The sequence below is a fragment of the Salmo salar genome, chromosome 15, assembly GCF_965601325.2.
Source record: "Salmo salar chromosome 15, fSalSal1, whole genome shotgun sequence".
Taxonomy (NCBI): domain Eukaryota; kingdom Metazoa; phylum Chordata; class Actinopteri; order Salmoniformes; family Salmonidae; genus Salmo; species Salmo salar.
In genome coordinates this window covers 8,518,615-8,579,562 of record NC_138305.1, presented here as the reverse complement: position 1 = coordinate 8,579,562, position 60,948 = coordinate 8,518,615, and the positions used below count along the sequence as shown (strand labels likewise).

The window sequence follows — 60,948 nt, the reverse complement described above, 5'->3', positions numbered from 1 at the left end:
GTGTGTGTGTGTGTGGCAGGCTTACAATGATGGCAAAAAACAACATTTGAGAGTGCGCTGACCCTGGTGCTAGAGGGGGTACAGCTGGAGGTTGAATGTTTGAAAGGGGTACGGGACTATAAAATGTTTGGGAACCACTATGTCAGGCGTATCATATGCTTGTTCAGTAACACCTTCACTACACCACTTCCATTAAATGACTGAGGACTTCCTTTTAAATAAATGACTACTTCCTCCCTTTCAAAAAAGCAAGAAGAGAGTGAGAATGATTAAATATCTTGTTCTTGAGTCCCAAACGGCATGCTATTCCCTACATAGTGTACTACCTTTGACCTGAGCTTTATCGGCCTTGGTGGTAGTGCACTAGATAGGGAATAGGGTGCCATTTGTGATGCAAGTCTCTGTTTTCTTCCTGATTCCACTTCCTGATTATAATATGAGTTTTGGAAAGCATTTATCAACTGTTGGTAATGTTGGCAGGAAAAGGCTGTCACAATATCGCAATGGCGTTTGTCCATAAAATGTCTGAGGGCATTCTCAGCAAGTAGAACCTTTCCTATGTCTGAGGGCATTCTCAGCGAGTAGAACCTTTCCTATGTCTGAGGGCATTCTCAGCGAGTAGAACCTTTCCTATGTCTGAGGGCATTCTCAGCGAGTAGAACCTTTCCTATGTGTTCTACACTGCTGCAAGTGATGAGGGTTCGATGCAAAGAGAAACCCGAGACAAAAAGAAAATAGGCTTGTGCAATTCTCTCTCTCTCTCACACACACACACACACACACACACACACACACACACACACACACACACACACACACACACACACACACACACACACACACACACACACACACACCACACCGACTACACATCAATCCAAGAGGTTATGTTTGTACACTCTTTACTCCACGAAAAACAGGTGTTTAGTCTACAATTCAGTAAAAGCCATGGCCTGTTCACCTCACCAAAGTCGTGCTGCTGTTCTCAGCTTATTTCCCCATTTCCTCCTCTGGCTCACAGCAGTACCGTTGAATTGCAGGGTGGGGTGGGAAGGATACTGATTCAGTCGTTATGAGAGTTTTGCTGCAGTTGAATGCACCCTTCATGCCAGCTCATTAGGACACAGTTCCTCTGTGTGTTCCGTGCTCTCTAGCCAGGTCCCAGAGCTGTTTGTGTTGTCTAGTGGGACCAGGCTATTGACTAGACAAGACCAACAGATCTGGGACCAGGCTAGTGATGAGACAACACAAACAGATCTGGGACCAGGCTAGTGATGAGACAACACAAACAGATCTGGGACCAGGCTATTGATGAGACAACATAAACAGATCTGGGACCAGGCTATTGATGAGACAACACAAACAGATCTGGGACCAGGCTATTGATGAGACAACACAAACAGATCTGGGACCAGGCTATTGATGAGACAACACAAACAGATCTGGGACCAGGCAATTGATGAGACAACACAAACAGATCTGGGACCAGGCTATTGATGAGACAACACAAACAGATCTGGGACCAGGCTACGATCTCTCTGCTCCAGCTTTTAACACAGTGGAATGAGGTCAATTTACTGACTGTAGCACTGAGGCAATCAGGAACACCAAAAATAACTTTTCTTTTTTTTAATAATGTATATATATATATATACAGTATATTTGTTATTATTATATATTTATTTCACAACAAATTCAAAAAAACACATGTGAACAAGATCTTACAGGTGCATACAAACAACGATGACATCTCCTCTGTCCAGACCAGCAACCCCATCCCTAGTGCTCTAACCCTAACCCCAAACAACGACTACAGTCGTACATCTCACCCACCCAGACCCCCCATGCCCACACCCCACATCCCTAGTGCCTTTATTATTGTTTGACACATGGCAAAAAATAACACTTCTAATGCAAACAATAAGACAAGTACATAACTAAGGTTTCATACACCTACAGCAGGCTAAACTACACCCATGATTATCATGGCTCTGCAAACTGACATAGCCCTAGTCTAGTTGTTGTGTGGAGCTAACAGAAAGAGCAGCTGGGGAGGAATTCAGGCCAAGGGCTTTCACAGAAGTTCTTATCTTAGGTCATCTTCACTCTGACCACAGAGGAGCAGAATGTCTCTGGCCCGGGGGAACATTCAGTATACACCAGAATCCGGGGACAGTTCTGAGGTCAAAAAGGAAACATCCAAAAACGGAACAACACTCATAGGAAATGCCATGACAACTAAGAAAAACCTGTTTTTAAACAATTCCATCAGTCTTGCTTGAATCTTACATGAGACCTGGATTTATGGTTGAAGTACTCTAAACTGCTTTCTACTGGCATTCAGTAGAGAATCACCCCCTCCCTCCTTCTGTGGCTCTAACTCTTATATAGTTGCATTGTGTCACATTTGTTTTCCTGCTCTTGCAAGGCATCTGAAGGCATTTCCTGTAATACACTGGGGGACGACGACATTTTGACACACTTTATCTCCGGTCCTATGGAATGTGGTCAGTTGTGTCTTAACAATATCCTGTCACAAGTCCAAGTCTATTGTGTTATTCTCTCCTCAATCTCTATCGTGATAAAGACGATGTCATAGAGGCTATAGCTGTTACAGAACAATAGGTAAGAAAAATGTAGCTTTTGTATAAGATAGGGATTCTGTGAAACTCACTCATCAGCCTGAAAATGTCACCAGCTGTGTTGCCGACTGGTTAGAACGTTTCAGGTGTGAGAGGGCAGGTGTGTTTACGAGGCAGAACTCTCAGGTTCTAGGTGTGAGCGGGCACGTGTGTTTACGAGGCAGAACTCTCGGGTTGTAGGTGTGAGAGGGCACGTGTGTTTATGAGGCAGAACTCTCGGGTTCTAGGTGTGAGAGGGCACGTGTGTTTACGAGGCAGAGCTCTCGGGTTCTAGGTGTGAGAGGGCATGTGTGTTTACGAGGCAGCGCTCTCAGGTTCTAGGTGTGAGAGGGCAGGTGTGTTTACGAGGCAGAGCTCTCAGGTTCTGGGTGTGAGAGGGCACGTGTGTTTACGAGGCAGAGCTCTTGGGTTCTAGATGTGAGCGGGCAGGTGTGTTTACGAGGCAGAGCTCTCGGGTTCTAGATGTGAGCGGGCAGGTGTGTTTACGAGGCAGAGCTCTCGGGTTCTAGGTGTGAGGGCACGTGTGTTTACGAGGCAGAGCTCTCGGGTTCTAGATGTGAGAGGGCACGTGTGTTTACGAGGCAGAGCTCTCGGGTTCTAGGTGTGAGAGGGCAGGTGTGTTTACGAGGCAGAGCTCTCGGGTTCTAGGTGTGAGAGGGCACGTGTGTTTACGAGGCAGAGCTCTCGGGTTCTAGGTGTGAGAGGGCAGGTGTGTTTACGAGGCAGAGCTCTCGGGTTCTAGGTGTGAGAGGGCACGTGTGTTTACGAGGCAGAGCTCTCGGGTTCTAGGTGTGAGAGGGCAGGTGTGTTTACGAGGCAGAGCTCTCGGGTTCTAGATGTGAGAGGGCACGTGTGTTTACGAGGCAGACCTCTCGGGTTCTAGGTGTGAGAGGGCATGTGTGTTTACGAGGCAGAGCTCTCGGGTTCTAGATGTGAGCGGGCAGGTGTGTTTACGAGGCAGAGCTCTCGGGTTCTAGGTGTGAGGGCACATGTGTTTACGAGGCAGAGCTCTCGGGTTCTAGATGTGAGAGGGCACGTGTGTTTACGAGGCAGAGCTCTCGGGTTCTAGGTGTGAGAGGGCAGGTGTGTTTACGAGGCAGAGCTCTCGGGTTCTAGGTGTGAGAATGCACGTGTGTTTACGAGGCAGAGCTCTCGGGTTCTAGGTGTGAGAGGGCAGGTGTGTTTACGAGGCAGAGCTCTCGGGTTCTAGGTGTGAGAGGGCACGTGTGTTTACGAGGCAGAGCTCTCGGGTTCTAGGTGTGAGCGGGCAGGTGTGTTTACGAGGCAGAGTTCTCGGGTTCTAGGTGTGAGAGGGCACGTGTGTTTACGAGGCAGAGTTCTCGGGTTCTATGTGTGAGAGGGCACGTGTGTTTACGAGGCAGAGTTCTCGGGTTCTAGGTGTGAGAGGGCACGTGTGTTTACGAGGCAGAGCTCTCGGGTTCTGGGTGTGTGTCATGACTTCCACCGAAGGTGGCTCCTCTCCCTGTTCGGGCGGTGCTCGGCAGTCGTCGTCGCCGGCCTACTAGCTGCCACCGATCCATTTTTTTCCTTTTCGTTTGTATCTGTCTGTTTTTTCACACCTGTGTTCATTTAGTTGATTTCAGTGGGTTTATTTACACCCCGCTGCCTGCTAGTCTTTGTGCGGGATTGTTTGTATGTGTTCTACGTTAGTGGTGCGTGTCTGCACCACAGGGTTTTCGTTTTATTCGGTAGTGTTACCGTTTCGAGAATTTAGTTTAGGAGTCGAGATTGCTCCTCCGTGTGAAGTTAGTTTCCCTGTGTGTGGCGACTTCGTTTTGTGCGTGTTTTTCCCTCATGTTGTTATTGAGTCGGGACTACTATAATAAACGTTTGTGCCACTGGAACTTCCTTGCTCTCCTGCTCCTGATTCCTGCACCTCCCTCCTACTAGGAGGCTATTGTAACAGTGTGTGCGGGCACGAGTGTTAACGAGGCAGAGCTCTCAAGTTCTAGGTGTGCGCTAGTGCTGGAGGAAGTGGTACAGCTAAGCAAGCAGCATGATGTCAATTATACACTGAAGAAAAATATAAATGCAACATGCAACAATTACAATGATTTTACTGAGTTACAGTTCATATAAGGAAATCAGTCAACTGAAATAATATTTATTAGGCCCTAGTCTATGGATTTCACATGACTGGGAGTACAGATATGTATCTGTCGGTCACAGATACCTTTAAAAAAGTAGGGGCGTGGATCAGATAACCAGTCAGTATCTGGTGTGACCATCTGCCTCATGCAGTGTGACACATCTCCTTCACATAGAGTTGATCAGGCTGTTGATTGTGGCCTGTGGAATGTTGTCAGACTCCTCTTCAATGGCTGTGTGAAGTTGCTGGATATTGGCGGAACTGGAACAGGTTCTCATACACGTCGATCCAGAGCATCCCAAACATGCTCAATGGGTGACCTGTCTGGTGAGTATGCAGGCCATGAAAGAACTGGGACATTTTCAGCTTCCAGGAATTGTGTACAGATCCTTGCAACACGGGGCCGTGCATTGTCATGCTGAAACATGATGGTGATGGCGGCGGATGAATGGCACGACAATGGGCCTCAGGATCCCGTCACGGTATCTCTGTGCATTCAAATTGCCATCGATAAAATGCAATTGTGTACGTTGTCCGTAGCTTATGCCTGCTCGTAACCATAACCCCATCGCCACCATGGGGCCCTCTGTTCACAACGTTGATAATCAGCAAACCGCTCGCCCACATGACGCCATGTGGGGGGGTTTAGGGGGTCTTCCCGGTACAGCTGAAACCGGGATTCATCAGTGAAGAGCACACTTCTCCAGGGTGCCATTGGCCATCGAAGGTGAGCATTTTCCCACTGAAGTCAGGAAGGCGGTCACGTGTGTTTGCGAGACAGGGGTATCAGGTTCTACTTTCTAGGTATCAAGATGGCGCCGGAGAACAAGGCTGACATTTTACGTATTCCTAACCAATTGTGTTTTTCTGTTTGTTTCTTTGCGTTGTTTGTAACTTATTTTTGTAACTTATTTTGTACATAATGTTGCCGCTACCTTCTCTTATGACCGAAAATAACTTCTAGACATCAGGACTGTGATTACCTACCACGGACTGGCAGAATCCTTTATTTCCTTTAACAAGTCTGACGTGAAGGATACACCGCTACCTCGGGGACAGGCCCCGATACCCGTGATTGCTTGCTTGAAGAGAAGGCGTAGAAAAAGGGGCCAGAGTGCGGGCTGCCTTCCGATCCCTGTGATTTGCTTGAAGATCGAATAAACCCCCACTTCGCGGAAAATTAAACTACCAACGGGACAGTCAAAACTGTAATATCTTATGCTTCACGGAGTCGTGGCTGAACGACAACATTATCAACGTACAGGTGGCTGATTATACGCTGTTTCGGCAGGATAGAACAGCGGCGTCTGATAAGACAAGATTTGGTATGGGTCCTCAGATCCTCAAAAGGTTCTACAGCTGCACCATCGAGAGCATCTTGACTGGTTGCATCACTGCCTGGCACGGCAACTGCTTGGCCTCCGACCACAAGGCACTACAGAGGTTAGTGTGTACGACTCAGTACATCACTGGGGCCAAGCTTCCTGCCATCCAGGACCTCTATACCAGGCGGTGTCAGAGGAAGGCCATAAAAATTGTCAGACTTCAGCCACCCTAGTCATAGACTGTTCTCTCTGCTACCACACGGCAAGCGGTACCGGAGCGCCAAGTCTTGGTCCAAGAGGCTTCTAAACAGCTTCTACCACCAAGCCATAAGACTCCTGAACATCTAATCAAATGGCTACCCAGACTATTTGCATTGCCCCCCTCCCCCCCTCTTTTATACCACTGCAACTCTCTGTTGTCATCTATGCATAGTCACTTTAATAACTCTACCTACATGTACATATTACCTCAACTAACCGGTGCCTCCGCACATTGACTCTGTACCAGTACCCCCCTGTATATAGGCTCGCTATTGTTATTTTACTGCTGCTCTTTAAATACTTGTTACTTTTATTTCTTATTCTTATCTGTCTTTTTTTAACTGCATTGTTGGTTAAGGGCTCGTAAGTAAGCATTTCACTGTAAGGTTGTATTCGGCGCATGTGACTAATACAATTTGATTTGAAGTCGGTTCCGCTGCCGAACTGCAGTCAAGACCCAGATGAGGATGAAAAGCAGATGAGTTTTCCTGAGACGGTTTCTGACAGTTATGCAAACCCCCAGTTTCATCAGCTGTCCGGGTGGCTGGTCTCAGACTATTCCGCAGGTGAAGAAGCCGGATGTGGAGATCCTGGGCTGGCGTGGTTACACGTGGTGAGGCCGGTTGCACTGCCAAATTCTCTAAAACGACGTTGAAAGCGGCTTATGGTAGAGAAATTAACATACATTTCTCTGGCAACTGCTCTGGTGGACATTCCTGCAGTCAGCATGCCAATTGCACGGTCCCTCAAAACTAGAGACATCTGTGGCATTGTGTTGTGTGACAAAACTATACATTTTAGAGTGGCCTTTTATTGTCCCCAGCACAAGGTGCACCTGTGTAATGATCATGCTGTTTCATCAGCTTCTTAATATGCCACACCAGGTGGATGGATTATCTTGGCAAAGGAGAAATGCACACAAACAGGGATGTAAACTAATTTGTGCACATAATATGAGAAAAATAAATGTTTTGTGCGTATGGAACATTTCTGGGATCTTTTATTTCAGCTCATGAAAAATCAAATCAAATCTATTTATATAGCCCTTCTTACATCAGGTGATATCTCAAAGTGCTGTACAGAAACCCCCTGCCACGCCCTGACTACTGTCTTACTACTACTGTCTTACTACTACTGTCTACTGTCTAACTACTACTGTCTACTGTTTTAAGAGCGTCTGCTACAGTAGACAGTAGTAGTACTGTCTTACTACTACTGTCTACTGTCTAACTACTACTGTCTACTGTCTTACTACTACTGTCTACTGTCTTACTACTACTGTCTACCTACTACTGTCCACTGTCTAACTACTACTGTCTACTGTCTTACTACTACTGTCTACTGTCTTACTACTACTGTTTACTGTCTTACTACTACTGTCTTACTACTACTGTCTACTGTCTTACTACTACTGTCTACTGTCTTACTACTACTGTCTTCTGTCTTACTACTACTGTCTTCTGTTTTACTACTACTGTCTAATGTCTTACTACTACTGTCTTACTACAACTGTCTACTGTCTTACTACTACTGTCTTACTACTACTGTCTTCTGTTTTACTACTACTGTCTTCTGTCTTACTACTACTGTCTACTGTCTTAGTACTACTGTCTTACTACTACTGTCTACTGTCTTACTACTACTGTCTACTGTCTTACTACTACTGTCTTACTACTACTGTCTTCTGTTTTACTACTACTGTCTACTGTCTAACTACTACTGTCTACTGTCTTACTACAACTGTCTACTGTCTTACTACTACTGTCTTACTACTACTGTCTACTGTCTAACTACTACTGTCTACTGTCTTACTACTACTGTCTTACTACTACTGTCTACTGTCTACTACTACTGTCTACTGTCTTCTACTACTGTTACTGTCTTACACTACTGTCTTACTACTACTGTCTACTGTCTTACTACTACTGTCTACTGTCTTACTACTACTGTCTAACTACTGCTGTCTAACTACTACTGTCTACTGTCTGCTGTCTACTGTCTTACTACTACTGTCTAACTACTGCTGTCTAACTACTACTGTCTACTGTCTGCTGTCTACTGTCTTACTACTACTGTCTAACTACTGCTGTCTAACTACTACTGTCTACTGTCTGCTGTCTACTGTCTTACTACTACTGTCTTACTTACTGTTTGTGCAATGTTGTTGTATCTCGCCCAGTTATGCTAATTAGCCATATTGTAATTTAACTGAATAGAGAGAGGAAGAAAACTCAGTCTGGCATCTGCTCCTACCTCAGGCACTTCACTCATATTTAACTAAACATGAATAATTTAAAACAGAACTGTTAATTTTATATTTATAGATCTATTGATGTACGTGCTTGCTAATTGGCAGGCTACCTGGTCTGTATCAAGTCTTTTCTGTATTATACTACATGACCAAATCTATGTGGAGACCTGCTCGTGGGAACATCTCACTCCGAAATCATGGGCATTAACATGGAGTTGGTCCCCCCCCCTTTTGCTGCTATAAAAGCCTTCACTCTTCTGGGATGGCTTTCCACTAGATGTTGGAACATTGCTGCAGGGACTTGCTTCCATTCAGACACAAGAGCATTAGTGAGGTCATGCACTGATGTTGGGCGATTAGGCCTGGCTCGCAGTCAGCGTTCCACATCATCCCAAAGCTGTTCGATGCGGTTGAGGTCAGGGCTCTGTGCAGGCCAGTCAAGTTCTTCCACACCGATCTCGACAAACTATTTCTGCATGGTCCTCGCTTTGTGCACGGGGGCATTGTCATGCTGAAACAGGAAAGGGCCTTCCCCAAACTGTTGCCACAAAGTTGGAAGCACAGAATCATCTACAATGTCATTGTATGCTGTAGCGTTAAGATTTACCTTCACTGGAACTAAGGGGCCCAAACCTTGAAAAACAGCCCCAGACCATTATTCCTCCTCTACCAAACTTTACAGTTGGCACTATGCAATGGGGCAGGTGGCGTTCTCCTGGCATCCTCCAAACCCAGATTTGTTCGTCGGACTGCCAGATGGTAAAGCGTGATTCATCACTCTAGAGAATGTTTCCACTGCTCCAGAGTCCAATGGCGGTGAGCTTTACACCACTCCAGCTGACGATTTGCATTGTGCATAGTTAGGGTTGTTTGTGGCTGCTCGGCCATGGAAACACATTTCATGAGACTCCCGACAAACAGTTATTGTGCTGACGTTGCTTCCAGAGGCAGTTTGGAACTCGGTAGTGAGTGTTGCATCCGAGGACAGACGAGTTTTATGTGCTACACGCTTCAGCAATCGGCGGTCCTGTTCTGTGAACTTGTGTGGCCTACCACTTCGTGGCTGAGCCGTTGTTGCTCCTAGATGTTTCCACTTTACAATAATGGCACTTACAGTTGACTGACTTGTTGGAAAGGTGGCATCCTATGATGGTGCCACGTTGAAAGTCAGTGAGTTCTTCAGTAAGGACATTCTACTGCCAAATGTTTGTCTATGGAGATTACATGGCTGTGTGCAACTAATCCACTAATTTGAAGAGGTGTCCACACACTTTTGGTGTTATATAGAGCTTGTGTTTGTTCATAACTCTGCATATATCAGATTAAACCTCATCATTTTGTGTTATTAGCCCTGAATGTATTCTGAACTTACATCAGTCTGCTGACATCTTGCCTTAAACATTAGCTTCTTTGTGATTCATCCTGAACTGAAATCATCATGATTATTGAGCAGCTGTGCTGCTATTTTTATTGACTTGGCCAAAGCTTTTGATACGGTAGACAATTCCATTCTAAGGATTATTGGTGTCTCCGAGGGGTCTTCGGCCTGGTTTGCTAATAACCTCTCTCAAAGAGTGCAGTGTATAAAGTCAGAAAATCTGTTGTCTCAGCCACTGCCTGTCACCAAGGGAGTACCCCAAGGCTCGATCCTAGACCCCATGTTCTGCTCAATTTACATCAACAACACAGCTCAGGCAGTAGGAAGCTCTCTCATCCATGTACAGTAGATGCCGATGATACAGTCTTATACTCGGCTGGCCACTCCCAGGATTTTTTGTTCAACGCTCTACAACAAAGCTTTCTTAGTGTTCAACAAGCTTTCTCTGCCCTTAACCTTGTTCTGAACACCTCCAAAACAAAGGTCATGTGGTTTGGTAAGAAGAATGCCCCTCTCCTCACAGGTGTGATTACTACCTCTGAGGGTTTAGAGCTTGAGGTAGTCACCTCATACAAGTACTTGGGAGTATGGCTAGATGGTACACTGTCCTTCTCTCAGCACATATCCAAGCTGCAGGCTAAGGTTAAATCTAGACTTGGTTTCCTCTATCGTAATCGCTGCTCTTTCACCCCAGTTGCCAAACGAACCCTGATTAAGATGACCATCCTACCCACGCTAGATTACAGAGACGTAATTTATAGATCGGCAGGCAAGGGTGCTCTCAAGCAGCTATATGTTCTTCACCATTCGGCCATCAGATTTGAAACCGATGCTCCTTATAGGACACATCACAGCACTCTATACTCCTCTGGAAACTGGTCATCCCTGTATACCCGTCGCAAGACCCACTGGTTGTTGCTTATTTATAAAACCCTCCTAGGCCTCACTCCCCCCTATCTGAGATATCTACTGCAGCCCTCATCCAACAGCCATTCTGCCAGTCACATTCTGTTAAAGGTCCCCAAAGCACACACATCCTTGGGTCGCTCCTCCTTTCATTTCGCTGCAGCTATCGACTGGAACGAGCTGCAAAAAACACTCAAACTGCACACTTTTATCTCCATCTACAATCAAAGACTCAATCAATCAATGTTTCTACCATGTTTTGTGCTGCTATAATGTTGTGCTGCTAACATGTTGTGTTGCTAGCATGTTGCTGTCATGTTGTGTTGCTACCATGCTGTGTTGTCATGTGTTGCTGCCGTGCTAGGTTGTTGTCTTAGGTCTCTCTTTATGTAGTGTTGTGTTGTGTCTCTTGTCGTGATGTGTTTTGTCCTATATTTTTAATCCCAGGCCCTGTTCCCGCAGGAGGCCTTTTGGTAGGCCGTCATTGTAAATAAGAATTTGTTCTTAACTGACTTAAAGGTTAAATAAATAAATATTGTGTGATACTGGAATTTCTATTAAATTATGTAATAGGATATCTCTATTGAATTATGTAATAGGATCCCGACACAGTTACCGCTCTAAAAAAGCCTCTGGAAGGGAGGACATGCACCAGAACAATCACTATACCTCTTACTATGTATCTGCCAACACTGTAGACCTAATCTGACTACACATTTTTTACCTTTTGTTTAACTAGGCAAGTCAGTTAAGAACAAATTCTTATTAACAATGACGGCCTAGGAACAGTGGGTTAACTGCCTTGTTCAGGGGCAGAACAACAGATTTTGACCTTGTCAGCTCGTGTCATGGGCGTCGTAAGGATTGGACCAAAACGCAGCGGGTAAAGTGCTCATCTTCTTTCTTTATTAAAGAAAACACTTAAACAAATTAAACTGTCGACGAAAACAGTCCAGTAAGGTGCACAGACTATACTGGAAACAACCACCCACAAAACACAAGTGAAAACAAACCCAACTAAATATGGCCTCCAATTAGAGACAACGACAACCAGCTGCCTCTAATTGGAGGTCATTGCCAAAAACCCACATAAAAATAGAAAACTAGATATACACATAGAAATAGAAAATAGAAAATATAGAACATAAACCAAAAACGCCGAAACACACAAAACGAAACCCCCTGCCACGCCCTGACCAAACTACAATGTCAAAGAACCCCTTTTACTGGTCAGGACGTGACAGCTCAGGGATTCGATCTGCAATCTTTTGGTTACTAGTCCAACGCTTTAACCACTAGGCTACCTGCCGCCCCATTCTCACATGATGAGAATATACGATATAATACTTTATAATATAATAATATATAATTAATGGGTCTCACATTATATGACTTATTATAATGTCTATAACAGATCTCTCAGGTTCACCTTTGTTTATAGAGGAACACAGAACACTTTCCTAAAGTACTAGCGCTTAGCATTATTATAATATTTGTGTGTATTAACAGTTCTTGACCCTGCAGGAAGTGAGACTTGACCCTGCAGGAAGTGAGACCGGGTCCAGCCCATTAGTAAAACGAGCAGGCGTTTCATCACAAATGGCAACCTATCTAGTGCACTACTGGTAGAATGAACATCGTCTCTGTACCTGGTAGAATGAACAACGTCTGCACTACTTGTAGTGTACTAGATAGGGAATAGGGTGCCATTCAGGATGCATACTGAGGGCTGAACAACGTCTGTACCTGGTAGAATGAAGGATGTCTGTACCTGGTAGAATGAACAACGTCTGCACTACTTGTAGTGTACTAGATAGGGAATAGGGTGCCATTCAGGATGCATACAGAGGGCTGAACAACATCTGTACCTGGTAGAATGAAGGACGTCTGTACCTGGTAGAATGAAGGTTCTGAAACATGGGAGCAGAGCAGTAAGCATTCTTCAGCCTGACTACTGGTTTTTATAGTCCCGGCACAGGAAGCCCACTCAGCTGTCATGAGGCCTCATTCATGTTGCCGGCTGAAAAACGCTGACTGCTTCCCTTCCCCAAACCCCTCCCTCCCACTGGCTGGCTACTCTCCAAGACACACACACACACACAGGCACAAACACACTTGTCTGATATTGTCTTTGTATTCTATAGTGCACTATATAGGGAATAGAGTGCCATTTTGGACACAGCCTAAGTATTGTTTAATGCACTTCTGTCAAAGTGGGAGAGACCCAGCTGTTACCTCTCTGTGTTGTCTGCAGACCTGGGTTCAAATATTATTAGAAATCATTTCAAATACTTGAGTTTTCTCTAGCCTGCCTGGAGTGCCAACTGGGTGGGGTTTACAGTTTTGGGACTATTATTTTGGTCCATTAAGCCAGATAAGCTCAATCAAGCACAGAGATAGTTTTTGAAAAATTAGAAATGCCACAGAGGGGGATGTCTGCCGTTTTACGGGATCTTAACCAGTTGTGCTATTCTGTATGTTTTTTCGCGTTGTGTAACTTTTTTTTATGACCGAAATAAGCTTCTGTACATCAGAACAGCGATTACTCACCTCGGACTGGACGAAGATTTTTCTTTAATGAATCGGAGGCTAAATATATTATTTTCTACATTGTAGAATAATAGTGAAGACATCAGAACTATGAAATAACACATATGGAATCATGTAGTAACCAAAAAAGTGTTAAACAAATCAAAATATATTTAATATTTGTTAATTGCAATGCATTCCAGGTGACTACCTCATGAAGCTGGTTGAGAGAATGCCAAGAGTGTGCAAAGCTGTCATCAAGGCAAATTTAAAATATTACATATATTTTGATTGTCATGTCAATAACATGGCTGATTCCTCTCAACTCTCTGGCAATTACAATCTCATTTACTGTCTGCAACGCTCTGACGTGGCTGAGAGAGTTGGGTTGCCACTGCCAGCCCCGAACAGAAGAAAAGAGGGCCCCAGAACAGAACAGAAGAGAGATTAGCTTTTTTGAAGATGATAAATGCACTGGGCCATTATGGTGGCAGATTAGGAAGTGGCACTCTCCCCAAATTGGGGACAGTGAGAGAGTCAGTGTTTAAAATGTTTTGGTGAGGAGGCAGTGATAATTGGGGACAGTGAGAGAGTCAGTGTTTAAAATGTTTTGGTGAGGAGGCAGGGTAAATTGGAGACAGTGAGAGAGTCAGTGTTTAAAATGTGTTGGTGAGGAGGCAGGGTAAATTGAGGAGGCAGTGTTTAAAATGTTTTGGTGAGGAGGCAGGGATAATTGAGGACAGTGAGAGAGTCAGTGTTTAAAATGTTTTGGTGAGGAGGCAGGGTAAATTTGGGACAGTGAGAGAGTCAGTGTTTAAATGTGTTGGTGAGGAGGCAGGGATAATTGAGGACAGTGAGAGAGTCAGTGTTTAAATGTTTTGGTGAGGAGGCAGGGATAATTGAGGAGTCAGTGTTTAAAATGTGTTGGTGAGGAGGCAGGGATAATTGAGGACAGTGAGAGAGTCAGTGTTTAAAATGTTTTGGTGAGGAGGCAGGGTAAATTGAGGACAGTGAGAGAGTCAGTGTTTAAAATGTTTTGGTGAGGAGGCAGGGTAAATTGTATTGGATGGTGCATTATCTTTTAGATTTTTAGCCTCTTTGTGAAAGGGTGAGGCTGTAACTATGTTTACAGTTGAAGGTGAAAAACAGAGACCTTGTTTATATTAAAGTACCTTCCTCTGAAACCAGAGAGCATTCTACACTGGATTATAAACACAGTTACGTTACATTCTGTATCCCAATGAGATATTTCACAGCTCAAAACCAACACCCAACCTGAGGAAATAACATGTACATGGTTTACTGACTGATTGTTTTTGATAACACATAATGTTATCATGTTCCGTCCATAAAGCACAGTGAACAGATTGTGATAACAAGTCATTGCTGCGAATGTGAATAACATGAACATTTAATTAGCCATCTGGGTATGTCTGTGTAGAACCTCTCTAGCTAAACCAATCAGCCAGCGACTCTTTGTCTCCCTTTAACTTGTCTCACAGAGTATAATCTAATACCACAGGGCACAGGCTCTCTCCTTTTCTCCCCATCTTTCAACTCGCTCTCTTGCTCTCTCTACTCTCGCTCTACCCTTTCTCTCTCTCTCTTTCTCTCTAACTCTCTCTATACCCTCTCTGTCTCTCTACTGTACCTCTCTCTCTCTCTTCACACAGGCACACAGTCTCTCACACTATAAAAAAGTTGGACAGGATAATATCATGTTAGTCAATATGTAATCTTTGAAAGTAAAAATAATAATTGAGTAAGAAAGACTGTTGGTTGAACTATACTGCAGTGTTGAGCAGTAGGGAGGGGATATATAGCCGAGGAGGAAGGTGGGTGGGAGGAGCTATAGGAGGCTGGTGGGAGGAGTTATAGGAGGCTGGTGGGAGGAGCTATAGGAGGCTGGTGGGAGGGGCTATAGGAGGACGGGCTCATTGGAGCTATAGGATGCTGGTGGGAGGAGCTATAGGAGGACGGGCTCATTGGAGCTATAGGAGGCTGGTGGGAGGAGCTATAGGAGGCTGGTGGGAGGAGTTATAGGAGGCTGGTGGGAGGAGCTATAGGAGGCTGGTGGGAGGAGCTATAGGAGGATGGGCTCATTGGAGCTATAGGATGCTGGTGGGACGAGCTATAGGAGGCTGGTGGGAGGAGCTATAGGAGGCTGGTGGGAGGAGTTATAGGAGGCTGGTGGGAGGAGCTATAGGAGGACGGGCTCATTGGAGCTATAGGATGCTGGTGGGAGGAGCTATAAGAGGACGGGCTCATTGGAGCTATAGGATGCTGGTGGGAGGAGCTATAGGAGGACGGGCTCATTGGAGCTATAGGATGCTGGTGGGAGGAGCTATAGGAGGACGGGCTCATTGGAGCTATAGGATGTTGGTGGGAGGAGCTATAGGAGGACGGGCTCATTGGAGCTATAGGAGGCTGGTGGGAGGAGCTATAGGAGGACGGGCTCATTGGAGCTATAGGATGCTGGTGGGAGGAGCTATAGGAGGTTGGTGGGAGGAGCTATAGGAGGCTGGTGGGAGGAGCTATAGGAGGACGGGCTCATTGGAGCTATAGGATGCTGGTGGGAGGAGCTATAGGAGGACGGGCTCATTGGAGCTATAGGAGGCTGGTGGGAGGAGCTATAGGAGGCTGCTGGGAGGAGCTATAGGAGGACGGGCTCATTGGAGCTATAGGATGCTGGTGGGAGGGGCTATAGGAGGACGGGCTCATTGGAGTGATAGGAGGCTGGTGGGAGGAGCTATAGGAGGACGGGCTCATTGGAGCTATAGGAGGCTGGTGGGAGGAGCTATAGGAGGCTGCTGGGAGGAGCTATAGGAGGACGGGCTCATTGGAGCTATAGGATGCTGGTGGGAGGGGCTATAGGAGGACGGGCTCATTGGAGTGATAGGAGGCTGGTGGGAGGAGCTATAGGAGGACGGGCTCATTGGAATGGTATAAATGGAATACAGTCAAACGTGGTTTCCCTAACCTAACGTGGTTTCCCTAACCTAACGTGGTTTCCCTAACCTAACGTGGTTTCCATAACCTAACGTGGTTTCCATAACCTAACGTCCCTAACCTAACGTGGTTTCCCTAACCTAACGTGGTTTCCCTAACCTAACGTGGTTTCCATAACGTAACGTGGTTTCCATAACCTAACGTCCCTAATCTAACGTGGTTTCCATAACCTAACGTGGTTTCCATAACCTAACGTGGTTTCCATAACCTAACGTCCCTAATCTAACGTGGTTTCCCTAACCTAACGTGGTTTCCATAACCTAACGTGGTTTCCCTAAGCTAACGTGGTTTCCCTAACCTAACGTGGTTTCCCTAACCTAATGTGGTTTCCCTAACCTAACGTGGTTTCCATAACCTAACGTGGTTTCCATAACCTAACGTGGTTTCCATAACCTAACGTCCCTAACCTAACGTGGTTTCCATAACCTAACGTGGTTTCCATAACCTAACGTGGTTTCCCTAACCTAACATGGTTTCCCTAACCTAACGTGGTTTCCATAACCTAACGTGGTTTCCCTAACCTAACGTGGTTTCCCTAACCTAACGTGGTTTCCCTAACCTAACGTGGTTTCCCTAACCTAACGTGGTTTCCATAACCTAACGTGGTTTCCCTAACCTAACGTGGTTTCCATAACCTAACGTGGTTTCCCTAACTTAACGTGGTTTCCATAACCTAACGTGGTTTCATAACCTAATGTGGTTTCCATAACCTAACGTCCCTAACCTAACATGGTTTCCCTAACCTAACGTGGTTTCCATAACCTAACATGGTTTCCCTAACCTAACGTGGTTTCCATAACCTAACGTGGTTTCCATAACCTAACGTGGTTTCCATAACCTAACGTGGTTTCCCTAACCTAACATGGTTTCCATAACCTAACGTGGTTTCCCTAACCTAACGTGGTTTCCATAACCTAACGTGGTTTCCCTAACCTAACATGGTTTCCATAAACTAACGTGGTTTCCCTAACCTAACGTGGTTTCCATAACCTAACGTGGTTTCCATAACCTAACGTGGTTTCCATAACCTAACGTCCATAACCTAACGTGGTTTCCATAACCTAACGTCGTTTCCCTAATCTAACGTGGTTTCCATAACCTAACGTGGTTTCCATAACCTAACGTGGTTTCCCTAACCTAACGTGGTTTCCCTAACCTAACGTGGTTTCCATAACCTAACGTCCATAACCTAACGTGGTTTCCATAACCTAACGTGGTTTCCCTAATCTAACGTGGTTTCCATAACCTAACGTGGTTTCCATAACCTAACGTGGTTTCCCTAACCTAACATGGTTTCCCTAACCTAACGTGGTTTCCATAACCTAACATCCATAACCTAACGTGGTTTCCATAACCTAACATGGTTTCCATATGTTTGATGTGTTTGACACTGTTCCATTTATTCCATTCCGATGAGCCCGTCCTCCTATAGCTCCTCCTTCCACCAGCCTCCTCTGATATACAGTATAAAACATCTAAATTGAACTGCAAGCGTGGCTGGCTGGGGCCTCAGGTTGGTATTACACGTATGCTACGTTCCAGACAGATAACGTTATGATGTTAACAGCAGCTTCACTGCTCGCCATGTTTGTGTGTGTGTGTGTGTGTGTGTGTGTGTGTGTGTGTGTGTGTGTGTGTGTGTGTGTGTGTGCGTGCGTGCGTGCGTGCGTGCGTGCGTGTGTGTGTGCGCGCGCGTGCGTGTGTGTGCGATGCTTCAACCAGACAGACGCATGTGGAACTGAGAACTCTTTCGAACCAGAAGTCAGCACTTTCTTTGAGTCATACGTGGAGTGTCTGAAAGTGGACATTGCCAAATAAATGAGGGGGGGTCCACATAAGTGGGTGTATGGAAATCTAACAGCTAATTGGGCAGATTGGTTGCCACTCAAGATCGTTTTGTGTGGCTACTTGCTGCTTCCTTAGCACTTTAGCTAAGCCTAACCCTTTTCCTGACCTTAACCTCATTCTCCTAACCTGCTAGGCTAGTTCTCCTAACCTGCCATGTTAATTTGTATGCAGTTACCAATACTTGCTTTTTTCTGGCCTTCAGTTTCCTCTTTCTGTCACCCCTATTAGTTCATATTTGAATATTTCTCAAGGGAATCATCAAATGAAACAGTTACTGAAACTGCTGATGTGAACTTTGACCTGATGGTTTAGAAGACTGACTAATCTGTTGCTGAAACTGCTGATGTGAACTTTGACCTGGTGGTTTAGAAGACTGACTAATCTGTTGCTGAAACTGCTGATGTGAACTTTGACCTGGTGGTTTAGAAGACTGGCTCATCTGTTTCCTCTCTTTGATCACAACACCATGACTCTACTTATCCAGTCACAAGTTCCTGTTGTTGTTGTCTCCTCTTTGTTTTAGAGCAGGCTCCTCCCCTTTTCTCCTAGCGTGTTGTTCAATCTGACATGACACGAAGAAAACAAATCACGAGCTTCTACAGGAATCACTTTGTTAGCCGAATAAATTTGGAAGATGGGCGATTCACTCCACTCTTTGCACATGCTCTTCCCTGTGGCTCAGTTGGTAGAGCATGGTGTTTACAGGGCTGTGGGTTCGATTCCCACGGGGGACCAGTACAAAAAAATAAATTAAAAATTAAAAATTTAAATGCATGAAATGAAATGTATGCATTCACTACTGTAAGTAGCTCTGGATAAGAGTGTCTGCTAAATGACTCAAATGTAATGTAGGTTTTATTTGAGAAGACAGGCCTTTCAGTTCTGTAAAGTTTTAATAAAACAGTGATAGGAGCAAGAGCAGTATTTAGGTTTATCTTCTCTTTGAAGTTCTGTCAAGCCTAACTGAATGTGCACTGTGTACAGGTACAGTGATCGGTAAACTGTCAGAGCAGCTTACCGATCACCGTACCTGTACACAGCCCATCTGTAAATAGCACACCCAACTACCTCATCCCCATATTATTACTTACCCTCTTGCTCTTTTGCATCCCAGTATCTCTACTTGCACATCATCATCTGCACATCTATCACTCCAGTATTAATGCTAAATTGTAATTATTTTTGCCTCTATGGCCAATTTATTGCCTACCTCCCTACTCTTCTACATTTGCACACACTGTACATAGATGTTTCTATTTTTCTTTTATTTTGTGTTATTGACTGTACGTTTGTTTATGTGTAACTCTGTGTTGTTGTTTTTGTCGCACTGCTTTGCTTTATCTTGGCCAGGTCGCAGTTGTAAATGAGAACTTGTTCTCAACTGGCCTACCTTGTTAAATTAACGTGAAATAAAAATGTTCTTTAAAAAAAAATTACATTTCAAATAGAGCTCTTACAAGTTACAAACTCCTTTCAAATAGAGCTCCTACAAGTTACAAACTCCTTTCAAATAGAACTCCTACAAGTTACAAACTCTTTTCAAATAGAGCTCCTACAAGTTACAAACTCCTTTCAAATAGAGCTCCTACAAGCTACAAACTCCTTTTAAATAGAGCTCCTACAAGTTACAAACTCCTTTCAAATAGAACTCCAACAAGTTACAAACTCTTTTCAAATAGAGCTCCCACAAGTTACAAACTCCTTTCAAATAGAGCTCCTACAAGTTACAAACTCCTTTCAAATAGAGCTCCTACAAGTTACAAACTCTTTTCAAATAGAGCTCCTACAAGTTACAAACTCTTTTCAAATAGAGCTCCCACAAGTTACAAACTCTTTTCAAATAGAGCTCCTACAAGTTACAAACTCTTTTCAAATAGAGCTCCCACAAGTTACAAACTCCTTTCAAATAGAGCTCCTACAAGTTACAAACTCCTTTCAAATAGAGCTCCTACAAGTTACAAACTCTTTTCAAATAGAGCTCCTACAAGTTACAAACTCCTTTCAAATAGAGCTCCTACAAGTTACAAACTCCTTTCAAATAGAGCATTGTGAAGATGTGTTCTACAGAACAGGCACTGGGAGAAAGAATGTGTAATTATACCTCTCCTATCGTACCAGTAGATTGGGGGTAATTATGATCTAATTATATACATCATGTTGATGAACTGATGGCTCTAGCTAGCTGTTAAATCAAAGGCAAGATCAATGTTTTTTTTTTTAAGAAAATAGGAAGAGGAAAAAAAAGCTAATGCTAATCTAAGACAAATGGAATGGTCTCCAATGCAAACGGGTCTCTCCGACAAGCTTAAAGAAATTAACGTAATCTTTACAACGTCATGTGCTCACTGCTATCATCACGGGATATGTCATCATCACGTTTCTCCACAAGACTAGTGCTGACATAAGTTCAGTTGAGCAGTGCAGTAAAACCTGTACCAGTGCAGACCAAGGGCTGTGTGGTCTGACACAGATTAGAGGGCAGTGTGGAGTGCAATAGAGATTGCGTCATCTGTGGATCTGATGGGGTCGGTATGCGAATTGGAGTGGGTCTAGGGTGTCTGGGGTGAGTGTGTCGATGTGAGCCGTGACCAGCATTTCAAAGCATTTCATGGCTATAGATGTGAGTGCTACGACGCAATAGTAATTTAGACAGGTTACCTTGGCATTCTTGGGCACAGGGAATAGGGTGGTCTGCTTGAAACATGTAGGTATTTCAGACTGGGTCAGGAAGAAGTTGAAAATCACAGTGAAGCCACTTGCCAACGCATGCTCTGAGAACACATCCTGGTAATCCTTCTGGCCCCGTGGCCTTTCTATTTAACCTTAATTTAACTAGGCAAGTCAGTTAAGAACAAATTCTTTTTTACTATGACGGCCTGTCCCGGCCAAACCCGGACGACGCTAGGCCAATTGTACGCCGCCCTATGGGACTTCCAATCACAGCCGGATGTGATACAGCCTGGATTCAAACCAGGGACTGTAGTGACACCTCTTGCACTGAAATGCAGTGCCTTATCTCGCTGCGCCACTCGGGAGGACTTGTGAATGGTTTAGTGTTGCTTGCCTCGAAGCGAGCAAAGAAGGCATTTAGCTCGTCTGGTAGGCTCGCATCACTGAGCAGTTTAAGACTGGGTTTCCCTTTGTAAAAGTTTGCAAGCCCTGCCACATCCAGCAAGCATCAGAGCCGGCGTAATAGTCTAAGTCCTTGACCCTTTGCCTGTCTGATGGCTCGTCGGAGGTCGTGGTGGGATTTTTTTATAAGCTTCCCGCTTTTATTCGTGTCCCGCTCCGAGAAAGCGGCAGCTCGAGGCTTTAGCTCAGTGCGGATGTTGCCTGTAATCCATGGCTTCTGCTACTGTTGATATGGACATACGCCAAGGGTTGGTCGGAAATGGCACCCTACTCCCTAGCTACAGATTGGCACCCTATTCCCTCACTACAGATTGGCACCCTATTCCCTAGCTACAGATTGGCACCCTATTTCCTAGCTACAGATTGGCACCCTATCCCCTAGCTACAGATTGGCACCCTTTTCCCTCGCTACAGATTGGCACCCTTTTCCCTAGCTACAGATTGCACCCTATTCCCTAGCTACAGATTGGCACCCTATTCCCTAGCTACAGATTGGCACCCTATTCCCTAGCTACAGATTTGCACCCTATTCCCTAGCTACAGATTTGCACCCTATTCCCTAGCTACAGATTGGCACCCTATTTCCTAGCTACAGATTAGCACCCTATTCCCTAGCTACAGATTGGCACCCTTTTCCCTAGCTACAGATTGGCACCCTATTCCCTAGCTACAGATTAGCACCCTATTCCCTAGCTACAGATTGGCACCCTATTCCCTCGCTACAGATTGGCACCCTATTCCCTAGCTACAGATTGGCACCCTATTCCCTAGCTACAGATTGGCACCCTATTCTCTAGCTACAGATTGGCAACCTATTCCCTAGCTACAGATTGGCACCCTATTCCCTATCTACAGATTGGCACCCTATTCTCTAGCTACAGATTGCACCCTATTCCCTAGCTACAGATTGGCACCCTATTCTCTAGCTACAGATTGCCACCCTAGTAGCTTTATAGTGTATTACTTTTGATCGACACTCAAGTGTTATTTATCACTCTGTCTATCAAGCTCTGGCCAAAGAAAGTGGATAAATAAATAAATCCGTCCATCATCGGAATCTATGAACTATGAACCGAGGATATTGTTGAGGATACCGTATTGAGAGGCATCAATATTGTGCTGACTTCCATTTTACAATGGAAAAAGAGTATTCTTACCCCAAAATGTCTACCTTCCAAAACACTTCCCCAAACAGTGGGCTGTTAGGAAATATATTTGTAAATATATATTGATATATATGTTTCACCTTTTGCTTCTCTCATAGGCTACCTTTTTTTTGTCATGTGGACTGACTCATTGTGACGCCCTCTCAGCAGTAGAAGAGATCTCTGTGCGTATTACAATTAGATTACTTGTTTATCTCCTGACTCCTGACATTCACCACGATAAAGCTTTTACTGACAGCTGACTGACCTCATCTTGTTATTCTTTGATTGCATTAGGTTGTTTTGGGAACCTAACAACTAGACTGGTCCCAGATCTGTTTGTGCAGTCCTCATTATCACATCGCAATGGAGTTGGCGAGACAGTACAAACAGATCTGGGACCAGTCTACTGCACAACACCATCTGAAAACATGTTAACCAACCAACCAACCAACACACTACTACTACTACAGATAGCTTATTCCCTAGGATCTGGGACCAGACTACTGCACAACACCATCTGAAAACATGTTAACCAACCAACCAAGCAACCAACCAACATATGCAGATGACTTATTCCCTAGGTGCTGTTTCATATCCATTCAACCTCTCCAACCAAAGTAATTAAGAGACGCCAGAGAGCAGTAGTGATAATGGTAATTAATATGTTGCCTGATGGACCCTTTTAATTGAGCTACACTACAGTGTCTCTTGTTTCAGTGAACCCAGTCACAGTTACCAGATGGTCTGTATTTTATATATATAACATAATACACTGTAGTTTTCCCACTGCATGTATATCGTTAAAAGCAGTTACTGTATTTTTTAATAATTTTGCGCAACACCAACGCCATCATCAGTCACTTCCTGAGGCGGCTGTAAAAATTCAGCATGCCACCCCAGGTCCTCTACAAATACTACCGTTGCATCCTGACTGGTTGCGTTACGGCCTGGAACGGGAATTGCTCCTTCCACGGCCGCAAGGCCCTCCAGCGGGTGGTGAAGACGGACCGTGTTCCCACCCATCCAGGACATCTACCTGAAATGGTGCCTGAGGAAGTCCTGCAGCATCATCAAAGGGCAACAGGTAGACTACTGGTTAGAGCGTTGGGCCAGTAACCACAAAAGGTTGCTTGATCGAATCCCCGAGCTGACAAGGTAAAAATCTGTCGTTCTGCCCCTGAACAAGGCAGTTAACCCACTGTTCCTAGGCTGTCATTGTAAATAATAATTTGTTCTTAACTGATTTGCTTTGTTAAATAATAAAAAAAGACCCTACAAGCTGTTCTCTCCCTTACCATTGGGAAGACAGTAATGGAGCTTGAGGTCTGATACCAACAGGCTCAGAGACAGTTTCTATCTACAAGCTATAAGACTCTTGAACAGGACTGACCACCTGCTCTGATTCTAAACCTAACAGCACTGACCACCTGCACTGATTCTAACCCTAACAGGACTGACCTCCTGCTCTGATTCTAACAGGACTGACCACCTGCTCTTATTCTAACTGGACTGACCACCTGCTTTGATTCTAACTGGACTGACCACCTGCTCTGATTCTAACCCTAACAAGACTGACCACCTGCTCTGATTCTAACCCTAACAGGACTGACCACCTGTTCTGATTCTAACAGGACTGACCACCTGCTCTGATTCTAACCCTAACAGGACTGACCACCTGCTCTGATTCTAACAGGACTGACCTCCTGCTCTGATTCTAACAGGACTGACCTCCTGCTCTGATTCTAACAGGACTGACCACCTGCTCTGATTCTAACAGGCCTGACCACCTGCTTTGATTCTGTCGGCGCGATGCATGGAGAAGCCCGGTGGCTGAATGATTCCAACAACATATCCCGAGAGAGCCATGTTTCCTTGAAACAGAGGATGTTGCAATCTCTGATGTCTCTCTGGAAGGCAACCCTTACTCATATTTCGTCTACCTTGTTGTCAAGAGACATTGGCGAGTAGTATACTCGGGAGCGGTGGGCGATGTGCACGTCTACGGAGCCTGACCAGGAGGCCGCTTCGTCTCTTATATCCAATAGTTCTTCCAATAGTAATAAGACTTAAGATTTCCTGGGGTAACAATGTAAGAAATAATACATAAAAAAACTAAAAAATACTGCAGGTCTCGAAGCGAGGCGACCATCTCTGTTGGCGCCATTTATACACACATCCACACACACACACACAAATATACACACAACAACACACACCCACACAGATATACACACATCCACACAGATATACCCACATCCACACACACACTCACTCATGCATGCACACAAACACACACGCAAACACACACTGAAAACACAAAACACGTGTAAATATTGGACTATAAATTGTGGCTTCTTGTATTACACTGACGCTAAAATGTGTATTCTATTCTAATGAGACATTTACTTTATGTTCCTATTCTTATCTTGTATTAGTTCTTATTGTTGTTGTATTGTCTAGAAGGAACCTGCAAGTAAGCATTTGGTTGGACGGTGTATACCATGTGTCTCCTAATAAAACTGACTAGTTATAACTTATGTCAGTGTGACACACTTTTAAAAATAAAACAGGCTAAATTCGTCAGGACTCTACAAGGTGTCAAAAGTGTTCCACAGGGATGCTGGCCCATGTTGACTTCAATGCTTCCCACAGTTGTCATGTTGGCTGGATGTCCTTTGGATGGTGGACACACAGGAAACTGTTGAGCAGGAAAAACCCAGCAACGTTGCAGTTCTTCACACAAAACGGTCCGCCTGGCACCTACTACCATACTCCATTCAAAGGCACTTAAAATGTTATCTTGCCCATTCGCCCTCTGAATGGCACACATACACAATCCATGTCTCCGTTGTCGCAAGGCTTAAAAATCCTTCTTTAACCTCTCTCCTCTCTGGTTGGAACTTATTACTTAACTACAACTCAGATTCATGTCAGCGTGACAAACACTAAATAAATATACGGCCTGTTCACCCTATCAAGAAGGAGGTCAATACAGGTGCATCAAAGCTGTGACCGAGAGACTGAGAAAACAGCTTCCATCTCCAGGTCATCAGACTGTTTAATAGTCACCACTAGCCGGCCTCCACCCAGTACCCTGCCCTGAACCTTAGTGACTGTTACTAGCCTGCCTCCACCCAGTACCCTGCCCTGAACCTTAGTGACTGTTACTAGCCTGCCTCCACCCAGTACCCTGCCCTGAACCTTAGTGACTGTTACTAGCCTGCCTCCACCCAGTACCCTGCCCTGAACCTTAGTGACTGTTACTAGCCTGCCTCCACCCAGTACCCTGCCCTGAACCTTAGTGACTGTTACTAGCCTGCCTCCACCCAGTACCCTGCCCTGAACCTTAGTGACTGTTACTAGCCTGCCTCCACCCAGTACCCTGCCCTGAACCATAGTGACTGTTACTAGCCAGCCTCCACCCAGTACCCTGCCCTGAACCTTAGTGACTGTTACTAGCCTGCCTCCACCCAGTACCCTGCCCTGAACCTTAGTCACTGTTACTAGCCAGCCTCCACCCAGTACCCTGCCCTGAACCTTAGTGACTGTTACTAGCCAGCCTCCACCCAGTACCCTGCCCTGAACCTTAGTGACTGTTACTAGCCAGCCTCCACCCAGTACCCTGCCCTGAACCTTAGTGACTGTTACTAGCCTGCCTCCACCCAGTACCCTGCCCTGAACCTTAGTGACTGTTACTAGCCAGCCTCCACCCAGTACCCTACCCGGACCCTTGTGACTGTTACTAGCCTCCACCCAGTACCCTGCCCTGAACCTTAGTGACTGTTACTAGCCTCCACCCAGTACCCTGCCCTGAACCTTAGTGACTGTTACTAGTGTAACAGTGTAGGTTCCGTCCCTATCTTCGCCCCAACCTGGGCTCGAACCAGGGACCCTTGCACACATCAACAACTGACACCCCACGAAGCATCGTTACCCATCGCACCACAAAAGCCGCGGCCCTTGCAACGCAAGGGGAAACCCTACTTCAAGTCTCAGAGCGAGTGACGTCACTGATTGAAATGCTATTAGCGCGCACCACCGCTAACTAACTAGCCATTTCACATCAGTTACACTAGCCAGCCTCCACCCACTACCCTGCCCTGAACCTTAGTGACTGTTACTAGCCTGCCTCCACCCAGTACCCTGCCCTGAACCTTAGTCACTGTTACTAGCCAGCCTCCACCCAGTACCCTGCCCTGAACCTTAGTGACTGTTACTAGCCTCCACCCAGTACCCTGCCCTGAACCTTAGTGACTGTTACTAGCCGGCCTCCACCCAGTACCCTGCCCTGAACCTTAGTGACAGTTACTAGCCAGCCTCCACCCAGTACCCTGCCCTGAACCTTAGTGACTGTTACTAGCCTGCCTCCACCCAGTACCCTGCCCTGAACCTTAGTGACTGTTACTAGGCAGCCTCCACCCAGTACCCTGCCCTGAACCTTAGTGACTGTTACTAGCCAGCCTCCACCCAGTACCCTGCCCTGAACCTTAGTCACTGTTACTAGCCAGCCTCCACCCAGTACCCTGCCCTGAACCTTAGTGACTGTTACTAGCCTGCCCTGAACCTTAGTGACTGTTACTAGCCTCCACCCAGTACCCTGCCCTGAACCTTAGTGACTGTTACTAGCCGGCCTCCACCCAGTACCCTGCCCTGAACCTTAGTGACTGTTACTAGCCAGCCTCCACCCAGTACCCTGCCCTGAACCTTAGTAACTGTTACTAGCCTGCCTCCACCCAGTATCCTGCCCTGAACCTTAGTGACTGTTACTAGCCGGCTACCAACCAGTACCCTGCCCTGAACCTTAGTGACTGTTACTAGCCAGCTACCACCCAGTACCCTGCCCTGAACCTTAGTCACTGTTACTAGCCAGCCTCCAACCAGTACCCTGCCCTGAACCTTAGTGACTGTTACTAGCCTGCCTCCACCCAGTACCCTGCCCTGAACCTTAGTGACTGTTACTAGCCGGCTACCAACCAGTACCCTGCCCTGAACCTTAGTGACTGTTACTAGCCAGCCTCCACCCGGTACCCTGCCCTGAACCTTAGTGACTGTTACTAGCCGGCTACCACCCGGTACTCTACCCTGCTGCCCTATGTACATAGTCATTAACACTGGTCACTTGAATAATGTTTACATACCATTTTACCCACTTCATATGTATATACTGTATTCTAGTCAAGGCTCATCCTGTATACAGTAACTACAGCTGTACAAACCTTTTCTATTCATATACTGTCCATACACACCATTTATATATACTGAAAAAATATATAAACGCAACATATAAAGTGTTGGTCCCATGTGTCATGAGCTGAAATAAAAGATCCCAGAAATGTTCCATACGCACACAAAAAAGCTTATTTCTATCAAATTTTCTGCATAAATTTGTTTACATCCCTGTTAGTGAGCATTTGTCCTTTGCCAAGATAATCCATCCACCTGACAGGTGTGGCATATCAAGAAGCTGATTAAACAGCATGATCATTACACAGGTGCACCTTGTGCTGGAGACAATAAAAGGCCATGTCACACAACACAACATCACAGAATTGGCATGCTTTTTTTATTTATATTTTTATTTAACTAGGTAAGTCAGTCAAGAACATATTCTTATTTACAATGACGGCCTACCAAAAGGCCTCCTGCGGGGATGGGGGCTGGGATTAAAAATAAAAATAAATTAAATAAAAATATAGGACAAAACACACATCACTACAAGAGAAACAACACTACATAAAGAGAGACCTAAGATAACAACATAGCAAGGTAGCAACACATGACAACACAGCATGGTAGCAACACAACATGACAACAACACAGCATGGTACAGACATTATTGGGCACAAACAACAACACAAAGGGTAAAAAGGTAGAGACAACAACACATCACGCGAAGCAGCCACAACTGTCAGTAAGAGTGTCCATGATTAAGTCTTTGAATGTAGAGATGGAGATAAAACTGTCCAGTTTGAGTGTTTTTTGCAGCTCGTGCAACAAACTGAAAAGAGGAGCGACCCAGGGATGTGTGTGCTTTGGGGACCTTGAACAGAATGTCACTGGCAGAACGGGTGTTGTATGTGGAGAATGAGTGCTGCAGTAGATATCTCAGATAGAGGGGAGTGAGGCCTAAGAGGGTTTTATAAATAAGCATCAACCAGTGGGTCTTGTGTTGGGTTTACAGAGATGACCAGTTTACAGAAGAGTATAGAGTGCAGTGGTGTCCTATAAGGAGCATTGGAGGCAAATCTGAATGCCGAATGGTAAAGAACATCTAGCCGCTCGAGAGCACCCTTACCTGCTGATCTATAAATTATGTCTCCATAATCTACCATGGGTAGGATGGTCATTCTGAATTAGGGTTCGTTTGGCAGCAGGGGTGAAAGAGGAGCGATTACGATAGAGGAAACCAAGACTAGATTTAACCTTAACCTGCAGCTTGAATATGTGCTGTGAGAAGGACAGTGTAGCCATACCCACAACTATTTGTATGAGGTTAGTACCTCAAGCTCTAAACCCTCAGAGGTAGTAATCACACCGGTGGGGAGAGGGGCATTCTTCTTACCAAACCACATGACCTTTGTTTTGCTGTGGTCCCGTGTGGCTCAGTTGGTAGAGCATGGTGTTTCCAATGCCAGGGTTGTGGGTTTGATTCCCACGGGGGGCCAGTATGAAAAAAAATGTATGAAATGTAAGCATTCACTACTGTAAGTTGCTCTGGATAAGAGTGTCTGCTTAAAATGTAAAAAAAAAAAAATAATAATAATAAAAAAAATGTTTGGAGGTGTTCAGAACAAGGTTAAGGGCAGAGAAAGCTTGTTGGACACTAAGAAAGCTTTGTTGTAGAGCGTTTAACAAAAAATCCAGGGAGAGGCCAGCTGAGTATAAGAATGTATCATCTGTAAATAAATGGATGAGAGAGCTTCCTACTGCCTGAGCTATGTTGTTGATTTTTACATTTTACATCCTGTTTGGCCCTGTCCGGGGGTATCATCGGATGGGGCCACAGTGTCTTCTAATCCCTCCTGTCTCAGCCTCCAGTATTTATGCTGCAGTAGTTTATGTGTCAGGGGGCTAGGGTCAGTCTGTTACATCTGGAGTATTTCTCTTGTCTTATCCGGTGTCCTGTGTGAATTTAAATATGCTCTCTCTAATTCTCTCTTTCTCTCTTTCTGTCTTTCTCTCGGAGGACCTGAGCCCTAGGACCATGCCTCAGGACTACCTGGTATGATGACTCCTTGCTGTCCCCAGTCCACCTGGCCGTGCTGCTGCTCCAGTTTCAACTGTTCTGCCTGCGGCTATGGAACCCTGACCTGTTCACCGGACGTGCTTGTTGCACCCTCGACAACTACTATGATTATTATTATTTGACCATGCTGGTCATTTATGAACATTTTAACATTTTAACATCTTGACCATGTTCTGTTATAATATCCACCCTGCACAGCCAGAAGAGGACTGGCCACCCCTCATAGCCTGGTTCCTCTCTAGGTTTCGTCCTAGGTTTTTGGCCTTTCTAGGGAGTTTTTCCTAGGGAGTTTTTCCTAGACACCGTGCTTCTTTCACATGCTTTGCTTGCTGTTTGGGGTTTTAGGCTGGGTTTCTGTACAGCACTTTGAGATATCAGCTGATGTACGAAGGGCTATATAAAAATAAATTTGATTGATTGAATTTGATTTACATTTACGTCATTTAGCAGACGCTCTTATCCAGAGCGACGTAAATTGAGAAGAGCGTGGGGCCTAGGATCGAGCCTTGGGGTACTCCCTTGGTGACAGGCAGTGGCTGAGACAACAGATGTTCTGACTTTATACACTGCGCTCTTTGAGAGAGGTAGTTAGCAAACCAGGCCAAAGACCCTTCAGAGACACCAATACTCCTTAGCCGACCCACGGGAATAGAATGGTCTACCGTATCAAAAGCTTTGGCCAAGTCAATAAAAATAGCAGCACAACATTGCTTAGAATCAAGGGAAATGGTGACATCATTGAGGACCTTTAAGGTTGCTGTGACATCCATAACCTGAGCGGAAACCAGATTGCATACCAGAGAGAATACTATAGACATCAAGAAAGCCAGTCAGTTGATTATTGACTTTAGTTGATTATTAAGTTTTTCCAACACTTTTGATAAACAGGGCAAGATAGAAATTGGCCTACATTTCTATAATATATTTCTATACAATATATTCACTCATATGTCATCACATACTTGCAGACAAATACCACAGCTAGGGGCTGTATCCAGGCACTCCGTGTTGCGACGTGCATAAGAACATCCCTTAGCCGTGGGATATTGGCAAATATAGCACACCCCCTCGAGCCTTATTGCTTAAATAGGAGAGGTCAGCTTCCGTCAGTCCCTTGAAATTAACAACCACATTGGTCATTATTACAAGGACTTCCTCGGCTGTAAACCCATTGACTGCTGCAAGTATGTGATGTCATATTACACAATACCAATAAATGAAAGTCAATGCAATACTCACATCTACCTAAATATTTTACAAGAATTTATCTCTTATGAATACCTGAATAATACATATATATTTTTAAATAGCTGCTAAGGATAATACACAACACATATGAAATATATAAAATATGCACAATCATATAAATTGATGATCCATAATTTTTTTTAAATAGAAAATACATCTATTTCATTGTCAGTCAGTGTATTTAGTAATCTACTTATTTTTATACAACTATGGTTATACCCACTACTATGTTAATCATAATTACCCAATAAGAAGGACTGAATAGAACATACATCAACCAAGTAACCATGCTAGTAGCTACATCATGTAACCATGCTAGCGACATCATGTAACCATGCTAGCGACATCATGTAACCATGCTAGTAACGTCATGTAACCATGCTAGCGACGTCATGTAACCATGCTAGCGACGTCATGTAACCATGCTAGCGACATCATGTAACCATGCTAGCGACGTCATGTAACCATGCTAGCAACATGTAACCATGCTAGCGACATCATGTAACCATACTAGCGACATCATGTAACCATGCTAGCTACATCATGTAACCATGCTAGCGACATCATGTAACCATGCTAGCAATGTCATGTAACCATGCTAGCGACATCATGTAACCATGCTAGCGACATCATGTAACCATGCTAGCGACATCATGTAACCATGCTAGCGACGTCATGTAACCATGCTAGCGACGTCATGTAACCATGCTAGCAACATCATGCAACCATGATTTTTCTTTATGGATTAAAATATATATATATTTATATATTATATGTATTAATTATATGATGAATAGAAACGGAGGAGTTATGTCACATATGCAGCTATCGAAAATATATGGGAATGTCTGCTCAATCCAAACTAACAACCAACTGATTAACCATGCTAGCGACATCATGTTAGCATGGAGGAGGCAAGTGGAATAGGGAGAAGGTAGGGAACTTGTTTGTCTGCCATATATTAAAGATACAAATTGGCTGAAAGGAACTGGCATAAATAGAAAAATATACCAGTTTCATTTGAGGACAAAAGTATTGACAGGTGTGCCATACAGGTTGCAAAATAAATGGGAAGAGATTTTCGATGAACTGATTCCATGGCACATGGTTTATGAACTGATAAAAAAACACTTGATTCAACACTTAGAGATTTTAAAAGTACATTTTTATACAAAATTCTTGCCACCAACAGAACGCTATATATATAGGGCATAAAACAATCTCAGCTCTGTAGATTTTACAGGAAGAGACAGAATCACTTGATCATTTATTCTGGTATTGCCCCAATGTAGCTTGTTTCTGATCACAGGTTCAGGAATGGTAAAACATTTTTTTTTAAATCACAACATTCATTTAAAATTAACCTTACAAATAGCAGTGTTGGGCAATCTGGAAAGCCATAGCCAATCAATAAATAATATATTAATACTCGTAGGAAAGGGTTTTCATCTTCAGCTCACAATCTGTAACAAACAGCTTCAGTTAATTTCAGAGTGGGTGGCAATGTCACGTCCTGACCATAGAAAGCTTTTATTTTCTATGGTAGAGTAGGTCAGGGCGTGACAGGGGGTTTTGTCTAGTTCATTTATGTCTATGTTGGTTCTAGTTTATTTTTTCTATGTTGAGGGTTTTGTCTAGTTTCTGTATTTCTATGTTGTTGTTTTTTTGGGATGATCTCCAATTAGAGGCAGCTGGTGATCGTTGTCTCTAATTGGGGATCATATTTAAGTTGTTGTTTTTCCCACTAGGTTTTGTGGGAGATTATTTTGAGGTTGTGTATGTTTCACCTCTTCGTCACGGTTTGTTGTTTTGTTTATTAGTTTATTGTATGTCTTGCATAGTTTCACAGTTAAATAAAAATGTGGAACGTTACACACGCTGCGCCTTGGTCCCATTCTTTAGACAATCGTGACAGAATCTCCCACCACCAAAGGACCAAGCAGCGTGGTAAACAGGAATGGACATGGGAGGAAATATTGGACAGGAAAGGACCGTGGAGGCAGGAAGGGGAGTATCGCCGTCCAAAGGAGGAGTTTGAAGCAGCGAGAGCAGAACGGCGATATTACGAGGCATTATATCATCAAGGCAAGCACGAGAGGCAGCCGCCCCCCAAAAAAATGTTTTGGGGGGGTACATGGGGAATTTTGTGGAGTCAGGTTTGGGACCTGCGCCAACTCCTCGTGCTAACCGTGGAGAGCTGAGGGGTGAACCAGAGCCAGTCAGGGAGACGAGTGAGGATCTCAACCCAAGATTCCGGAGAGCGGTGTTGGCATTGAGAGCGCTGCAGAGCTGGCGTGCTGAGGAGCGTGACACCAATCCGGTGTCATATGCACCAGTTTCACGCATCTGGCCTTCAGTGCGCCTCCCCAGTCTAGTACGTCCTGTGTCTCCTCCACGCACTCGCTTGAGGGAGCGTGTGACCTGTCAGGCACAATGTTTTGCGGTGATACGCACGGTGTCTCCAGTGCGCATTCACAGCCTAGTGCGTCGTGTGCCAGTGCCCCGCACTTGCCGGGCTAAAGTGAGCATCCAGCCAGGACAGATTGTGACAGCCCTACGCTCCAGACCTCCAGTGCGCCTCCACAGCCCAGTATGCCCTGTGCCTGCTCCTCGCACTCGCCCTGAAGTGCGTGTCACGAGTCTGGGGCCACCAGTCTGGGGCCACCTTCAGTGAGTCTCTTCAGTCCGGTGTGTCCTGTTCCTGCTCACCGCACTCGCCCTGAGGTGCGTGTTACCAGTCTGGCGCCACCTGTGCCAGCCCCACGCATCAGGCCTCCAGTGCGCCTGCCCAGTCCGGGGTGTCCTGTTCCTGCTCCCCGCACTCGCCCTGAGGTGCGTGTTACCAGTCTGGTGCATTCCCAGTCCAGAGATTCCGGCGACAGTTCCCAGTCCAGAGCGTTTGTCTAGTTTCTGTATTTCTATGTTGTTGTTTTTTGGGATGATCTCCAATTAGGAGGCAGCTGGTCATCGTTGTCTCTAATTGGGGATCATATTTAAGTTGTTTTTCCCACTAGGTTTTGTGGGAGATTATTTTGAGGTTGTGTATGTTTCACCTCTTCGTCACGTTTTGTTTATTAGTTTAATGTATGTCTTGCATAGTTTCACAGTTAAATAAAAATGTGGAACGATACCCACGCTGCGCCTTGGTCCCATTCTTCAGACAATCGTGACAGGCAATAAGATAGTCCTAAATATTTAAAAAGCATTGTATTTGGGACAAATCATTCACTAAATCTTGTCATAAATAATTTGGAAATTGAGCAAGTTGAGGTGACTAAACTGCTTGGAGTAACCCTGGATCGTAAACTGTCATGGTCAAAATATATTGATACAACAGTAGCTAAGATGGGGAGAAGTCTGTCCATAATAAAGCGCTACTCTGCCTTTTTAACAACACAATCAACAAGGCAGGTCCTACGGGCCCTAGTTATGTCGCACCTGGACTACTGTTTAGTCGTGTGGACAGGTGCCACAAAGAGGGACTTAGGAAAATGACAATTGCCTCAGAACAGGGCAGCACGGCTGGCCCTTGGATGTACACAGAGAGCTAATATTAATAATATGCATGTCAATCTCTCCTGGCTGAAAGTGGAGGAGAGATTGACTTCATCGCTACTTGTATTTGTGAGAGGAATTGACATGTTGAATGCTGTCTGTTTGAACTACTGGCACACAGCTTGGACTCACATGGATACCCCACAAGACATGCCACAAGAGGTCTCTTCACAGTCCCCAAGTGCAGAACAGACTATGGGAGGCGCACAGTACTACATAGAGCCATGACTACATAGAACTCTATTTCACATCAGGTAACTGATGCAGCAGTAAAATTAGATTTAAAAAAGCAGATACAAATATCCCTTATGGAACAGCGGGGACTGTGAAGCAACACAAAGGCACAGACACATGCATACACACACACTATACACACACAAACACATGGATTTTGTGTTGTACATATGTGGTAGTGGTGGAGTAGGGGCCTGAGGGCACACAGTCTGTTGTGAAATCTGTTGTGAATGTATTATAATGTTTAAAAAAAATGGATAACTGCCTTAATTTTGCTGGACCCCAGGAAGAGTAGCTGCTGCCTTGACAGGAACTAATGGAGATATATGTATATGTAAAATGCATGTACATGTAGCAGACAAGCTGTAAAAACAACACAAAATATATACAGTATGTGTCCTCTGAAGGGGGGGGGGGGGGTAACATCATGTAATCATGCTAGCAAACATCAAATATGAACATGTTAGTTATACAGTATTGTATAAGGCCGTGATCCGCATTGCACCCACATCACATCACACTGCACTTCACTTTCTTAAAGGTAATTTATACCCGAGCTGTGCAGTGCGACGTCAGCACATTGTGGTTTGTTTGAATACTGGCCATTCCCCACACTGGGTCACGGTTTGAGGGATAACTTCTGCAATAGTAGTACAGAACGTGAATGATGTTTCCAGCCAGCCAGAACTGTTTCAGAGGTTGTTGAGGTGAGGTGGACTAGTGGTCACTACCTGCTCAGTCATAGGCTTACAAGTAACTGATTGTGTTTTAAAGTGGCTGTCAGTTCTAATTTCCTGTAGTGATTGTGCTCTACCAGCCTAAGTAGAAAAGGTTTTGATTACGTAAGATACAACTAATAGCCTAGTGTCATGGTTTACAGTTTAACGATGAGTGGGGTTGGTGAGGGTGTTAGGAATGGATATTAGTAGGGTAGACAGTCCACTTCCCCATCCCTCCCCTAGGTGGCAGCAGCTACAGGGTCATACCCAGTACTGGTTCTGCTGTAGAGTGGGGAGTGTGGTCCTAATGAGCTGGTCTGAACTCTCTGGATTTACAGCTTTCAATGAGCAGTTCGGCGGTGATGCAGAGTTGCTAACTGAGCCCTGATTGGCGAAAGGAAGCGGCCTGTCCAAGGCAGGACTTCCAGGGCCGCTTGGGCTCAGCGGAGTCACTGTTACCATGGGAACGGCCGCGCTCCTCTGTGGCTGGTCGTGACAGGCCAGTGGGGTTGAGGGCGAGGGCAGCGGTTTCAGGTTCAGAGGTTTCTGCTTCCTCTTCCTGTTGCGTCTCAGCAGTAGAAACAGCACCACCAGAATGATGAGCAATAGGAGCAGGACCAGGAGAGGTAGGATCACCAATAGGGGGTTGGAAGTCCTCTGTGGGTATGACTCTACTCGGACCGGTGTCATCATAAAGGGGATCCCAGAAAGGTCTTCTCCTCTACCCATGGTGGGTTTGCCCAAAGTTGTACCTGTCGAGTCATTGCGGTTGGTGTTTCCCCAGTGATTACGACCTTTGAACTTCTGGTCGGTCTTGCTGGGTCTCTGTGTGGAGAAGAAGGAGGTGGACAGGGAGGGTAGTGCTGTCCCAACACCAAACACTGTCGTTTGGTTCGTTTGGTTCAGAGACTGAGAGAAAAGACTGCTGGTGGTCAGGATGGGACTCTCTGTTCTTTTGACTAGCGATGGATCGTATGGAACGACAGTGAAGCGGAACTCTCCCTTGGCAGGTGGGACGTTTTCCGCTTTCACGACAAAAACCAACGAGTCGTTCAGCTCCTGCACTTCAGTCATGTTAGCATTGAGCTCGATGGATAACCTCTCCTGCTTCACATCCTGAAAGGAGAAAGACTCCACCGGTTCCGTTTTCATACCAGCTTTGGCTTTTCCTCGGGCCAGCTTGCCGTACTTTGGCTGGGACACGACCTCGAAGATGGGGTCGCTGCCTGTTAGAGAAGCCAGCTCAGTTGCATTGAGAAAACCAGTGTTGAGTTTGACCACAATGCCATTGGGTATTCTCACCCCCTTGCCAAACCTCACCAGGGGCTTAACTGTGATGTTGACAACCTGATTCGTCAGGTTAGCTTCCGACGTAAATACAGTGAACTCAAAGCTGTCCTGACCAGATGTGACGCTCGTCATGTGATAAAACAAGTGACCAGTCCTTAAGTCCTCCTGCTCAAACTGCCTCAAATCCTGGTTGTCCAGCCAAAGGATCTTGCCGTACCGCGGCAGCTTGGTGATTCGGTAGTGAACCGTTGTGGTTTTCCCGTTAGTCTCTGCAGCCAGACTCCCCTGGGTTAACGCTACACAGGTCTGACCCTGCTTCAGAGCCAGCCCTGTGTTATTAACCAGGGAGATGGTGATCTCTGTCAACTCCAGGTTGAATAGCTTGTACACCGGCTCGTGGTGGCCGTCCGAGATACTGAAATAGAAGACCACCGACGCCCGGCTTCCATCATGGACAAAGTACACCTTCCCACTGTTGATCTGAGCCTGAGTGAAAGACACCACAGACTCATTCAGGCTTCCTCCCAGGGCCAAATAGCCGTTGTTTGGCTTGCTGACGACAGTGTACTGGATGTCCTCTGAAGGGTTGTCCAGATCTTCCACATTGAGGTTCTGCAGGCCCAGGGCCACTATGTCCCCCGGTACCACACTCAGGTTGGGGGTTTTGGTCTTCAGGACGGGTGGCTGCTCGTTGATCGGGACCACTGTGATGTTGAACCACTCTTCCAGCAGCTGGATAGAGAAGAAAAAGATGACTTCATTGTCTAATGTACACAGAAACTGCTTTAGCGTTTAGAGCAGAACTTTAATGTCTTCAATGAGGCAATGAAATTAGCAGCATACACAATTACAGTGCATTCGGAAAGTATTCAGACCCCTTGACTTTTTCAACATTTTGTTACGTTACAGCCTTATTTTGAAATGGATGAAATACATGTTTTCCCCTCATCAATCTACACACAATACTGTATAATGACAAAGCAAAAACAGGTTTTTAGACATTTTTGCAAATGTATTAAAATAAAAAAAACAGAAATACCTTATTTACATAAGTATTCAGACCCTTTACTTAGTACTTTGTTGAAGCACCTTTGGCAGTGATTACAGCCTTGAGTATGAGGCTACAAGCTTGACACACCTGTATTTGGGGAGTTTCTCCCATTCTTCTCTGCAGATCCTCTCAAGCTCTGTCAGGTTGGATGGGGAGCATCTCTTCACAGCTATTTTCTGGTCTCTCCAGAGATGTTAGATTGGGCTCAAGTCCGGGCTCTGGCTGGACCACTCAAAGACATTCAGAGACTTGTCCCGAATCCACTCCTGCGCTCTTGGCTGTGTGCTTAGGGTTGTTGTCCTGTTGGAAGTTGAACCTTCGCCCCAGTCTGAGGTCCTGAGCACTCTGGAGCAGGTTTTCATCAAGTATCTCTCTACTTTGCTCTGTTCATCTTTCCTTTGATCCTGACTAGTCTCCCAGTCCCTGCCGCTGAAAAACATCCCTACAGCATGATGCTCCCACCACCATGCTTTACCGTAGGGATGGTGCCAGGTTTCCTCCAGACGTGACGCTTGGCATGGTAGAGTCTGGCCACTCTACCATATAGGCCTGATTGTAGGAGTGCTGCAGAGATGGTTGTCCTCTGGAAGGTTCTCCCATCTCCACAAAGAAACTCAGGAGCTCTGTCAGAGTGACCATCGGGTTCTTGGTCACCTCTCTGACCAAGACCCTTCTCCACCGATTGCTCAGTTTGGCCGGGCGGCCAGCTCTAGGGAGAGTCTTGGTGGTTCCAAACTTCTTCCATTTAAGAATTATGGAGGCCACTGTGTTCTTGGAGACTTTCCATGCTGCAGAAATGTTTTTGTACCGTTCCCCAGATCTGTGCCTCGACACAATCCTGTCTCGGAGCTCTACAGAAATTCCTTCAATCCCATGGCTTGGTTTTTGCTCTGACATGCACTGTCAACTGTGGGACTTTATATAGACGAGTGTGCGCCTTTCCAAATCATGTCAAATAATTTAAATTTAGCACAGGTGGACTCCAATCAGGTTTTAGATACATCTCAAGGATAATCAATGGAAACAGGATGCACCTGAGCTCAATTTCGAGTCTCGTAACAAATGGTCTGAATACTAATGTAAATAAGGTATTTCTGTTTATTTTATACATTTGCTAAAATGTCTAAAAACCTGTTTTTGCTTTGTCATTATGGGGTATTGTGATGTCATTATGGAGTATTGTGATGTCATTATGGGGTATTGTGATGTCATTATGGAGTATTGTGATGTCATTATGGGGTATTGTGATGTCATTATGGGGTATTGTGTGTAGATTGATGAGGAAAAACATGTATTTAATCCATTTTAGAATAAGGCTGTAATGTAACAAAATGTGGGAAACAAATCAAGGGGTCTGAATACTTTCCGAATGCACTGTATGTACATACAGACAAAAACATGATTGAATATGAACAGACATGTACCAGCCCAGCCATAGACAGTAGGCTACATGTGTGGAAAATGCAAGCTAGGTTACATATCATACACACCTGGCTGACGTCTAGAGGGCGCTGGGCCGGCTTTCCCTTGGGGTTCAGCCAGGTGTCGAAGACAAAGCTGTCATGGCGCGTCTCAGAGTCGTCGTGGTGGTATGTGATGCCATACCTGTTGAGGATGTACTGGGAGAAGTTCGGTTTCTCCACACTGAGGTTCCTCTCTCCCACCACGATAACGCCATGCTGGGGTAGAGACTTGACCTGGAACCAAACCTCATGAGAGCTGCGCTGGGGCGTGGGCAGCTTGAACATTAGGTTAGACGCATCCAGCTTGGACTTGTCGATGACAACACTGTCACCCTCTGTCACCACTGCACCTAGAATGCAATGAGAGACGAGCATTCCTCTTTAACTTCACTAACATTTCACCAAACTTGATTTTATTAGCATTAACAGAACACATGAAATGTATTAGAAATGTGTTGCTAACAGTTTGGGGTGGCAGCGGCAGCGTAGCCTAGTGGTTAGAGCGTTGGACTAGTAACCGAAAGGTTGCAAGTTTGAATCCCTAAGCTGACAAGGTACAAATCTGTCGTTCTGCCCCTGAACAAGGCAGTTAACCCACTGTTCCTAGGCCGTCGTTGAAAATAAGAATTTGTTCTTAACTGATATGCCTAGTTAAATAAAGGTAAAAAAAATTATACTACTAGAATAAATACCTGAGGCGATCAGAAGGAAGCCTGTTTGATTGCCCCTTAACTGCATAATATTCTTTTAAAAACAACAACAACATTATTTATAACATTGCATATTGGGTTGCACATAATCTTCACCCATTTTACCAATGATTTCCCCCGATGACACACCTGTGTTAGCGAGGAGCAATGATTTGCGGTCGGTTCCAGCATTCTCATAGGAGACGTCCATCTTGAAGGTCTGGGTCTCCAGGGCAGCTGGTGGTGAAAACACTGAGAAAATCATTGAGTCCATGGAAGACCATCCAACCGACTCCACAAAACTTTGGATGTACAAAACCTCCCCCTGGTCCACCTGAGATACACAGAAGAAGAAGAAGAAGAAGAAGAAGAAGAACAAGAACAAGAACAAGGAGGAGAACAAGAAGAAGGAGGAGAAGGAGGAGAAGAAGGAGAAGAAGGAGGAGGAGAAGAAGAAGGAGAAGAAGAAGAAGAAGAAGGAGGAGAAGAAGGAGAAGAAGGAGGAGGAGAAGAAGAAGGAGAAGAAGAAGAAGAAGAAGGAGGAGAAGAAGAAGAAGGAGAAGAAGAAGAAGAAGAAGGAGGAGAAGAAGGAGAAGAAGGAGGAGAAGAAGAAGAAGAAGGAGGAGAAGAAGGAGAAGAAGGAGGAGGAGAAGAAGGAGGAGAAGGAGGAGGAGAAGGAGAAGAAGAAGGAGGAGAAGAAGAAGAAGAAGGAGGAGAAGAAGGAGGAGAAGAAGGAGAAGAAGGAGAAGAAGAAGAAGAAGGAGGAGAAGAAGAAGAAGAAGGAGTTAGATACTCAATTTAGCAAACCTTCATCCCATGGTCCACCTGAGACCACTAATCAGTGAAGGCTGGTGTTACTATAAATCGGACAGGCAAGGCCGCAATATGCTCACTTTTGTACCCCTGTTTCAACGTAGCCGAAACACTAAAGAAAGCATTGAATAAAAACACTGAACATCAACAACTTTGGTATAAAAAAAAAACATCTCTTAAAAAACCCCCACTAATAATTCAAGACATGAACACTTCTCATGAGTCACTTCCTCCACTGGAGAAGATCTTGAAGTTGATATTCAGAATAGAAACAGATTTATAATGCATGTCTTTGTAGAGATTGGACAGTTTGACCAAAGGCTTTATTCTTGTTTTGTAAACTTTTAGTGGTTTTATTCAATGGATAGGACAGTGGAGATTAGACAGGTAAACGTGAGCCAGAAGGGTCGGTTTTCAAACCCACGCTGACTCTGCTACTGTATGTGTACCGGGATGAGTGAGGAGCGGGTTTACTCATAACCTGCGGTTATATCTGCGGGGCGGGTGGGTGTCACGTCCTGACCAGCAGAGGGAGTAATTGTATTAGTTTTGGTCAGGACGTGGCAGAGGGTTTGTGTTTTGTATGTATTTCTACGTTCTGTCTAGGTTAGTTTTTCTATGATTAGGTTTGGGTGCTGGACTCTCAATTGGAGGCAGGTGTTTTTAGTTGCCTCTGATTGGGAGTCCTATAAGTAGGTGTGTGTTTGGTTTGTCATTTGTGGGTAGTTGCATTTCGCACTGCTGTTGTAAGTATAGCCTGTGAAACGGTCGTGCTTTGTTTTCTTGTTTTTTCTGCGGGGCGGGTGGGTTCAGGGTCATTAAATATTGTTGGATGAAGGTTGGGTGGGTGGCCGGCAGGTTGAATAAAGGGAAAACAATGCAGTAAAAAAAAATCATAAATGTATAATTCTTGGGCAATTCATATCTATAAGCTATATTGATGTTTTTGTTTCATATTTTTGTTGATCTGGCATTAGTGTGTAAGCCAAATGCACGCCGAATGAAACTTGGCACAGTTCTGTTCTGTTTCTCAACAGTGCTGCCAAAGAAATGAAGACTTATTCAATCAAAAACAATGACCGACCTAGCTTCCTGTTAATGTAACACAACATTCTTCCTGCATGTGTTGGAATTTATATCCTGTTGAGTTTCTTTGTGTTCATTTCTCGCTGTAAATATTATGTTTTCCCAAACAGTACGGGCCCGATTCAGACTTAAGAAATACACGCCTTTCCTACTCACGCCTTTCTTACACACTTCTCAGCAGCGGTTGGAACCAAAATTATTTTCTAAATCGTTTTGTTCTGAACAGAATCATTATTTTTTTCATTCCTTTCCACTGTTCCGACCTTCAAAATAAAGTTCTGAACCGGTTTGAACCCCCAAAAAGTACAGTTTTTAAAAAATCTTTCCTTTCTGTTCCTTTTTAAACCTCTGAAATTGACATTTTTTTTTTACATTTAGCTCTACATTAAATTACATCATCATTCAATTGTTTACATGCGCAATGAACAGACAAGTGGATGGGGAGAGAGCGAGAGAGGGTTGAGGAGGAGGCTTGGCTTGAAGCGCCTGGGTATCTTGTTATGACATGCTTTATCTGAATTATATCTACAGAGGAGGAGCTTCTATGGAGGAACTTTGAATGCCTTTGAACTTCCGAGAGTTGACTTAAAATTGGACCGGAGCTAGCTAACAACTTGTGTGTGCAGATGTAACCGATGTGAAATGGCTAGCTAATTAGCGGTGGTGCGCGCTAATAGCTTTTCAATCGGTGACGTCACTCGCTCTGCGACCTTGAAGTAGTTGTTTCCCTTGCACTGCAAGGGCCGTGGCTTTTGTGGCGCGATGGGTAACGATGCTTCGTGGGTGACTGTTGTTGATGTGTGCAGAGGGTCCCTGGTTCGAGCCCAGGTTGGGGCGAGGAGAGGGGCGGAAGTTATACTGTTACACAGAGCGGCACCAGAATTCAAAATATGTCTTATCTTTTTGTAATTAATAAATCCAATTTCAAACGTGGTAACTATAGTATCCTTAACTAGCATTGAAAAAGTGAATCCATTCTTTTATAATTAAAAATCTCTTCCTAATTTCTGAATCACTCTTGTAACGTCAGTAGGCTACAGCTAAGCTTCGGAGGGGGAGGGGCACGAGGAGGTGGAGGGGCAGGTAGCCTACACACTGGCAAAGATATTCAGATGGCAAGCAGACACTGGAAAAAATTTCTTAATGACAAAGTGAGGGCATTGCATATGCGCTTTGTTGTTGGTTTTGTTTTTTGTGGGCCAAAAAAACATTCCCGGAATGTAAAAGAAAATATATTAGTAACTTAGAAATACAGTGGTTTGATTGATCCAGAAAGTTGACATATTCAGTTGTTCAAATCCATGAAATATTGTAAGGTAATAAAAGTGTACAATAAGAGTTGAACAGTAGTCCTATAAAATCTACCAATCCTCACTAATCATGGAACTGTGATGACAACGGTCCAGTCGTCGTGAACCGTGCTTCAGGATCCAGGTTTAAACCGCTACATATGGTCTTCATTCCGTAATGATTCCAATAGGCTACATGTCCCAAATTATTGCACGACTTGTAATACGTTAGCCTAATATGAAGGAACAACTACACGGACGTGACAGACGAAAGAAACGTCAACTAACGATGTAACTGAATGATGCATAATGTAAGGAAACTAACACTAAAGTGACGGTTAAAATGTATGTTGGTATTTTAATTTTGTATTAGGGATTAGGGGTCCCCATTAGTTCCTGCCAAGGCAGCAGCTACTCTTCCTGGGGTTTATTATGGATCCCCATTAGTTCCTGCCGAGGCAGCAGCTACTCTTCCTGGGGTTTATTATGGATCCCCATTAGTTCCTGCCAAGGCAGCAGCTACTCTTCCTGGGGTTTATTATGGATCCCCATTAGTTCCTGCCGAGGCAGCAGCTACTCTTCCTGGGTTTTATTATGGATCCCCATTAGTCCCTGCCGAGGCAGCAGCTACTCTTCCTGGGGTTTATTATGGATCCCCATTAGTTCCTGCCGAGGCAGCAGCTACTCTTCCTGGGGTTTATTATGGATCCCCATTAGTTCCTGCCAAGGCAGCAGCTACTCTTCCTGGGGTTTATTATGGATCCCCATTAGTTCCTGCCAAGGCAGCAGCTACTCTTCGTGGGGTCCAGCAAAATGAAGGCAGTTATATATTTTAAAAAACAATACAACAAATTCACAACAGATTTCAAAACATATTATGGTATTACTGACGGTGGCTACCGAAAGTGGCTAATACAGTATTTAAAATGATACAAATTGTAAAAAATACAGTGAAGAGTCTGGGCGTATATTTAAAAACATTCTAGAAATAATAAATCATTGGCGCTGTACTGTCATTTGCGTATGGCTACAGAAGCCTATAGCATGGGTCTCCACATTTCAAATCTGCAAGTTAAGGCCAGCATTTATTTGTTATTATTATGTGTTTATTTGGATCCCCACTAGCGATTGCAGAAGCAGCAGCTAATTTTCCTGGGTACCAAAAAAAATATATATATGTGTATATATATATATATGACAAGTAACAAAACACTCATATACTGATAAACAAGGACAGTCATATAAACTTCACAGTGGAAGAGGTGATATGTTGATATGCTTCAGTTTGCTGCCATGTGACAGGTTTCACATTTTGTCTACAGCGGTCATACTGTAAAATATATATATAAAACAATTGTCATTTATATTTACTATCCTCTTATCTAAACGGCTTATTCATTTACCTAGCTTTTCATCAATAGCTCTTCATTAACACGGCTTACCTGTAGAAACACCTCCGCTACACCTTCATTAATACGGCCTACCTGTAGAAACACCTCCGCCACACCTATCATTAATACGGCCTACCTGTAGAAACACCTCCGCCACACCTTCATTAATACGGCCTACCTGTAGAAACACCTCCACCACACCTTCATTAATACGGCCTACCTGTAGAAACACCTCCGCCACACCTATCATTAATACGGCCTACCTGTAGAAACACCTCCGCCACACCTTCATTAATACGGCCTACCTGTAGAAACACCTCCGCCACACCTTCATTAATACGGCCTACCTGTAGAAATACCTCCGCCACACCTATCATTAATACGGCCTACCTGTAGAAACACCTCCGCCACACCTTCATTAATACGGAATACCTGTAGAAACACCTCCGCACACCTTCATTAATACGGCCTACCTGTAGAAACACCTCCGCCACACCTATCATTAATACGGCCTACCTGTAGAAACACCTCCGCCACACCTTCATTAATACGGCCTACCTGTAGAACACCTCCGCCACACCTTCATTAATACGGCCTACCTGTAGAAACACCTCCGCCACACCTATCATTAATACGGCCTACCTGTAGAAACACCTCCGCCACACCTTCATTAATACGGCCTACCTGTAGAAACACCTCCGCCACACCTATCATTAATACGGCCTACCTGTAGAAACACCTCCGCCACACCTATCATTAATACGGCCTACCTGTAGAAACACCTCCGCCACACCTATCATTAATACGGCCTACCTGTAGAAACACCTCCGCCACACCTATCATTAATACGGCCTATCTGTAGAAACACCTCCGCCACACCTATCATTAATACGGCCTACCTGTAGAAACACCTCCGCCACACCTTCATTAATACGGCCTACCTGTAGAAACACCTCCGCCACACCTATCATTAATACGGCCTACCTGTAGAAACACCTCCGCCACACCTATCATTAATACGGCCTACCTGTAGAACACCTCCGCCACACCATTCATTAATACGGCCTACCTGTAGAACACCTCCGCCACACCTTCATTAATACGGCCTACCTGTAGAACACCTCCGCCACACCTTCATTAATACGGCCTACCTGTAGTAACACCTCCGCTACACCTTCATTAATACGGCCTACCTGTAGAAACACCTCCGCCACACCTATCATTAATACGGCCTATCTGTAGAAACACCTCCGCCACACCTATCATTAATACGGCCTACCTGTAGAAACACCTCCGCCACACCTTCATTAATACGGCCTACCTGTAGAAACACCTCCGCCACACCTATCATTAATACGGCCTACCTGTAGAAACACCTCCGCCGGACGAGCCTGATCATTAATACGGCCTACCTGTAGAAACACCTCCGCCACACCTATCATTAATACGGCCTACCTGTAGAAACACCTCCGCCACACCTATCATTAATACGGCCTACCTGTAGAAACACCTCCGCCACACCTATCATTAATACGGCCTACCTGTAGAAACACCTCCACCACACCTTCATTAATACGGCCTACCTGTAGAAACACCTCCGCCACACCTATCATTAATACGGCCTACCTGTAGGAACACCTCCGCCACACCTATCATTAATACGGCCTACCTGTAGAAACACCTCCGCCACACCTATTATTAATACGGCCTACCTGTAGAAACACCTCCGCCACACCTATCATTAATACGGCCTACCTGTAGAAACACCTCCGCTACACCTTCATTAATACGGCCTACCTGTAGAAACACCTCCGCCACACCTATCATTAATACGGCCTACCTGTAGAAACACCTCCGCCACACCTATCATTAATACGGCCTACCTGTAGAAACACCTCCGCCACACCTATCATTAATACGGCCTACCTGTAGAAACACCTCCGCCACACCTATCATTAATACGGCCTACCTGTAGAAACACCTCCGCCACACCTATCATTAATACGGCCTACCTGTAGAAACACCTCCGCCACACCTTCATTAATACGGCCTACCTGTAGAAACACCTCCGCCACACCTATCATTAATACGGCCTACCTGTAGAACACCTCCGCCACACCTATCATTAATACGGCCTACCTGTAGAAACACCTCCGCCACACCTATCATTAATACGGCCTACCTGTAGAAACACCTCCGCCACACCTTCATTAATATGGCCTACCTGTAGAAACACCTCCGCCACACCTATCATTAATACGGCCTACCTGTAGAAACACCTCCGCTACACCTTCATTAATACGGCCTACCTGTAGAAACACCTCCGCCACACCTATCATTAATACGGCCTACCTGTAGAACACCTCCGCCACACCTATCATTAATACGGCCTACCTGTAGAAACACCTCCGCCACACCTATCATTAATACGGCCTACCTGTAGAAACACCTCCGCCACACCTATCATTAATACGGCCTACCTGTAGAAACACCTCCGCCACACCTATCATTAATACGGCCTACCTGTAGAACACCTCCGCCACACCATTCATTAATACGGCCTACCTGTAGAAACACCTCCGCCACACCTATCATTAATACGGCCTACCTGTAGAAACACCTCCGCCACACCTATCATTAATACGGCCTACCTGTAGAAACACCTCCGCCACACCTATCATTAATACGGCCTACCTGTAGAAACACCTCCGCCACACCTATCATTAATACGGCCTACCTGTAGAAACACCTCCGCCACACCTATCATTAATACGGCCTACCTGTAGAACACCTCCGCCACACCTATCATTAATACGGCCTACCTGTAGAAACACCTCCGCCACACCTTCATTAATACGGCCTACCTGTAGAAACACCTCCGCCACACCTATCATTAATACGGCCTACCTGTAGAACACCTCCGCCACACCTATCATTAATACGGCCTACCTGTAGAAACACCTCCGCCACACCTATCATTAATACGGCCTACCTGTAGAAACACCTCCGCCACACCTTCATTAATAGGCCTACCTGTAGAAACACCTCCCCACACCTTCATTAATACGGCCTACCTGTAGAAACACCTCCGCTACACCTTCATTAATACGGCCTACCTGTAGAAACACCTCCGCCACACCTATCATTAATACGGCCTACCTGTAGAAACACCTCCGCCACACCTATCATTAATACGGCCTACCTGTAGAAACACCTCCGCCACACCTATCATTAATACGGCCTACCTGTAGAAACACCTCCGCCACACCTATCATTAATACGGCCTACCTGTAGAAACACCTCCGCCACACCTATCATTAATACGGCCTACCTGTAGAAACACCTCCGCCTACACCTATCATTAATACGGCCTACCTGTAGAAACACCTCCGCCACACCTATCATTAATACGGCCTACCTGTAGAAACACCTCCGCCACACCTATCATTAATACGGCCTACCTGTAGAAACACCTCCGCCACACCTATCATTAATACGGCCTACCTGTAGAAACACCTCCGCCACACCTTCATTAATACGGCCTACCTGTAGAAACACCTCCGCCACACCTATCATTAATACGGCCTACCTGTAGAACACCTCCGCCACACCTATCATTAATACGGCCTACCTGTAGAAACACCTCCGCCACACCTATCATTAATACGGCCTACCTGTAGAAACACCTCCGCCACACCTATCATTAATACGGCCTACCTGTAGAAACACCTCCGCCACACCTATCATTAATACGGCCTACCTGTAGAACACCTCCGCCACACCATTCATTAATACGGCCTACCTGTAGAAACACCTCCGCCACACCTATCATTAATACGGCCTACCTGTAGAAACACCTCCGCCACACCTATCATTAATACGGCCTACCTGTAGAAACACCTCCGCACACCTTATTAATACGGCCTACCTGTAGAAACACCTCCGCACACCTTCATTAATACGGCCTACCTGTAGAACACCTCCGCCACACCTATCATTAATACGGCCTACCTGTAGAAACACCTCCGCCACACCTATCATTAATACGGCCTACCTGTAGAAACACCTCCGCCACACCTATCATTAATACGGCCTACCTGTAGAAACACCTCCGCCACACCTATCATTAATACGGCCTACCTGTAGAACACCTCCGCCACACCTTCATTAATACGGCCTACCTGTAGAACACCTCCGCACACCTTCATTAATACGGCCTACCTGTAGAAACACCTCCGCCACACCTATCATTAATACGGCCTACCTGTAGAAACACCTCCGCCACACCTATCATTAATACGGCCTACCTGTAGAAACACCTCCGCCACACCTTCATTAATACGGCCTACCTGTAGAAACACCTCCGCCACACCTATCATTAATACGGCCTACCTGTAGAACACCTCCGCCACACCTATCATTAATACGGCCTACCTGTAGAAACACCTCCGCCACACCTATCATTAATACGGCCTACCTGTAGAAACACCTCCGCCACACCTTCATTAATACGGCCTACCTGTAGAAACACCTCCGCCACACCTATCATTAATACGGCCTACCTGTAGAAACACCTCCGCTACACCTTCATTAATACGGCCTACCTGTAGAAACACCTCCGCCACACCTATCATTAATACGGCCTACCTGTAGAAACACCTCCGCCACACCTATCATTAATACGGCCTACCTGTAGAAACACCTCCGCCACACCTATCATTAATACGGCCTACCTGTAGAAACACCTCCGCCACACCTATCATTAATACGGCCTACCTGTAGAAACACCTCCGCCACACCTATCATTAATACGGCCTACCTGTAGAACACCTCCGCCACACCATTCATTAATACGGCCTACCTGTAGAAACACCTCCGCCACACCTATCATTAATACGGCCTACCTGTAGAAACACCTCCGCCACACCTATCATTAATACGGCCTACCTGTAGAAACACCTCCGCCACACCTATCATTAATACGGCCTACCTGTAGAAACACCTCCGCCACACCTTCATTAATACGGCCTACCTGTAGAAACACCTCCGCCACACCTATCATTAATACGGCCTACCTGTAGAAACACCTCCGCCACACCTATCATTAATACGGCCTACCTGTAGAAACACCTCCGCCACACCTTCATTAATACGGCCTACCTGTAGAAACACCTCCGCCACACCTATCATTAATACGGCCTACCTGTAGAAACACCTCCGCCACACCTTCATTAACACGGCCTACCTGTAGAAACACCGCCGCCACACCTTCATTAATACGGCCTACCTGTAGAAACACCTCCGCCACACCTTCATCTTTTTGATCTCCACCCAAAAAAAACGAATAGCGGATGAATAGAATTCTATTCTCATGCTCAAGTTCAAGGTCAGAAGTCGTAGAGAGAAAGGTGCATGAAAAAAAGGGAATGACGTTTTATTTACGTACTCTTAAGTCAGGTCGGGAATACCTAGAAACTCCTGGGTTCATTCTCACAGAGCGTCTCTCAGAGTAGGAGTGGTGGTCTAGGATCAAGTCCCCCCCCCCTTTTTTTAATCCATGTACTCATATTCTTTATGATCTTTAAAAAGGCCAAAGTAAACCTAAAATCAGCAGCTCTGCTCTTACCATTGTCTGTGTGAAGGAGGAGACAGCAACAGTAGAGTTATTAGCAAGCACTGTCACCAGTCTTCCGAGTTCGGGTCGACGAATCACGTTGAAGGTAACGGTACGGTTGGATCTCTTGTCATTGGTCACTGCCTGCAAATTGTCCCTGGTGATTGGTGTTGAAGAGCCTGTTGGGGAAAAACTTTTGGGTAAACAAACGCTCCAACATACTGTGTACACAGTCCCAATCATGTAACATAACCTAGGACTTACAGTATAGGCATACATAAAGATAGATAAAGCCTTTTAATGAGCGACTGCCCTTTTAAAAAAAAAAAACGTATTGTTTTGAAAACTGCCTACGTGGCATCGATACGAGTCAGAAACATTTGTTCTAGTGTCAAAATGTACGACAAAGTTGTAAATAGGATAATTTTGGTCATAAAGGAGACAGTAACAGTTTTACATAGGTTGGGTTTATTTCCATCCTGCCCACAACATCAATATTTTGATTTGTTTAACACTTTTTTTGGTTACTATTCTGATTCTACATGTGTTATCTCATAGATTATGTCTTCACTATTATTCTACAATGTAGAAAATAGTACAAATAAAGAAAAAGCCTGGAATGAGTAGGTGTGTCCAAACTTGTACTGTATATCAAGTGGACACTATTGTCTGCTTTACCTCAGAAATAGAGGCAAGACGACAGGCTATTTCTGACCGTGGTTTTATACTGGAACTAAATACAGATCACCTACAATCACCTACAAGGATGGACCTTTGAAAAGCACAATAAAGTGCTTTATTAACAAGGACAAAAAAGCACACTGCACCTACATACTTTTCAATATCGAAACTCCCCAATATAAATGAAATACAATTGCAATCATAGTTATTTATAAGAATATATTACGAGGGGGGAATCAACAGTAGAGTAATCAACTTGTGTGTAAATAGTAAAATATCATAAAGCTAGAAAGACAAGAAGTTCGAAGTGGTATAGGACAAGTTAAGAGAAAGATCTCTTCTTCAGCTGTCGTCTGAAGCGCATTAGAGCAGGCACAGACAGAGGCACAGTTCCTTAACTATCTCCTCTCATCCATCCACTGCCTGGAAAGCCCAGCCCACTGTGCCAGCTGGCGATTAGCTACCACCATCAATCAAACCTGGGTTCAACCACTATTTGAAATATAAAAAATATAAAAAGACTCTTAGCTTTAGCTCTAACCTGCCTGAAGTGCCAGATGGACATGTCTGCAGCTATTATGTTGGTCCCATTGCGCAAAAGAATTTGAGATGATTTCGAATAGTATTTGAACCCAGGTCTGTCATCCATCCTCACCTAACTCACAAACCAGACTCCTCAGCCTCAGCCAGGACAGTCAGAGTTTGGCTAAGGTTGTGTAAGGTCTGTGTACGTGTGTGTGTGTGTGTGTGTGTGTGTGTGTGTGTGTGTGTGTGTGTGTGTGTGTGTGTGTGTGTGTGTGTGTGTGTGTGTGTGTGTGTGTGTGTTTGGCTAAGCTAGCTAGCAAACAAAGCACAGGGCGGGGTCAGTCTATTTATATTTAGCCATGGGTATTAAAAGTAGAGTACAACTCCCCTGTTCCTGAATAAAGTAGAGTACAACTCCCCTGTTCCTGAATAAAGTAGAGTACAACTCCAGTGTTCCTGAATAAAGTAGAGTACAACTCCATTGTTCCTGTATAAAGTAGAGTACAACTCCATTGTTCCTGAATAAAGTAGAGTACAACTCCATTGTTCCTGAATAAAGTAGAGTACAACTCCACTGTTCCTGAATAAAGTAGAGTACAACTCCATTGTTCCTGAATAAAGTAGAGTACAACTCCATTGTTCCTGAATAAAGTAGAGTACAACTCCACTGTTCCTGAATAAAGTAGAGTACAACTCCATTGTTCCTGAATAAAGTAGAGTACAACTCCACTGTTCCTGAATAAAGTAGAGTACAACTCCATTGTTCCTGAATAAAGTAGAGTACAACTCCACTGTTCCTGAATAAAGTAGAGTACAACTCCATTGTTCCTGAATAAAGTAGAGTACAACTCCATTGTTCCTGAATAAAGTAGAGTACAACTCCATTGTTCCTGAATAAAGTAGAGTACAACTCCACTGTTCCTGAATAAAGTAGAGTACAACTCCACTGTTCCTGAATAAAGTAGAGTACAACTCCATTGTTCCTGAATAAAGTAGAGTACAACTCCCCTGTTCCGGAATAAAGTAGAGTACAACTCCATTGTTCCTGAATAAAGTAGAGTACAACTCCATTGTTCCTGAATAAAGTAGAGTACAACTCCACTGTTCCTGAATAAAGTAGAGTACAACTCCATTGATCCTGAATAAAGTAGAGTACAACTCCATTGTTCCTGAATAAAGTAGAGTACAACTCCACTGTTCCTGAATAAAGTAGAGTACAACTCCATTGATCCGGAATAAAGTAGAGTACAACTCCATTGTTCCTGAATAAAGTAGAGTACAACTCCATTGATCCTGAATAAAGTAGAGTACATCTCCACTGTTCCTGAATAAAGTAGAGATGAAGTGATGACTCCATCCCAGTTAAAATCATGATGCGTCTGGTCATGGAGTTTTGGTGAATGAACCAAGACGAGCCGAGCCTGCCAGGGGCAGTTCCCTGAATTATTCAATCAAATGGATTTTGACTCTAAGATTAGTTGGTTTGAATAGGTAACTATGGTAGTCCATTGAACACACAGTAGAAGGCCAGTTCCCATGTTAGCTTTGGGTGGAGGCTCTAAATGTAAAGTATGTTGTTGTGACACAGGAAACGTGAGATTTGGTTCTGGGTGTCGAACCTCTCTCTTAGAGGTTAAGACCCCTATTATGGGGACTTTGAGCAGTTCTGGACCAGTTCTGACCAACATGTTGGTGTACAAAGTACTCTGTGAACGTCACAGGGTCCAGTACCTTATAGTGGCAGAAAGTCCCATCTGTCTCCTCTCTGCTACCACTCTGTCAGTGGAGCTAATTTCAAGTCAGGTTTCACTCTCCACATTTGCATAGTGAGTGACGTGTCACATTTTCTGGCCTATCCAGACAAAGAACTGATTTCTTCTGCCTGTGAGCGACGGAGCCTGGGAGACTGAATATTAAAGTGACTTCAGCAATCATGGTTTCATCTCACTGTGGTATTCTCAGCTAGATTTAGAGCTCTCAACATGAAAAAAAAAAAAAGAAATAATTTAGTAGAATTGAAACACGACCACCTTCTCTTGATCATAGAGGGACACAATCACTTTGTGCGTAAAGCTGACGTTGTAACTTGCCTGCAGACAATTCGAATGCTCTCTGCATCGCTCGCAGGAGACTTGGTGGGAAAATACTCTGTCGTCAGTTATATGAAATGGGGCCCAAATTTGTACCGATCATATTTATTTTACAGTTATAAAAAAGGTGAAATCTTATAGTAATTCATTTATAATTTCATTGTTACTATAAGTAAGCCTGTAATTTAAGCATTTCACTGTAAGGTCTACACCTGTTGTATTCAGCGCACGTGACAAATAAACTTGGATTTGATTTGATTTGTAAAGCATTTGACATTTCAAGCCCTATACCTCCCCCCCACCACTTTGTTGAATAGGAAAACATTTGATAGGTTGTCTCGCTAGATGCCAAATAAATTTAAAAAAGGCAGAACATCCACACTGTTTGCCTTGTCAGGCCACTGATTTTCATGTAGGCTACAACTTTCTGCTATGTCCATTGTTTCCTGATTTGAAATACAGACCAGACTATTATGGAAATGTCCCTTAATGTATAGCTGAATCCCTTTGTGTGGTGTCACTCTGACCACTTGTTCATCTCTGTGCGATGTAAACATGTAAATACACCTAGTTGTAGTATATATATATATATATATATATATATATATATATATATATATATATATATATATATATATATACACAACCCAGTTGACCTCTGCACTTCAGCACACAAAGAGAAAAGAAAAAAAATGACATTTATGGGGTTAGATTTTTGTAAATATTACAGTCAAGTGTTATGTTCCTTAGTAATCAACCCCAAAAAAAACATTGAACATAAAAAGGGAAATAACAAATGAGTCATTGACAATCAAAACGAAACCAGATGGAGTTTAAAATGGCTTCTGAAAGGCATCCATGGGGACCTAATGACTGGGTGCTGGCCAAGAAAATTCCAGTTCGGTCTTAATCCCCACCATGGACGGCAATTAGATTTGCTTGATACCAGACAAACTAAAAGAAAAGAAAAAACCCCACCAATTTACAGAGCAAAAACAAACAAGGTGATAAAATGATTTGTTTAACAACTTGAAGCATTGGCTCTGTAGCTGTGCCAGCTTCAAGTGAAACGGACTAACGAGGGTGATTCCAATCAGGGCGTGTCCACACCTAAATAGAACCAACATCGAAAGCTAAAACCAAAACCAAAGCATGTAACAATAAAGACCTAAAATTACCATGTTTAATGTAAACAAGACATTTTAAAAATGACTGCAATGCAACCACTAACATTTAGAATGAGAGAGATAGAGAGAGATAGAGAGGGGGGGAGAGAGAGGAGAGAGAGAGAGGGGGGGGGGAGAGAGAGAGAGAGAGAGAGGGGGGGGGGAGGGAGAGGGAGAGAGCGAGAGAAAGAGAGAGAGAGAGAGAGAAAGAGAAAGAGAAAGAGAGAGAGAGAGATAGAAAGAGAGAGGGAGAGAGAGAGATGATGAGTTCAGTTAATATTTTCAGAACAGTTATAGAATGCATTGACACAACTGTGCTTTTGTCACACCCTGACCATAGAGAGCCTTTTATTCTCTATGTTGGTTAGGTCAGGGTGTGACTAGGGTGGGTTATCTAGGTTGTTTTAGGTCTATGTTGGCCTGGTATGGTTCCCAATCAGAGGCAGCTGTTTATCGTTGTCTCTGATTGGGGATCATATTTAGGCAGCCATTTCCCCACTGGTTTTTGTGGGATCTTGTTTTGAGTGAGTGCATGTAGCACCTCTGTCGTCATGGTTTGTTATTTGTTTCTTTTTGTTGTTGGGAAGTTTCAGTAATAAATTATGTGGAACTCAGAACACGCTGCGCCTTGGTCCGTCTCTCCACACAACCGTGACAGAAGATCCCACCACAACAGGACCAAGCAGCGTGTCCAGGAGGAGAAGGTATCCTGGACTTGGGAGGAGATCTTGGAGGGGAAGGGATCCTGGACTTGGGAGGAAATCCTGGCAGGACAGGATCGACTTCCGTGGAAGAAGACACAAGGAGAGAAGGGAGGACAGCGACGACGCCGGGGTTCGCGGCCACACGGGGTGGTCGGCGGAGCCGAGGAATGAGCCAGAGACCGTCTGGGGGTCGAAGAAGGAACTCGATGAAAGATTCCGGAGAGAGGTGATGGCGATGAGAGTGCTGCAGCGCGGACGTGCTGAGGAGTGTGACACCAGTCCGGTGTCATCTGCACCGGTTTCACGCATCTGGCCTCCAGTGCGCCTCCCCAGTCCTGTGTCTCCTCCTCGTACTCGCCCTGAAGTACGGTCCCCAGTCCGGAGGCTCCGGCGACGGTCCCCAGTCCGGAGCCTCCGGCGACGGTCCCCAGTCCGGAGCCTTCCTCTGCGCCGATGTCGAGGCAGGGCGGCCAACTCCGTCTCTCCACACAACCGTGACAGCTTTAGCACTTGGCAGACTGGTACAGGTGCTACCTGCCATCGTTGTATGTAGCCATACATGGTGAGACTGGAAATGCAGCATGTCTATAATAATACATTATGAAACTACTAAAATGTGGTATATTAGTCAATGATAAGTTTCCTCTCTGAAACGTAGCAGGGTCACAGATCATAGAATGAGGAAGATCTATACGTTCCCATTCTAAATAAGAACTGATTCATCTTTTTAGTCCTTTCATATCGCTACTAGTGTATAGATAAAGGGTTGGAGTCAATTTGGGATTGGACAAATGAGGTATTTATCTGAAGGAGGGGTTACTCTAGGTTACCTGGGAACACCTTGAGGGCCCTGATGTTCTTCAGATTCATGATCAGGGAACTGAGGGGAGGAGTTACCTGGGGGGGATTAGCTTGGAGGGGGAGGAGTTAGTTACCTGGGAACACCTGGAGGGGCTGGTTGTTCTCCAGATTCAGGATCATTGGGTTAGGGGGTAGAGGTTACCTGGGAACACCTGGAGGGGCTGGTTGTTCTCCAGATTCAGGATCATTGGGTTAGGGGGTAGAGGTTACCTGGGAACACCTGGAGGGGCTGGTTGTTCTCCAGATTCAGGATCATTGGGTTAGGGGGTAGAGGTTACCTGGGAACACCTGGAGGGGCTGGTTGTTCTCCAGATTCAGGATCATTGGGTTAGGGGGTAGAGGTTACCTGGGAACACCTGGAGGGGCTGGTTGTTCTCCAGATTCAGGATCATTGGGTTAGGGGGTAGAGGTTACCTGGGAACACCTGGAGGGGCTGGTTGTTCTCCAGATTCAGGATCATTGGGTTAGGGGGTAGAGGTTACCTGGGAACACCTGGAGGGGCTGGTTGTTCTCCAGACTGAGGACCAGGGTGCTGGCTGTGATGCTGAAGATCTGGCGGGGGGAAAAGTTCACTCCGTCGTTCACCTGGAAGTTGAACCCTCCCAACATGGCACCTTTAGAAGGAAACAACACAATCACTTCTGGTTACCATGGCACCTTTAGAAGGAAACAACACAATCACTTCTGGTTACCATGGCACCTTTAGAGGGAAACAACACAATCACTTCTGGTTACCATGGCACCGTTAGAGGGGAACAACACAATCACTTCTGGTTACCATGGCACCTTTAGAGGGAAACAACACAATCACTTCTGGTTACCATGGAACCTTTAGAGGGAAACAACACAATCACTTCTGGTTACCATGACACCTTTAGAGGGAAACAACACAATCACTTCTGGTTACCATGACACCTTTAGAGGGAAACAACACAATCACTTCTGGTTACCATGGCACCTTTAGAGGGAAACAACACAATCACTTCTGGTTACCATGACACCTTTAGAGGGAAATAACACAATCACTTCTGGTTACCATGGAACCTTTAGAGGGAAACAACACAATCACTTCTGGTTACCATGGCACCTTTAGAGGGAAACAACACAATCACTTCTGGTTACCATGGAACCTTTAGAGGGAAATAACACAATCACTTCTGGTTACCATGGAACCTTTAGAGGGAAACAACACAATCACTTCTGGTTACCATGACACCTTTAGAGGGAAACAACACAATCACTTCTGGTTACCATGGCACCTTTAGAGGGAAACAACACAATCACTTCTGGTTACCATGGCACCGTTAGAGGGGAACAACACAATCACTTCTGGTTACCATGGAACCTTTAGAGGGAAATAACACAATCACTTCTGGTTACCATGACACCTTTAGAGGGAAATAACACAATCACTTCTGGTTACCATGACACCTTTAGAGGGAAACAACACAATCACTTCTGGTTACCATGGCACCGTTAGAGGGGAACAACACAATCACCTCTGTTTACCTTCTGTCCCAAGACAATGTCTTTCAGGGGGTTGTAGTTATCAAGTGTCTTAGAGTAGGAGCGTTAATCTAAGATCTGTTTTGCCTTTCAGTTCATAATGAATAAGATTATATGGACAGGGGGGGGGATCTGATCCTAGATCAGAACTCCTACCCTGAGACGCTCTGTGAATACGGGCCCTGATCAGCTTCCTCCACCTTCTGTCCTCCTGTCCTGAGGGGTATCCTACGAAGCAAGCTAGATCTACTCTGGGTTTTCTAACGCTAGCTTAGCTTCAGTTAGCTTCACATTCCAGCTCAGACTTCATCTGTACTACGACGGTGGATATTGCACGTCCGACCTGCTGCTAACTCCAGCAGCCTTGTAACGGCGTGCGTATGTCGAAACACCAAACTATTCATTGAGACAACGCTGAAACATCTCGATCCATGGGCGAGTCAATGCCACATTTTCATTTTTGCCATGAATTAAGTTATCTTGCAAATTCAGCAGTCTGTGGTGTGAAATAGATGTGTAGAAGTGCTGTCTTTAGGCTATTACGTTGGTATGCTTATCAATGAACAAGCACCTTCCCCCCCCCCCCCCCCCAGTCCTATGATAAAATAATCGTTAAGTCATACAAAAGTCTTCCTGTGCATGAAGTTTCAAAAGCATTTGTTATTACTAAATGTGTAATGTGATAGATATTTTAACGTGACTCTTTTCTAACACACAAAAACACATTTGATGAATACAATATTTAATCCGTTGTTTTCCTAAAATGGATGATGATGCAATCTTTGTGAGATGGAGGGAATCTGATTGAATTGGTCCTCAACTTGCGGCTCAGACACTTAATTTATAATAAATGTAGTTAGCCTTAATTTATCCTGTCCCGGAGCCGGTTTGTTCTGAACGATTCGTTGCCATAGAAATGTACCTGATTAAAAAAGGTTGAGCCACATTCGTGGTACCGGTTATCCCGAGTTGAACTCAGAGTTGACCAAAGTTAACTCGCTAACTCCTCAAACCACATACGTAGTATAGTGCTCCGGGAAAATCTATATGAGAAACGTGGTTTAATTCAACTCCACCTGTCACTCCATCCAACACCAGCAGGGGGAGCGAGCGTAACACAAACGGAATGCAGATAGGCCTAGCCATGCAATTATATTATATTAACATAGGTAGATCTACCCTGGCTATTAAATTATATTCAACCTAGTAAATTCTATATTCGCAGTATAGTGCTCAGGTCTTACCACTGTGGACATAAACCAGCTGTCCCAGATGGATGTGTTGTAGGGTACAGTTCAGGAGCGGCCTGGTGGGGGCACTCTTCAGCGCCAGGTGGCCATTGTTGGGCGGAGTCACGATCACCTGCAGCTTCTCAGGGGGCGTGTCCTCATCCTGGGCATCCAAATTCTCAGGGCGGATCTCTGTCACCGACCCCACCCACACCTGAGGAGGGAAAACCAATTAAATCAATCCCACACTTAAGGAGGCAACCAATCAAATCAATCACATTTCAAAGACCTTTCAATATATATATATTTTGTATTGTTTCGATTCCAATATACATCACAATGCCACATTGTTTAAAAGCATTCTTCTGTCACATAGGGCTTTTCTGTAACCAGGGCCAAATACCAAACTGTTATTGTAAGTAAAGCCTGCTTAGTGTGCCTAAGTGGTATTTCAAACAGAACTAATGGCAGTAATAAGCACTGCAGTGAACTCTGGCCTGTGGCTTGTCTTTTCATGTCCTGACTAAGCTTCTCTTTAACACATGCTTGCGTGCACACACTTTTCAATTATCACTTGACTTGAAATGAATAGGCTTTGACACCAAACATCTAGTCACCACAGGAGAGGCCAACATCTAGTCACCACAGGAGAGGCCAACATCTAGTCACCATCTAGTCACCACAGGAGAGGTTAACATCTAGTCACCACAGGAGAGATTAACATCTAGTCACCACAGGAGAGGCCAACATCTAGTCACCATCTAGTCACCACAGGAGAGGTTAACATCTAGTCACCACAGGAGAGATTAACATCTAGTCACCACAGGAGAGGTTAACATCTAGTCACCACAGGAGAGATTAACATCTAGTCACCACAGGAGAGATTAACATCTAGTCACCATCTAGTCACCACAGGAGAGGTTAACATCTAGTCACCACAGGAGAGATTAACATCTAGTCACCACAGGAGAGATTAACATCTAGTCACCATCTAGTCACCACAGGAGAGGTTAACATCTTGTCACCACAGGAGAGGTTAACATCTAGTCACCATCTATTCACCACAGGAGAGAACAACATCTAGTCACCACAGGAGAGGTTAACATCTAGTCACCACAGGAGAGGTTAACATCTAGTCACCACAGGAGAGACCAACATCTAGTCACCACAGGAGAGGTTAACATCTAGTCACCACAGGAGAGACCAACATCTAGTCACCACAGGAGAGGTTAACATCTAGTCACCACAGGAGAGGTTAACATCTAGTCACCACAGGACAGGTTAACATCTAGTCACCACAGGAGAGGGAAACATCTAGTCACCATCTAGTCACCACAGGAGAGGTCAACATCTAGTCACCACAGGAGAGGTTAACATCTAGTCACCACAGGAAAGCTTAACATCTTGTCACCACAGGAGAGGTTAACATCTAGTCACCACAGGAGAGGTTAACATCTAGTCACCATCTAGTCACCACAGGAGAGGTTAACATCTAGTCACCACAGGAAAGGTTAACATCTAGTCACCACAGGAAAGGTTAACATCTTTTCACCACAGGAGAGGTCAACATCTAGTCACCACAGGAAAGGTTAACATCTAGTCACCACAGGAAAGGTTAACATCTAGTCACCACAGGAAAGGTTAACATCTTGTCACCACAGGAGAGGTTAACATCTAGTCACCACAGGAAAGGTTAACATCTAGTCACCACAGGAAAGGTTAACATCTCGTCACCACAGGAGAGGTTAACATCTAGTCACCACAGGAGAGGTTAACATCTAGTCACCACAGGAGAGGTTAACATCTAGTCACCACAGGAGAGGTTAACATCTAGTCACCACAGGAGAGGCCAACATCTAGTCACCACAGGAAAGGTTAACATCTAGTCACCACAGGAAAGGTTAACATCTAGTCACCACAGGAGAGGTTGACATCTAGTCACCATCTAGTCACCACAGG

At 44.8% G+C, this 60,948-nt stretch overlaps 1 long non-coding RNA gene across 1 annotated transcript; it reads left to right on the top strand.

Annotated features, from left to right (window-relative positions):
• Positions 1-2,509: 2,509 nt before the first annotated feature.
• LOC145860862 (uncharacterized) lies at positions 2,510-31,798 on the top strand. The gene is made up of 2 exons (XR_014380582.1): positions 2,510-2,625; positions 29,726-31,798. It is a non-coding gene; the product is annotated as an uncharacterized LOC145860862 (long non-coding RNA).
• Positions 31,799-60,948: the final 29,150 nt, after the last annotated feature.